This window comes from Petromyzon marinus, chromosome 83 (assembly GCF_048934315.1).
Source record: "Petromyzon marinus isolate PM22_M1 ecotype Great Lakes invasive population chromosome 83, UKy_Petmar_22M1.pri1.0, whole genome shotgun sequence".
NCBI lineage: Eukaryota > Metazoa > Chordata > Hyperoartia > Petromyzontiformes > Petromyzontidae > Petromyzon > Petromyzon marinus.
Genome location: NC_133748.1, coordinates 6,874,221 through 6,938,470, shown reverse-complemented (window position 1 = coordinate 6,938,470; position 64,250 = coordinate 6,874,221). Strand labels below are relative to the sequence as shown.

Genomic DNA, 64,250 nt, shown 5'->3' with positions numbered 1-64,250 from the left:
ATAAGCACACTGCCCAGGTATTGGAAACTCTCCACTCTCTCCACAACTGCCCATCGCCAATTGGGAGTTGTGGGGGTGGAGTGTCCGATGGTACAAAATACCCGGGAAGGTGCTTAGTTTTGGTGGTGCTGACCGTAAGGCCCCACCTCTTTGTGGCAAGCTCCAGGTTCAGCAGAATCGCCTCCAATTCCTCTGAGTGAGCAGCAATTATCAGATCACCGGCATACCTGACGTGGTTGAGCAATAGGGAGCCATCCCTTGACCACACCCGGGCATCAATCAGCCTCCCATTGTATCTGTAACAGATGGAAATTCCTCCGGTAAGCTATTGAAGGCTTCATGAACTGCGTGGTCGAAATAGATGTTAAATAACGTGGGAGCCAGAGGACATCGCTGTCGCACCCAAAGGTGAAAAGGGAATGGCTCCAACTCGCGGTTACATAGTTTTACACGGGCCCGCTCACCATCATGAAGGTCCTTAATGGTCGTGAACAGAGGGTCAGGAACTCCAAAAGCACGAAGGACAACCCAGATCCCAGACCTATTGATGGTATCATAGGCCTTGACCAGGTCAATAAAGCAGAGATATAGGTCTTCTTGAAATTCCCTACACCTCTGCTGTAGCAGACGGACAGAAAATATGGCATCTGAAACTGCATCTGGGCTCTGCAACCCTCTCCTCAGTGTGCCTGGAAAGGCGATGTTCAATAATCATTGCCAGGACCTTTGATGGCACACTGAGGAGTGAGATGCCCCTGTAGTTGGTACAGTCTGTGCGGTCCCCCTTCTTAAAGATGGGGACCACCGGGGCATCCTTGCCATCGTGCGGAATCCGTCCAGTGGTCCAGATTTGTGTTACGATGCCATATAGGACCGCCTGTGCACAAATGCCACCCTCTCTTAGCATTTCACTTGGGAGATCATCTCTGCCCAGTGCCTTTCCTGGTCTCAGACTCTGGATCGCCTTCAGTACTTCCTCAACAGATGGCACCTCAGCCAGCCACTCACGTGCGGTGACTTCCAATATTTGAGGCACCGCAGCCTCAGCAAGGTCATCCCCACTTTGTCCCACGATGTTTTACAGGATGAGGGATTTCCCCTCCCCCAGGACCTCACAGAAATGCTCAGCAAATCTGAAAATCTGTTCCTTGGGGTCGGAGATTGGTAATAGGTGTGGTGCTGCAGGTTACTTTTTTGATGGAGTTAAAGAGTGATTTGTGATCGTGGGCCATTGAGGCAGACTCCATCTTCTCAGCAACCTGCGACCATCCTTGCAGTGCCTCGCAGCTCTCCAAACCTCCAAGCGAAGGCTGTGGTAAGCCTCCTCATTCCCTGACGTGGGATGCTGTAGACGATGAGAGTGGGCCTGTCGCTTTTTTGCAGCCAGACTGAACACCTCCTCTGTCAGCCAGGGTCTCTGTGGAGGTCTGGACCGTGTACCACAAGCAGCCATTGCAGCTGCATGAGCCACAGTCCTAAACCTCGCCCATTTCCCCTCGACATCAGGAGTCGGGGACGATGCCAACCCCAGCCGCAAGCGATGATGAAATCTCGCTTGCAACTTTCATCAGCTAGCTGAGACCATGCCACTATGGGTTTGAATGGGGTCCTGGGTGTACACCTACCACCGGAGTAGAAGAATGGCAGACATCTTACAGATGACAAGTCGATGGTCAGTGGGCAGATTAGCTCCACGGTAGGTCCTGGTGTCAAGGACATGGGCCTGCATCCGCTATTCCGTCACTATGTAGTCCAGCAGATGTGCTTGCTTGGACTTGGCATGCATCCATGATGTTGTGTGGATGGGCTGATGCCGGAACAGCGTGTTGGTAATTACAAGTTCATGGACTGCACAAAAATCTAGCAGCCTCCTGCCGTTGTTATTGAGCTGATCTGGCCCATTACTTCCAATCACTCCAGACCAGGTGCCAGCATCATGACCGACTTTTGGGTATTGAAGTCACCCAACAAGATGACTTTATCCCGAGGGGCCACTTTAGCTAGCACCTGTGACAGGAGGTTATAGAAGGCATCTGACTCACCCGTAGTGTTTTTTTGTTGATTCTGGACGAGCCCCGAGAGTAAGGATTCAGTCTTCTGGCTTTGCCAAATGGCATTTGGCCAGGAGACGTCATAGACGCCTGTCCCCCCGTGGCCTCCGGCACAAGCTTAATTTAAGTTTTAAATCGTGGTTTAGTAATAATTAATTGAAGGTGGAGGGGTACCAGCCCCTCGCACCCGTCCAGAGCCCCTATTTGGCCGCTGTGGTGGTTACAAACGCCATGAGGGGAATGGCCAATCTAAATTGGCTCTCCCCCAACGGGACTGCCCACCACAGCGTTGCTGTCTGGCACCAACGAGGAGGTAGGAGGTTGTTTTTCCCGGACTACCTACACCTTCACCTCTTCACTCCCCTTCATGATCACTGCCGAGGTCGGGGAAGTCACTTGCCATGACGCCCCAACCTCAAGAAGGATTCCATCCTTTCCCAGGACTGCCCATGACGAGGGAGGTGCAGCAGCATCCGCTGTTGCCACAGCTACATGGCCCGGTTGCCCGGGCATGGGCCTGGGCGATGCTTCCATGGTGATAGACAGCCAATGAATGCAAGACAACGGGACCGCGTATAAATATGACACTGTCGTTTTTTCACACCGGAGGTTGTTCGTCGGTTGTTCACATTTTAAGGTCCGATTTACCCTTTGTATGTACTGTCTTGTCTTACAAGTTATTCATTTACTGTTGTCTTAAATACTGTTCTGCATACACACATTTTTAATCCCAACACAAACACAAAGTAACAGTTCTCTGGTTGAGTTCGACATTGCTTGTTTATTGACCAACAAAAGTGTATTTTTCTTTCATTCCGTTGGATTCGTACAGGATGTGGTTTAGTCGAGGATGACGTTTTTTTCAGGGGGGAAGGGGGGGCAGGGGGTGCGTGATGTAGTCCTAATTCTTACGTGATCCGAAGGTATAAATAATTACATGATCCGAGGTTACAGTGAGAGGATGACGTCACAATGGAAAGGAGAGAGACGGCGGGAAGAGAAAAAGAGAGAACGCCCAGAGAGAGGGGGGGGGGACATCACTTGAAGAGGTGTGGCGGATAGGGAAACGGAGTAGGGTGGATGCGTGCAACGTGCACCTCACAATAAATAAAGTATAGTGTGGCCCCTCTGCCTTAGAACGGTGGATTCTCTACACATACATACATATAACATGCCTACATACGAACACAGTCAGAGTCTAATACAGGAAGTCATAGAAGGCATCTGACTCATCGACTTTTCCTGCATCCCTCCACTGATGTTTACCTTCGGTGGAGGCATGAGCAACCACCATTCCTCGCCTCCGGTTGATGGGGATGTGAGCCCACAGTAGCCTGGGGCTTACAGGTCCACACACCTTACCGCCACGTTCCCACACCCCCTTCATTCTTGGTGAGCCACTCCCTGTTGTTTGGCATTTCCCTTCCACGAGTAAAGTACCATAAAAACAACCCCCGACCTCCTCAGCGGTTCTGCATGGTAACCACAGCCGCCCACGCGGTCTCGAGATGAGTGCGAGGGGCTGGTTACCCCTTCACCTTCAATGTAATTACCGTGAAAACACATGGAAAATATTTCACACATACACACTTGCGTACATAGACACACGAGTGTACATGTAGTGAATAACTCGGAGACGATAAGACTTGGAAGCACTTCTTTATTAACGAGCACCATCGGGGTTAACAAACTTAATATTTAGTCCGTCTATTGTCGGCGATGTTACTCAGGCAGGGCAGTTGGTAGGCTGCCTGATGAGCGGCGCCCCGAGAAGGTAGAGACAGAGACGACGACGAGAAGAATGGTGAAGACGAAGAGAAGAATGTCGACGATGGACTTCAGCAGCACGACAGGGATCTCACTCCAACAACAGCCCCGAGGTGTCCCACAGGGGCCCCTCTTATACTGTCAGCGTGGCCTGGCTCCGTCCCGGCCACGCCCCCTTTCTGTAGCCTAATAGCGGGTTCCTGGTGGGCCCCTTCTGTGACCTTTCCCCTAGATCCTTGTCTTGTGTATATCCTGGCCTGCTGACGTGAGGACTGCCGTACGCCTCAGATCTCCTTATCTGCCAGCAGACAGTGCTATGCCGCTACATACATACACAGCAGTGTACAATCAGACACATGAGTGGACATACACACGGGAGGCCGTCTGCTACTGCCTGGAAACTGATGATCATCTTTGCTGTCTTACGGTATTATAAACCACACTTTCAAGATATACCATTCAGATGATTATGTAACGTTCATGACAGCAATTATAATAATTTTGGTTGATTGAATATAACAAATCACCGTTGTTGTCGAGATGCACCCTTATCAACACGAGTGTCCTTAAATAAATTGATGAAACAACGTCGACACAACAGTTGAATGCAAAGTGCATGGAAGGCAAAGTTAAGAATAAAGGATATATGGATCCTAGGGGCGAGTATGAGAGATATTTCACAAATGAGAATGAGTATCTGAACCAGTGTGCTGTGGTAAAGGCAAACAAATGGATGTACGCACTTGAAAAAGGCGTGATGCACATTAATATAACGAATCCATTCACAACACTCATTGAACACACGATGCTCCTTGATCTTCAATAACGTGTACCAAGAATTATCAAGCTGAACTTGAGGCCAAGCTGAGCATGAGGCCAATATTCTCAATATTATAAGTAACGAGCTAAGTTATCCGGCTTCGCATGGGTCTCAGTAATCAAATGTAAGAGTAATGTCTTGGCATGTTGTCCTAGAATAATTTAATGCTGCAAATGAAGTCGGTAAACGTGTATTTTGTTACGGTTGTTTTTATTGTGTGATACAGTCACATGATTTGTTTGTTTGATATGAGGACAGCTTTAAAATGTGTTAACATTGGAGAGCTTCAGGATATACAATATTGGATGTATTGTCATCTAGTGCCAATATGAATTTTTTTCACATTGCCAACTCTGGAGCGACCAACATAGAGTTGGAATGAGAGAAACATGGGCTTAGCAGGCTTAAGCTAACAACTTTGAGTGATTGACCCTGTGCCTTGTTGATGCTAAATGCAAAACTGAGCTGGACAGGGAATTGAAGGAGTTTAAATTGAAAGAGCAGGTCAGAGGTAATGGCTGGAATGCGTGGAATTAATCCTGCTGCATGGTCAGTCATGATGGTCGATTCAATTACACGGGGCATAATTTTCTTCACAGATAATCGCGTACCATTGCAAAGTGTTGGTGGGTCTAGATTCCTAAGAAGCATGATGGGTGTGCCAATATTGAGGTTGGGTTTGTGTGGAGGCACACCAGGTGGTTGCAGAGAGTTGAGAAATTCTGTAGGGTAATTGGCTGCCTCATTAGTGTCCAGTACAGTGTCAATTGACCTGTATGTATGAGAAATACCTGGTAATTCAGAAAGGAGGTCGTTGTTAGTGATATTCACAGCGCCATTTTTTGGTGCGAGGATGCCTCTTTTGCATAGCCAATTGTGGTCATGTAAGTGGCGAAACATCACCAAAGACAACTTATCAAGTTACTGAAGTGTTGCAACTGTTGTGCCAATGTTGGTCAGAGAGAAACTTCTATCTGCATTGTCATTGCCCGTTTTGAGCAGACTTACAGCAAACTGTGGATTTGCCAGTGGTCCTGGTAATGTTGCAGGTAGGTGCCTCTGCGTTATCCAAATTAAAGTTCAATTTGAAGACAGATTGAGCTGTTCTTCAATCCTGTCAATAGTGACAGCAATGTATAATAATGCAACTGTATTGGAGATAATGTTGCTCTGCCGGATTTTGGCCAAAAGAAGATTTATAAATAAAGTTTTGGCAGAAATAAAATGGCACCACTGGCCGTGAAAACAGCAATAGTAATTTTGTTGAAGCCTTCTCTGTGGCTTGGAAGCAGACTTTGCTCATGCAGTACGATGTATTCAGTAAGCTGCTGCTTGTTTTAGTTGGGTTCTCGCAAAAGGCTATGTGGCACATTATTATCTTTGTTTTGTTCTGGTTCAGGAAGGGCAAAAGTTTAGAGGCTAGATCCACCTAAATCCTGAACTTATCTTCAATGATAATAAGAGCCTGATTGAAGATGGCATCATTGTAGTGATGTAGGAGGTTTGAATTTCGCACGTGCCTGGTGTAGAATGTCCTCTGCCAGATTCTCCTTGTGGTCGTGCCATAGTTGCAGAGGATTAGACACGGCACATGTGTGCAGCATGATGGCAAATAGGTTCCACACCATTGCTGGTGACAGAGTTGCAGCTGCCTCGTCCAAAGTGCTGTTCCATTGCTCATCATCCTCTAGCAGGCCTCGGAGTTGGCAAGCATATTGGTAAGTATCACAGATGGTGCCATCACCTGTTCGCAGCTCTTCAAATGACTTAGGCCGTTTGGCCTCATGTAGAAGCAGTCTGAGGTACAAGCATTTAAAATTGTTGGGATGTAAGTGTAAACACGGCCAAGTGCTTCACTGTTTTTTTTGTGGGTAATTTGACACATTTTGTCCAATATTGCGGTGCACCTACTTTTCTCGCAACATTCCATGTATAGCACTTGGGTACCTCATGATAAAGCAGTGTCTGATCAAAGCATCATCCCTACAGTGAAGGAAGAAAGCAGTGAGAGTTGTGTGTTGTGGGACTTGGGCTCGCGTATGTGCATGTGTCCATGAAGAAGACTCTTTTCCCATTCTCAAGGTGCACGCTGAGACAAAACACAGTGGGATGTCGCTCGTGAATGGGGAAGTTGAGGATTCTCAATATGGCTTCATTGGTGCTGATGTGTCTACCCAATTCAAAGTTGTTGAACCTCATGATGCACTGTGCCATCTGTTGTGAGGCCCAAGATAGCTATGTCAGATCCTTTGTTGACATACTTGCACACAAGCTTATCCCGAGCTCTCAATACTGATGGTGCATTGTCTTTGAGGTGTGTGCCTTTTGGCGTCATCTGGTCCAACACCATGTAAGACTGGGTACTAAGAAAAGCTGTCTCGGGTGTGTACCAATCAATTGCAAGGACAGTGCATACATTATCAGTGTTGTCTTTTTGTTTGCATTTTGACCGCAAGTGTTGCGGTTAATGCAAGCATAATCCCTTGTAAAAAGGTATCAGTTTTGTTGCCAGGTAAAAGGGTAAAAACATATTATTATATTTTGCTCCTGGCAAAGGTCTCAGTTTTATTGTTCAATACCTAGCTTTATTAAAATATTTGTGTTAGCGTAAATTGCCGTCATATTTTCAATATACATCGAGTTTCTCAGACTAAAAAGGTAAATGTGTAAAATATTCGTCTGAGTTTGCTTTCCCTACTGATTGAAGCACGGGTTAGGAACACTGGCTTGTCGCATGTGGCATAACGTAATGGCCACGTTAACATCAATCAAAGGACGTCACAGGGGATCATTGTTCAGGTGACTGGGCCCAGCAGCAGCACGTTCACCACTTGTTGAGGTTGGCGGTTTGCATCCGGCAGGCCGTCCTGTTTATCACTGCGGGTGTATGCAATATTACGCCTCGTCTGATTCAGAGTGGACGTCAAAGATCCCTGACGTCATTAGAAACGAGCCAGCCATTGTGTCATGTAATTCGAGGACAATGTAATTCAATCGACCTTTCTGCATCGCGACTTTTCCCATGACGTTTTCGATATATCGCGGGGTCGGCATAAGAACATTTTATGGGAAATTTTGGGGAGTTTTGCGAAGGCCACAGACAACACGCGAAGGCTAGCAGACGACACACAAAACGTTTAGTAACTCATAAATGCATAAAACATATGTACAGTACTGTATAATATTAATGCATTTGATCTTTTAATACCATAAATATACCCACATTTTTTTAAAGGAATATTTTGTAAAAGTTTAAGTTTGCGAAAAGAACGCAAAAGCCAGTAGACGACACGCAAAGGCTGGATATGTAGAGATATCTTAAACCCCCCGGCAGGAGGTGCTCGCTCTACTCACCAAGGGGACCAAAACATTTTACGTGTTTTTTTCTAGATCGCGGGGGGCCTGCGCCCCTAACCCCCGCGATGTGGAAGGGTCGACTGTAGAAGTGAGGGAATTTCAATGGCCCTACCACAATAATAGGTAATTTGCAGCTCTGCAATGTATTGTCAAAAAACCCTCACGAGGGAAATATTCAGAGTTCCAACTTAGGTGCATTGTTCACAAACTCTTCCATATTGATCCCGCTGCACGCGACTTGCTGATCGACTGTGGTGCACCTGGTTTATACTGCTGATAATTGAAGCTACCATTTTACCTAGGAATGGAATAGAACCCATGCCCCTTGGATTGCAAGTCTAGTGTACGAACAATTGCACAACAACAGTAACATCTTTACAGCAACTTCATTTACCCAATGTAGCTGCGATGAACTGCCAGCAGGCAGTGACGTGGCCCAGCAGTCGCGGTTCATGGCCTTGTTAGAGAATTGCAGATTGAGCCGGGCGACCTGCCAGCATTATAGCTGCAGTGTTTATAAACCGTAAATACGACTCTGTGCCGTCCGCTTCCCTGGACATTAAATATCCCCTGGTATCAATCAGGAGCAGATCATTGTGTGCCGGCTGTTTTGTTCACATTCCAAGTCTAAAAATTACCCAAAAAATACCAAAAAATTACACAGTAACATCACCCCCTGCTGTGAAAATATTGCAACCTGTATCTGTGAAACTTAGTGCCTTTGTGATAGCCGAGATGTGTGCATGACAAGTGTACTAAATTACTTCTGCTCAACTTATCCCCAGTCAAATCTTGACTTAAAGCTTTCGTGACTGCAGGAATCCATATTCTTTGTGTCGCTTGTGTTGCAATGACAAAACGTTGTAGTTTTTAGTTATTTTTCTTTTTAACCTATCTACGTGACTTCACCCAAAGACCCAAAGAATATTGTCCCCAGCCCTGCTAAGGTCAGAAGTGGGCAGCATTGAGCCTCTCAAGATGGCTGCTTCTGAGTGTCCACCAACAAGGTCAGCAGTTTGCCAATGCAAAATAATCGATTACCTCTGCAAAGTTATGACGATTTATGTACGTGGATTACATCTGCATCACAACCCAAGCCTGTGATTTTGGCAGCCTTGAATGTACCTTGATTAGTCACCTGGCCATGGTAGCAGACTACAGTACTGCAAGAAATTGACACGTCGGCCAAGCACAAGCAAGACAGTTTCCAGTGTGTTTCACCTACACAACGTTGAAGACAACTACGAGCTCAAACTGCATCTGAATGCCCGGTTGCTAATGTATGATGCAGAGCCTTTCTTCCTTGGAGTTATGTTGGAGAGGAGTCTGGCATTCCTTCAACAGCTTAAGGTATCCAGAAAGTTGTGCTCACGGCACAGTCTTCTAGCAAGGCTGGACGCGTCAACCTTCGGCACTGTCGCCCACACACTACGTAGATCAGGTCTCATGATGGATTTGCAGTGAGTCCACCTGAGTCGCAGACCTTGTTCCATAGAGGCACCACATTTATCTGTAACACGTATACACAAAGGGGTAACTGCCCCTTTACCAGATACAACCTAGGGTGGTGACCACCCAGGCAACTACACTATACATAGGAGTTACAGCTACGAAGGGTCGGACCCTCACTCGGGCCCCCGACCACGTGTTGAAGCCTTGTAGGATGTAGAGCTTCCAGCTTGTAGAATGCAGCGACCCCAGTCCCTCCGAGGGACCCACCTTATATCCTCCCGGGTCAGGGCCGGCTCCGCCCTCGGCCCATCTACCTTTGCGAGCATTCTAGCTCGCTCTTAATCCCCCTCGAGAGCTCTCCCCGAACACGTGATCACCCTTAAGCCCCCCCATCTGGGACCCTCTCTGTGGACACTCCGGATCACGTGTCTACGCGGTCAACCAGAGTGCCGTGGCCCAGGGCAACCCTGTCCCGACATTCTCCCGCTCCACCTTGTGATTTTTGTGTGGTGTCTGCGCTATCCCAGCGCTCACCAAGCCCCGCTAGGGCTGGTACTACACCCACCTATGGGGTGTACGCCATAACGGTGCATCGCACGCCATGCTCTGCTAGAAGCGGCCTCACACAGCCACCCACACGGTCCATGATGTAGGAACATCGCATAGGACGGCCCTTCTGGGCCAGCACCATACAGTGACATCCCCGATGTCACTACATATTGGTAACGGTTTGTACAAGAACTTGAGTAAATAGAAGATGGTGGGGTATTCCACAGACAGGTAGTGTGAGGGAAAAAAGATTTAAACAACATTGGGTTCAAAATTCCATGGGTAACGATGTGCTCTAACTACTGCACAACATTTTTCCTGCACCCCAGTTAGAATTGCTCAAAAATGTCCTTCAATTGTGGGTAGGTTTCACGGAGATTCCACAGCACCATCCATAATTGTTTGACATGTCTTTTCACGCAAACCAGCTCCAGCACGTATTCAGTCGCCTTCTCGCTGCCTTGCCACTGCTCCCTTTCTTTCGCTTCCTACACCGACACAGGCACAAAGCGTGTTGCTTAGAACAGGGCGATGTTCCAGGCATTAGTAAATTTTCAGATCCACTGCCAGGCTACTCTGTGTGTGTTTCAGTTAAATGGCAGTGCTAATGGCAAAGGTTTGACTTCGTTTGATGCTTGTGCATCGATGACAACACAATCCGTTGATGATGTTAAAATTATCCAACTGGGGGCACAAATCAATGAAAGCAAGAGTTTATTATAAAGTTTCGCTGCTATTAGGGACTCGTCTTGAAGGATGTTGGCCAAATTGATTAAAAAGTCACCATAGAGTTGGAGGCAGCTAGTCCCAAAAGGCTTCACTTTGCATCTGGCCTCGCTGACAAGGCACCTCCCCGTTTGCGATCCAATGACGTCATCATGCGTGAGGTTGTCTCATAATGTTACCCATCATGTGCCGTGTGAGGTTTTTTTTATTCTGCAGATAGGAATGTGATGTTATTTTTTATAATGAAATACTTCCGAGGACAAACGTTAGACATGTTCATAGAATACTTGGATCACCTACATGGAACATGTTAATGAGGGCCGTCGTATCTTCATGTTAATGGCAGACTGCACACCATTCTACTCTCTCACCTTGTAATTTAACATTTTCAATTTGATCCTGATCCCCCTTTAATTACTACACCAGACCATGGACATACCTGCACATTGAAGTCAGTGAATATATTTTGGCTCTGTAGTTGAGACAGCAGGGGTATCACGTTGGAGTTGTATTCTATTTTATCCATGATGACAGTAGCATTGCCTTTGTCAGCTGAGAGGACTACAATATCATCCCTCTATTTTAATTTATATAATTCAAAACGCTCATCTTTGCTGAGGTTGCTAGCTGGCATCTTAGCGTTTTTGAGGGTTGCAGCGATTTCAGATCTTGCTACGTCTGCAGCGATGTGACACCATTGTGACACCATTGCAATAATTGAAGACTTGGTTCATCAATGACTAAACACTGAGGTACCCCCCCTGGTGAGACAGTGTTTAACCAATACATACTTCACTTGGAATGGAACTTTCTACAAACAAACTGAGGGCACCCCAATGGGCTCCCCCCTTTCTCCGGTTATAGCTAACATTTTCATGGAGAAATTTGAGACTGACGCCATCCAGACTGCCACTCTGCGCCCAACCTTATGGAAGAGGTACGTGGATGACACTTTTGTCATCTGGTCACATGGCCGGCCTGCTCTAGACCAATTCTTCGACCACATCAATTCCATACACCCAGCCATCAGATTTACCATGGAAGTCGAAATAGATGGCAAGCTACCTTTTTTGGATGTCCTAATTAAAAAGAGACCTGATGGTTCAATGAGCCACTCTGTCTACAGGAAAGCTACCCATACGGATGCTTATCTGAAACCGGATTCCCACCACCATCCATTACAGAAGAATTCTCTCAAAAAGACTCTGTATCATAGAGCCCAATGCATATCCGACCAGGAACACATAGGCAGTGAACTCAAGCACGTACACCAAGCTCTTAGGGCTAATGGTTACTCCGACTATACAATCCGCAAAGCTATCACTCAAACCATGAAGAAGGACACTCTTGAGGAGCCTTTCAAAACCATCACTTTACCCTACATTGCGGGGATCACAAAAAAGATATCCAAAATCTTGAATAAACACAAGATCCAGGTCCGTTTCAACACATTACATAAAATCCGTGATCTGGTTCCGTCCGTAAAAGATGTGATTCCGGACATACAATACCCTGGTGTCTACAAACTAAGTTGCCTCTGTGGTAGTAGTTACTTTGGAGAAACCAAACGCCATGTCTCGGACCGCATTCGTGAACACAAAGCAGACCTTAAACACGGTAGGACCAACACCTCGGCCGTGGCAGATCATTGTTATAATTCAGTAGGCTCACATGCCATTGACTTTTCCAAGACAGAGGTTCTTTGTAAGCCATCTGGCTACCATGAGAGATTCGTTCATGAGGCTATCCACATATACAAGCACAGAGACAATTTCAACCGAGAAGATGGATTCTATCTTAGCAATCATTGGAAAGATTTGATAAACCATTTCAGGTCTTAATTGATTGTTCACGCTTACAGTGCCTTTCAGACAGCATACATAAAAAAATTCGTCTCCCCCCTCCTCTTTTCAGAATATAGATGGACTAGTTCTAAATAAACTGCCAAATCGCTGCGCGTGGCGCTAACGTTTTTTTTTTTATAAATAAATGCTCCGTTTTAAAAATAAATTTATGCAAACCAACACACCTGAAGACGACCGTTTGTGTTATGGTTGAAACGTCGTGAGAATTTTTATTGTTATATATATTTTATTATTTTGTTGTTTCCCTTCAACGTGACTTTACCGAAAGAACTAAGAATATGAATTTCTGTAGTCACGAAAGCTTTAAATCAAAATGAATCATGATGTTGCAAAAACCTACGTGTTAAGATTACAGGGCTGCTGTGGCAGAGTTACGATTGTCTGCTTGTCCTCCAAATGATCATCTTTCCCGTTGTTTACATGAAAGAGGTGTAAGGCATTATAAATAAAATAATTTCTTACCAAGAGAGCCCAGCCACTGTTTGACTTCAGGATACTCATCTTGCACGGCTTGCAGAGAAATCAGCAGCTGGAGGCAATCATCATTGCCTCTATTGATGAAGTAATTTAGAAGTAGCTCTGCACACTTCTCGCCGCCATTCATGCCCTTGGCTTTAGCGAAGACGGCATTAGAGATGAATGTTTGACTCTTCAGATGCTCTAGAAGATGGTGTGGGTCCCTACTGATCCACAGCTTCAGAGCTGACTTATTCTCTCGAATGCACTGCATTGCGTCACCTGTGATTGACAGCGTTGAATAAATGTCACGGGTATTTTTTTCATTGCTCTTGACTTTTACCACAAGTGTGCTAAAAGAATCAAGAGGCGAAGCAGAGATGGGTTCATAATTGTACTCAAGCATTACGGCGTTTAACATGAAGCTGTTCAGTCACATGCCACTTGGTGAGTGCCATCTTGTTTTGTGGCACGGAACATAACTGATTAATTATTTGAAAGGGCAAGCACAAGCTGCAAAGTTGTACGGAATCCAAGCATATGAATGACTTTTATTCCTTGTTCATTGTGTAGTGATGTTAAATGGATCACTATGGCGCGTAGCGCCAAGTGCTGCAGAAATGGGCACAGAGCCTCACACACCATGCAGTACCATTCAATGCGCCACTAGGGGCATGCTACTGGGTGCTAGCAGAAGGAAGCCAGATGAGTACTACCGACAGAGTAGGGGATAACAGCCTCTGCCAGCGCCGCAGGTAATCGCCACAGAGTCGGTCACTGGGGGAGTGTGGTGGGGGTGGCTGGCGGCAGGGGGGGGGCATGCGAGGACGAGTCACCCCATCAGCGGGTTAAGCACGTGATGGGCTGGGGTGAGGAATGTGGGCCAAGGGTGAACGACGGGACACGGAAAGAGGAGCTGAGAAACGTCTAGAGAGTTCCCGAAGGGGGCGTGGTTAAGAGCAGAGCCAGAGAGGGAACAGGTGTGGTGTAATTCCAGAGGTAGGCGGGGCCGAGGGTGGAGCCAGGCCGCGCTGGGAAGGATAAAAGGGGAGCTCCGATCGTATAACGGGCCTATCTGCAGGTAAAGTGGAACCCAAGTGATATATCTACGTCTTTGTCTTCGACATCGTGGGTCAGGCAGCACGTTGGTTGCTCTGACCCGATTATAGTTATCCTGTATGCGAGAGAAATAGGTGTATTGTGGTCCTATGTGTAACAAGAGAGATAGGTGTATTTAGTCTCGTGTGTAACGGTGTTGCACGAAGTGTAGAATTAACGTTGTTGCATCATAAATCGCGTCTCTGAAAAGATTCACTACAATTGTAACAAAAGCCATACAAAATCAATTCACTGCCAGTACGCAACTCTTGTTATAATGAACGTGGGTCATACCTCGGTTGTGAAGCCACCTCCACAGCTGCAAATAGTGCTTCCTCACAAAGAAGAGTGCTTCCCACAGTTCCTTACAGCCTGTGTCTCCTTTTTTTAAGAAGTGGTCCAGTATGTGCTCCACACACTCCTCTCCGTGCCTCTTCCTGGCTGCGTTGTAAACGTGGTGAGGAATCCACTCATAGTCCTTGAGATGCTCCAGGAGGTGTGAGGGATCTACTCCGATCCAGGCCTTGAGATTCTCTTGGTTCTCTCGGATGAGTTTCATTGTTTCACTCTTCTGGCTCCCCTGTAGTGGAGAACACGGGATCTGATTAATGAGGGATGAAGCCCACAGCTGTCCTTGTGAGTAAGCCTACACAATGAATAATGAATGTTGGAGTCAATGTGTAAACATGCTGCGTTGATTGTACCTGAACTTCAATGAACACAAGAGCAGCAAGTTCTTCGCCTTCATCATTATTCTTTCTATAAGCAATGCCTGTGAAATAAATGCCGTAAAATTAAGTTACAAACGATTCACTTAATACTTCATATGGTTGATAATTTCCTTCTGGTAGCAGAGCAAAACATTCAATTATTGGAACCCATATTCAATTCAAAGAGGTCATTTATACTACGAACATTTTAATACTGTTTTGAAAATGTCACAAATAAGTGGCTGCAGTGTTGCCGAATGAAAAGTAGTATTGAACGTTAGTGTCCAATCAGAAGTAATCAGTAGGAAACAACTAAAATAGAAGTGTAGCAGAGTGCTGTGAAACTGCAGACCAAGAAAGCAGCAAAGTCGTTCCCCACATTGTGCTGATGGACGCTAATCAGTGTCCCGGTGTTAAAAAGCATTTTCAGTGTCTCCACCACAAATTGATTTTCTCCCGTTCCCTTGCCGTTTCCACTCGACTCCTCAGCAATGATCTACGTTCATCATTCCCTGTAGTAGCCTTCTGGCTTATCTCTACACCTGCCACTGCTGAACAGTTCTTCCGAATATGATATTCCTTGTATCTTCCTAAACAAATATTAATTTCACGTTATTGCAAGCATCATATAACCATCTTCTTTTCTACCGCAATTCCATGATCTCTTAGTAAAGGACAAGTAATAAATATAACCTCATATAATACGTCTAACCGGTTTATCTGAGCAAATGTGTAAAGGGGTTTTTTTAAAGAACAAAGCCTGTTGAAAAATATGGATTTGGGAACCTCTAACATGTTGTCAAAGGTAGGAAAATTTTCGATGGCCACCAAAAATCTCAGCTCATAGTCAACAAACATAGCTGTCCATAAAAATAATTTTGGGTTAGATTGATATAAATGTTTCGTTAAACCCGACACCTGACACAGCCAATTAGCAAGGTTTAAGTTCACAAAATATGCCAATTAGTTACTAATTCAGCACACTGCTGTGTTGGACCTTAAACCCACAATATTTACAATTTGAATATGACGTTTCGCTGGTGATTACAACCAGCTTTGTCAGGTGATCATCAAAAATTGTGAAGAAGTCTTCCTGTTTCAGTCGTAAAGAGAGTAAATGTGAAGCCATCATTGTGAGCATATCAGGTGCCAGGACTATAAGGGGTTTAATGTAGTAATATAAATTACAATGGATCATGTTAACCTGAGAATATGCATTACCAATTATTAGTTGGGTTATTCACAGGTAACATAGTGGAATGAGTTTATGTTCACGTTGTTGTCCCTCCCCGAAACCTATGATTAGGATACATTAGATCTGAGATTATTCATATTGATCGGGAAAGCCTACGTGCTGCTAAAATGTTTATATTGAAGGTTAAGGCATTCATTTCCTATGAAAACAAATATTATTTATTGAAGAAAAATGTCCAAATATATTGGAGGCACAGACATTGTAATTCCGGAACACACATGTCATAGTGGCAGAACGATAGACAATTACAATTTTCATAATATCTGGATTTGCAAGTTAGTAACATTTTAAAGGAAACTTTTATGATGGAAACATTAGTCAAATTGTAATCTCATCTAATATTCTAGGCCTTATTAGATTCCTACAAGTCTCCAATACATGAAGTGCTCTCTCAGTTTGTATCTGATTCTTCATCAGATCCTGCATCATGTTACTATTTATACTTTCTCTTGTTCAACACTATCACTGAGCGTGTTTGGTAGAGGTGCGCTTGTCTATTGGAGTGATGAACAGTTCCCTCAAGGTGAGCTGCGATTAACTAGACGCTGATCAAGAGTTAACTGCATTTGTTTTGAAAGCGTTTAACATCGTAAAAAATTCTGGTAATTTCATTGGCAGAGTATTGAGTGAGATTCATGTATTTTGATTTAAAGCTTTCATGAATGCAGGGATTCATATTCTTGGTTCTTTCAGTAAAGCCACGTAGAAGGGAAACAATAAAATAATAAAAATAATAAACAATACAATTCTCACGACGTTTCGACTGCAACACAAGCAATCATTTTGCTGTGGTTTTCACACTTGATGATGCTTGCTTGTGTTGCAGTCGAAGCGTCGTGATAATTTTATTGTTTTATATTTTTATCATTTTATTGTTTCCCTTCTACGTGACTTTACCGAAAGAACCAAGAATATGAGATTCATGTCGTTGACTAAACTACTGATTGTGAATATGCACGCATATAGAACTCAGGATTTGGAGTCTTGTTTTGTGGCACGAAATTGAGATTAATGTTGCAGTGGCTGCAAATATACAACAATTAAACTGATGCAAGATGGCTCATTAAGTTCTGGTCTCGCATAATGAGATAGTAGAGTACATGGGTATGGTGTATTTTAACAATCAAATATAGGGAACACCTTACTCTTTTGTGTCAAAATATGTATGGTGAGAAATGACTAAACAATTATCTTATTATGTAACAGTTAGTCTCTGAATATCATTACTTAGAGCATGCACCTGGAAGATCTCAAGCGGTGTCGCCATGGTAGCATAAGAATACATTTTTATAGATTCATCCCGTTTTGGATATAATAATGGAACACTATACTTACCATAATGCTCCGATGTTTTTTTCAAAGTCAGCCATTTCCGTTTTGTCTTTAGTAGAAAGAGACTAAATGCAGACAGTACCAGTCCAAGGATAGACCCCAAAACTATAGCTGCTGCAGGTGCAGTGTAGTTTCCCAAAGGATGAGAAACAAACATCTGTCAAAACCAGAACATTTGAAGTCTAATCCACACCTGCTGATAACACATATCAGATCACATTATGTGTACATTTATTATTCGCACCATTCTTTTTTTGCAAGACTCTCATGAAGGAAGGTGCGGTGTTTCATAGACACTGTCTGCAATACGTTCTCAATAGGGAGCGAAGCTGCTATGTGGCTTCATGCACTTAACTCAATTGTGGGTACAGTAAACACTCACTATTCGCGAGTTCTGAATCCGTGGGTTTCGCGAGTAACTAAATGTATAATGACAATAAAGCCTGCATGCGGTGTGAGTGGACTATTGGCCATGGGAGATAATGACAGGGGAATCAGCCTACAGTGTGAATGCACTGGCGGCCACGGGAGGTAATGACAGGGGTATCAGTTGAGTGCGAAGGGACTGGTGGCTACGGGAATGATTGAGAAGGGAGCATGGTCAGGTCACGAAAGAGGACAGTAGAGTCTGCTGTGGAGCTAGCATCCAGAGTGAGCGAGAATGATCGAGAAGGGGGGCGTGGCCTCGGTTTGTATATAAAGGAGATGCTCAGGAGACTCGGGGCTATTGCCTGATGTCAAGTGAACGTGTCTTGAATAAAGTCCCATCTCAAGAGAAGTGTGCCAAGTCGTCATTACAAATGTGTAATGGGTTCAACTGAGTCGCAGATGTAGACTTTGGAGGCAATACATTTATTTAGTTCCAACACATGGGATAACTTCCCCTTAACAGAATAACAACCTTATGTGGTGACCACCTGGCTAACTGCACTCATGATTGCGTAACTGCTACTATGGACCGGGACCAACGACTTCGGCCCGGGTCCACGTGTTGGAGACTCGTTGGATGGAGATTGTAGATGAAGGGTTTTTTTTCTGGATGAACAACAACCCTGATCCCTCTTGGGACCCGACTTATATTCTCTGAGTCATGGCCAGTTTCGCCCTTGGCCACGTCCACCTTCCAGAATTATTGGGAGGTTCTGGGTCCCAACCATGTGACCCCCCCTAGGCGCCTCTTGGGGACCCTCTGTCAACGTAGCCGGTCACGTGTCCTCCGGGGTCAACCAAAATGCTATGGCCTCACACAACCCTATCCTTCAGTCGGCACCCACACACCCTATCCTGCAGGGTTGGCATTGCACTTAAAGCGTGGTGCCATCCAGGGCTCTTATGCAGCACACACCGTGCTCCTCTAGGGCCGGTACTGCACCCACAGCATTGAGACATCCAGTAATGTCACTACAAATGTATACTAATTCCCTATTCGTGACCCACTGGACTTCAGTATTTGCGAGTGTACATGGTGCCAGACCACCAATGCAGTGATCCCACTAGGAACTCGCTATTGTGCAGGTTTACTTTATACTTACAATCCACTCGTTTATACATTTAGGTATGAACAAGTCGACTGAGTTGCATAAAATGCAGGAAAGTGTTGTGGCTCGTGTTCTAAAAAATCATAACTGTGCATTGCTATCAAACACCTGCATCTACTGAGTCAACCTCCTAAGCTCATCAACATCACCACCACCCTCCATCAGAGTAAAATCATCATCCAAGGTAGTTACAAAAAACACATGGTTGTTTATAACTATTTTTTTTCCAGGTAAGGCCCACTTGTCAGATATGACTTGGCCACAAATGATAGCTCAATGAAGTGGCTTATCGAGGGGTAATTTAACGCAGCCAAATCATCTAAATGCATGTTTCTAAATATGGAGGCGAAAAACCTGAGTACCCAGAGAAAAATCCATCTGACCACGGGGAGAACATCCAAACTCCAAAAATACAGGTGTCTGAGTTGGGATCGAACCCCCGACGTTACGTATACCAGGCAAGGAACCACTGGGGTGACCACTCGTACAATGAACGTCACCCCATTTTTCCAATTGGAACTAGGTTTCCTCATGAGCGAATTCTGCAATCGTGTGCATTTTCAAGAACAAATCCCTCGTGAATAGAGAGAGGGTTTTTCTGTGTACCTCAAATTTTGCGTAATTGGAAGCCAACACACTTGGCACACTCTTTTAGGAACAATATCACGGGATCTCTAATGTTCAGTGTGAACAATATGCAATGTAGTATTTATGGATAATATACCCATAATATTAATTAATGTGGTTGCTGGATTCGAACCCTGAACTTCTGCAACGACGCATTACCACTTAGCCATTCAAATTAAGATTGGCGTGAGTTGGTGAGGAGAGGCGGTGATGTCATGAGACGTCGGGGTGGTGAGTAGAAGGGTTTATGACGCCACGCGGGATTTGGGTGCAGCAGGGAGAGGGGGTGAATAATTGTCATTTCTTTTCCGCATACTGTTAACAGAGATAAAAATCTATATTTCTGTATGAAATAATCAGTTTACGAAATCATAAGAGTCTGTACATATTTGCCATCTTCTTACCATAGACATTCTGCGGGTTCCTAATAGTTAAATAATAGCAATGCTCACCTGATTTAAATAAGGCATTCCATACCCAGCGTATGCCTGAGGTCGCTGCATTTTGGTTCCACTGATTCTGCTACTGATAGTGATAAAACGATGCTAGGTATGGTGATGATGCTGTCTCAAAGTTGTGAGTTGTAAATGAAACGTGCACAATGAATCCTGTTTTGGATTTCACCTTTCAAGAAAGATAATTTTACAGTTACTCTTGGTCATATTCACATTCAAACACGAGTCTGTATTTTGCCTTCATTCCTATGCAGCGAGCGTCTGCTATTTCAGTTACCAGACTGTTGTTGCTTTGACTGTCAAGATAACAAATCAACGTCTCTACTGCATAACTGATGGCACCGGTTCCAGTGGCTGGTTAGCTCACCTGTGTGGGGATTTTCATGGAGACAAATCCCTGAGCCAGGGTCTCTCTTGAGCCCCTGAATGCACTGACACACGGTGTCCTGGGCCACGGAGCAGTTGTGAGCCACCTCCTCATCTGCAATGAGAAGCATCACATCAAACCACTAACCTCTCCATTCAAACCAAAGTCAATTTAATAGTTTTGTTTTTGCATCATCAGTCACTGAATGAGAGAAAACAATGGTTGCCAGTTTGCTGCACATATAGAAATATCTATAACAATAAGCATACCATTTAAGACTGGGAAAGAAAGGTAACCACTGCTGTGTAAGGTTAGCACACTGAACTTGTAAGCCAGAGGTCACTGGTTACATTAATAATTATCATTGTGTAATTAGAGAGCGCCATCTAGGAGGTTACAAGGGGTTCCTGCATGGCCACAGCTGGGTAATCGGTATCCAATCCTAAGCGGGGATTCCATCTGGGCCAAAGGTAACGGGCAGAGTTGGAGAGAATAAACGGGAACCATCGGGAGGGTTCCACGAGGGGGCGTGGCTGAAGGTGGAGCTTAGCTCCGCCAAGAGGGATATAAGCGGAGGCAGGAGAGGACTCGGGGTCGGTGTGGGAAGCGTCGGGTCAGGACTGCATCGCTGCTCAACCTCTCCTCGCCGACGACCATGTGGCGAACTCCCAGCGAAGCAGCCGCTCCTCCCGGCACGCCGACAGCCAGCGGCAGTATCGGAGAGAGAGGGAGGCGTGCCACGACGGTGGACATAGAACGGCTCGTCAACGGCAGTAGAGAGAGAAAGGGAAAGGAGAGAGGAAGAGAGAGTGGAGATGTGCAGAGATTCTATAACTAAAAAGACGCCAATCAACAGTTGTCGTGATAGTGGTTTATTACAAATGTAAAAACAAAATGCCTCTGTCCACCCCGCACAATGCCATGTATCGTGAGACATCAATATATTCTCACATTGACTATTCAACTTAAGAAAAATTACTTATTAAAAATACAAAACGTAAAATAGTTAAACTGATAGGCTGGTGTTTCATGCTAACACCCTTGGAGTTACCATTGAGAGATGGAATACCTCTTCCAAGACGTCTGGGCAGTGTGGCAGTCGGCCAAATACCCTCTAGAGGGGCTGTCGTGGGCAATAACAAAATAGTATGCTAACCTCTTCCAAGATAGCTGGTCTTCTTGGAAGAGTAGGCCACATATCTGGTAATTAATTGCTAAAATAGTTACCAGTTTTGATTTGACAACCCTTGGCGGAATGCAGACGACTGTGATTTGACCATTTTCAGAGGTTATATTCATGTTATCCAATATGTACCTGAGAAAACATCCAAGAAATATAGTCCTCTTTGTCCCCTGTTGAGGTTGTTTGTTCATACTTCACCACACAGAGCAGGTTGTAAAGGTGAGGAACATAGATGTAGGAAAATACTACAGAAAATAATACAGTCCAATTGATTTTGCTGCACTCCTCAGTACGTAGCCCTGTAGCGGTCTATATCACGAGTTCTATGCATGGTTGACCCCCACTTAAGCACTTTCCAGCCTGAAACTTGTTTAGCTTCTGGTATCTGATGAGATCAGTTACATACCCGAGAATGTGTCATTGGCAGGACATTATTAATTGCTACAGATTCACAAACCAGGATATCAGCACTGCTGGTATCTTGGTCTGTTTGATATCCTGTTTTGTTTCTTCACTGTACACCCCAAATATAACGTATCTGCCTTATTACAAGATGCTGATGGCACTATTGGAATATGATGCATACAAAGAGATAAATCTCAAAAACACACAATGCAGATATGGCAGTAACCTACTTGCTGTGCTGTCATTTACCTTGTCCGCAACTGCTGCACGGTGCACACTTCTCCTCATGGTTGACTCTGCTCATGAAGCTGTCCTCAGGGCATAGATTACACCTCGCTCTCCTTTTATTAGCTGCACAGTCGAACATCTTGTATGTCCCTGGAGGACAACACAGCGTGAGCAGGCCAAGACAAAATACCTCACTTTTGTATTGGTGCTGGACTAAACGTCCAAGCAGGAACTGATTCTTTGGGAGACAGAGTGGACAAACTTTAAGCACGCGCCTTTTAGGAACAATGCATCAACTCGATGCATATTGTTGTGTTTTTTTTATTTATTACAAATTAACCCGTCTGGTGGGGCCACTGGAATGGCGCTACCAATTGGAGTTCCTTCACACATCTGTAGTGCGTCAACCTGGCCACCAAACAGGCACCTGAGTGCCATGCTTTTTGTTTCACACAGCAGTAGGTGTAGGGCAACGGTTCTCAACCTGTCTGCAAAGTCATGAAAAGTTCTCCACGGACTTCTGCTGTTTTCATTGTTATCGTGACAATCGAATGCCAAGGGGAGGGAAGTGTTATGACCCTGGATGGCCACGTCTGTGTTGCTTTACCTGCAGGGCACAGCTCACAACAGATGCCTCGTTGTGATTTGTAGAATCCATCACCGCACTCCTTGGCAAGAGACAATTTGTGCAGTAAAGAGATCTGCAGAACGGATCCATACAGAATGATTGGGCAATCAGGCGGAGGAACTGAACAGCAATACGATCCAGCTAAATGAATCATAAATATGCGCCGTCTGCTTCACTCATATTAAAGATGCCCTGACATTCGCACCTTCAATTAGCACGGTTGGATGCGTAGGGTGTAAAAGAAGTTCAACCAACATACGTAATTTGAAAGGAACCAGCCATTGTATGACGTGCCACAATCTAAATTTGCCAAATGTAAATTACCTGCTATACTCAATTGGGGAAAGCACCAATCATTGCCCCCGACTGACAGACTAATGTCCATTTGTAGGCCAGGTGCTGAGTTACCTTGTGATGTGTTTATGTTGCCTATAATTTGCACTCCTGTCATGCTTTTCTATATCTTGCAATTTCACGCCTGTCCTTGTCACGGCTGGTGGAAGGGCCTCAACTACTGGGAGCTCCAGGGGGTATTTGTCGACTCTTCCATGCTCACCAAACGTCTTGGAAGAGGTAGGGGAATTCCCAATTCAACCCATCACATCATCTTATCCTATCAAGGATGTGTATATATCGTCTTATGAATAACTTGAGACCTGACGATCAGACTTAAGTGCGATGAACTCATTTACACTGCTGGGTGGACAGAGGTGGTGGTGTAGATTTAAATTGAGCCACAGACCACTGTATGGAATGTTCAGTGTGCTCACGACTACACCATGACAGCCCCCTTAATTTATCAGTTAAAAAAGTACAAATCTTCGTGCCCTTGACATTTATATATTTGTTGCAAAGTGACAATCAGTTATTTTATGTTTTAGCAGTTACCAGGAATGCAACAAATACCCTAATTTCCCTCACAAATCAGCAAATATATTAAGATCCATCAGCCTGTTGGCTCTTCAGACAAATTATATCATTTTAAAGCTTTCGTGACTGCAAGGATTCATCTTCTTTGGTTCTTTCAGTAAAGTCACGTAGAATGAGAATAAAATAATAAGATAAAAAATAAAATTCTCACGACGTTTCGGCCACAACACAAGTGGCCATCTTCAGGTGAAAGGAGCAAACCCATTGTAGCTCTGTCGTCCCGACAGGTTTGCTCCATTCACTTGAAGAAGGCCACTTGTGTTGTGGCCGAAACGTCGTGAGAATTTTATTGTTTTATTTTATTGTTTATTCTCATTCTACGTGACTTTACCGAAAGAACCAAAGAAGATAAATTCTACCCAGTTGTATTTGTTAAAGCAAGAACACTGTGGAGCGGTTTTGAACTTCTGGTTAACATAAGCAGGCAGGCTTTTTAACAAATGGAGCAATATACTACATATAAACTATTGGGCCCTGGTCAACACAATAACTAATGAAGTGTATACCCTCATCATGAATTGGCATGAAACATTAAAGATAAACGCAACGATACACAAAGCTACAATCTCTTTTCACATAGATTTAAAACTATTGTAACGGTTTAGTCTATTGGCCTATTGGCTTTCCATACCAAGTATGATTGGTGGATTACACAGAGATTGTTGTGTGCAGAGAGACAAACTTGCTGCGCTCTGAGGAGCCACATTATTTTCTGACCACTGAACATTGCACTCATGCAGCATTGTCTAGATCCACTGCCTGCTGAGACTCTCATCCATGCCGTTATTCTTGCTTGGACTACTGTGACTCATTCCTCCATGGTCCAGGTTACAGATGATTCAGAATGATTCTCTAAAGCTCCTCAACCATAGACACAAACGTGGTCGCATCACGCCAATACTGCATTCTCTCCACTGGCTTTCTGCCAAATCTCAGATTCACTGAAATATTGCAGTGACTGTTGTTCTATTCGTCATGATCTTTCCCCTGTCTCTTACCTCTCCCGTCTCACCTCACTATTTTCATCGCCACGCACTCTCCTACTCGTCCCCTCTCATCTCATCATTTCTCCCCTCCATGCAGTCTCCTACCTCCCATCAAACCACTCTCCTACCTCTGCACTCCCATCTCTCTTCCTGAAGTTCACAAACTTGACACTGAACGTAAAATTTACTGTCTTGCCATATGGTACAAGAACAAGCCAATAGGTATTACATCTCAGTAGATCGTCTCCTAGATGTACGTCAGCTCTCTCTATATTAGCCTAACTAAAATCAGTTATTTTTCCATTACCAGTAACTGGATGAATAAAAAAGTTACTGGATTACCAAACGCATAAATGTCTTGAAAAATAATCAAAACAGTTTTACTTTTATAACCGACAATTGAAGGAGCTACCGTGGTGTAGTGGAAACTTATTGGCCATTCACAGGCGGCTGTGTGGTGCCATACATTTTTAATAACATGCAATCAACTCTCAATTGCAATGTACAACGCGTTGATAGGGTGGTGGTGCTACAAGTTGATGTAGGGTGGGGATGGAGACATTTTGGGGACCGTATGGGAGGTCAGTGGTGCTGTGGTGGTGAGTGTATGTGACTGGTGGGGTGTGAAAGAGGGTGTTGCTGTATGCTGATGAGTGATGGGGTTTAGAGGCGATTGGTGCTGTGTGGAAGGGAGTGGTCATGTATGGAGGTGAGTTGAAAACCTGGTTTAGTCACAGTTCAGCCTATATTTGTCTCTATGCGAGTCGGTGCCTCTGTATAATTGTATTCCTATGTGTCACTCTCTGAGTTTATGTGACTCTATGTCACTCTATGGGTCGCCATAGCAGGGCATAGGTCTCCGTGCGAGTATGCATCTTTGTGTGAGCCCAAGCATTTTGTTGTGAATCTTTGTGTCTCTGTGCGAATATATGGATCTCAATATAGAAATACAGATTTCGATATAAGTCGTTGGTGACAGGGCTTGAGTATCCGGTTAAACAGCAGGTGGCTGAAACCTTGATATGAACCCAGGACCTCAGCGACACGTGAACCCTTTAACTGACAAATGACTGAGACAATGTGAGTGGTCGTCCTCACCATGAGGAGAAGTTTTACTCCCATCGTGAGCCCCGTTGGGTTTCTCCGCGAGGTCATGATACTCCGCTCTCCACGCCGCAGATGCTCAAACTCCTCCGTCGCTTGTCCAGCTCGTGTCCAGCTCAAAATGTGAATCCAGACAGTGCGACCTTAATTTACCGGCCTCGACGTTTTGCTGCATTCTTTGCAAGCATCTGTTGAAAATAAAATCACTCTGGATTATTACTTCGAATTATTGGATCAGGTCAAGACAATGCTTGATGGTGGTTGCAAATGAAGTAGTATCAAATGATTGTGTTGTTGAACACACGCCCAATATCCCAATAGGTTGCCAACAATACCATAGTGAGACTGTAATTTGTTGATAACTAAAGGGGGATAAACCATGCCTCCTCAGTCAAGGATTCATGGTTGGGTAGCAGAACGCCCAATAAAATAATGAAAAAGAGTAATAGAAGGAAAGTTCATCTGATGAGGCGACAGTAGATCATTGGCAAGTCTATAGGTACATGGAATCAAGTCTAGATTTGAAGCTTTCGTGACTGCAAGGATCCATACTCTTTGGTTCTATTCGGTAAAGTCACGTGACTTTACCGAATAGAACCAAAGAGTATGGAATCAAGTAGCCAGAGGGCCCAGATGAATGGGCTAGCAAAGACTCAATGCTCGTAATGATGGTTAATATATTTCAAAATTACATCGTGAACACGACGTAACAGATGTTTCATCTATGGTCATGACATCTGCCTTGAGTGGGCCGTTGAGTGAGTGTGACCTGCAGTGTGGTGATTGAAGAGAGAACGGATGAGACAACAGGGGCATTCTGGTAGACCGAGACCTCAACATGGATGGAAGGATCGATGAGTGAAGTTCACGGGAATACTAAAAATGATAGTGGTAGCGATAGAAGAGTGATAAGGAGGTGACTGACGAGTGAAGCAGGAACTGAGAGCTCCAACCCAAATGTGACAATTCCAAATTTGGCCGAATTTGCACTTTGTACAGTAATCATTGTTTCCGATTTAAAAAAAAGAAAGTGGCACGGAAAAGAAAGGCTTTGTTGCCTCGTATATGAGTATGTTGAACTTGTTTTGCATCGTATGTAGCCAACCGTGCTCAATCGGAAGTAGGATTGTTGTGTCAACCATATTAGTGGATATGAATATTATTATTCTTAGCTCTTTCGGTAAAGTCACGTTGAAGGGAAACAATAAAATAATAAAATATATATTATTGTTAAACATGATGGATGGGACTGTAATTTCTGGAGTTGCGAGTATTGCATTATATCATTGACTTTAATTGATATTATTCATAATAAAGGTTTTTGGGTTAGATCGCGTTTATTTATAAATGTGTCGTAACCCTCCACCACCCGACATGGCCAATCAGCAAAAAAAGTGTCACGTTGACAAAAGACAAATAATTCACTACTTCAGCCCACCGGTGTGTTGAAGAGTTAATCCACATTTACAGTTTGAGTACGACGTTTCGCTGGTAAATACATCCAACGTCATCGGGCAATTCGCCAGAATGGTAAAGCCCTCGCTTGCTCCCGGTTTTATATAGAGCAGCAGGGTGACGTCATCACTTAACTCATATCAGGTGCAGTGATTAGAGGCGGAGGGGGGGTATTGTAATTATATAATCGATTAGTAATCAGTCATTGGTTATGATTAGTAATGAGTTGTAGATTAGTAATTCTTTAAATCAAAATGTAATGTGTATTATTTAATAATAGGCTTCCAGGCCGCACTAAGCCGGTAGCTGTCAGAGCGATTAAAGTTATTCTTGTTCCTCTCAATTTCAATGGATTCTCTAATCAGTCTTTGCCAGTAATAATTAGTTTTACACACCACTGCAACATTGTCAAAATCAATTGAGTGTCCTTGTTGACAAGCATGTTCTGCCACTGCCAACAGTTGTGTTTGAGATAATTTAATATTTCTCTGATGTTCTTTTAGTCTTACGTTGATGTTACGTCCCGTCTGCCCAATGTAGCAGCTGCCACATGAACAATTAATCCGATATACACCTTCTGTTGATAGTTTAGGTAATGCGTCTTTAGTGCAAGATACTAGTTTTTGAATTTTGTGTACTGTACCAAATCTTACTGTAATGTTTTGCTTTTGCAAAACACGGGTTAATTTGTCAGTTACTCCTGAGATATATGGAATTTTTATTGTTTTAACAATCTGGTCGCTTTTAGCAGTATTGCTTTGCGATCGTGATTTGGCATTCAGTGCTCTGTTAATTTGAGCATTATTGTAGCCATTCTGTCGTAATGCTTCTTTAACGTGTTTAATCTCTCTCACTAGACTCTCACCATCTGACACTGTTTTAGCCCGATGTATGAGCGTCTTGATAAGAGAGGATTTCTGAGCTGGATGATGATGTGATTCTGCATTCAGATAGGCATCAGTGTGCGTTTGCGTTCTGTAAATGCTGTGTGTTATTTTACCGTTTAGGCCATGTCCAAGCAAAATATCTAGGAATGGGAGTGTGTTATTCACCTCCATTTCCATGGTGAACTGGATGGCCGGGTTTTGTGCATTGAGATGATTTAGAAAATCATTAAGTGTATCTTTACCATGTGGCCAGACAACCAAAGTGTCATCCACATACCTAAACCAAAAGGATGGTTTTAATGTGCTCGAGGCAAGTGCTCTTATTTCAAAGTTTTCCATGTACAAATTTGCTATAGCAGGGGATAAAGGAGAACCCATTGCTGCTCCTTCATTTTGTTTAAAGAAATCTCCTCTCCATAAGAAGTAAGTGTTATTTAAACAATGGCCAGCAAGTTTCGGAATATCTTTTGGAAAACCGGTATTCTTTACTAGTGTATCTTACACACACACATGAACTGACACATACACATTGACTCACTTACAGACACATGGATCTACACACACACATGGACGTACACAGACACATATCGACGCACACACATATGAACTGTCACACACACTACACCTTCTCTACTGCTGTACCACTACACCTTCTCTACTGCTGTAAAACTACACCTCCTCTGCTGTACCACTACACCTTCTCTACTGCTGTACCACTACACCTTCTTTACTGCTGTACCACCACATCTTCTCCACTGCTGTACCACTACACCTTCTCTACTGCTGTACCACTACACCTTCTCCACTGCTGTACCACTACATCTTTCTATACTGCTGTACCACTACACCTTCTCTACTGCTGTACCACTACACCTTCTCCACTGCTGTACCACTACACCTTCTCTACTGCTGTACCAATACACCTTCTCCACTGCTGTACCACTACACCTTCTCCACTGCTGTACCAATACACCTTCTCCACTGCTGTACCACTACACCTTCTCCACTGCTGTACCACTACACCTTCTCTACTGCTGTACCACTACACCTTCTCTACTGCTGTACCACTACACCTTCTCTACTGCTGTACCACTACACCTTCTCCACTGCTGTACCACTACACCTTCTCTACTGCCGTACCACCACACCTTCCCCACTGCTGTACCACTACACCTTCTCTACTGCTGTACCACGACACCTTCTCCACTGCTGTACCACTACACCGTCTCTACTGCTGTACCACTACACCTTCTCTACTGCTATACCACTACACCTTCTCCACTGCTGTGCCACTTCACCTTCTCTACTGCTGTACCACTACACCTTCTCTACTGCTGTACCAGTACACCTTCTCTACTGCTGTACCACTACACCTTCTCTACTGCTGTACCACTACACCTTCTCTACTGCTGTACCACTACACCTTCTCTACTGCTGTACCACTACACCTTCTCCACTGCTGTACCACTACACCTTCTCTACTGCTGTACCACTACACCTTCTCTACTGCCGTACCACTACACCTTCTCTACTGCTGTACCACTACACCTTCTCTACTGCTGTACCACTACACCTTCTCTACTGCTGTACCACTACACCTTCTACACTGCTGTACCACTACACCTTCTCTACTGCTGCTGTACCACTACACCTCCACTGTGTAAACATCATCATTGGGATACAAAGACGGCCAAGCAGTGTCTGGCCACAGCACCCATTTATAGGTACGCATTAACATCACTTGCCCCAACAATACGTTAGGCTATACAGGGGATCTTTGTATTGTGTGTGTATGTGCAGGTGCGTGCACGCATTGTGTTTGCGTGTGTGCGTGTTACATTCCTGTCTGTGGAGGTTTTTGTTTATCAGGGGGAAACGAAACTTGTCTCACCACTTCCCTGCCATGTCCACACACGGGCAGAACAAGGTGAAACAAGGTGAACCATTTGGTTCTGAACTAAGACAATACAAATATTTCGCTTTACCGTAATTATATGCCCCTGCGTTTACTATCTCCGAATGTAAAACCCCCCACTGACCTCGCAGTGAAGTAAGGTCACATCACTCCCCACAGCGCACATGGCGTGAGGAAGTCCACATAGAGCAGGGGATTGACAAAAAGGATGCCACAAAACACATCCTTAATACACACACAGTACATTACCCTCTTCATATCTTACACCACATACACTTCTGTACCACTACACCTTCTCTACTGCTGTACCACTACACCTTCTCTACTGCTGTACCACTACACCTTCTACACTGCTGTACCACTACACGGTCTCTACTGCTGTACCACTACACCTTCTCTACTGCTGTACCAGTACACCTTCTCTACTGCTGTACCACTTCACCTTCTCTACTGCTGTACCACTTCACCTTCTCCACTGCTGTACCACTACAACTTCTCTACTGCTGTACGAGTACACCTTCTCTACTGCTGTATCACTACACCTTCTCCACTGCTGTGCAACTACAACTTCTCTACTGCTGTACCACTACACCTTCTCTACTGCTGTACCACTTCACCTTCTACACTGCTGTACCACTACACGGTCTCTACTGCTGTAACACTACACATTCTCTACTGCTGTACGACTAGACCTTCTCCATTGCTGTACCACTGCACCTTCTTCACAGCAGTATAAAATATATAGTTAAAATGCATATGCACGCATCCTTTATTCAACCCCTGAAATGTGCTTATACCCAAATAAATAACGTGCTGACCCATAAGAGGTTCATCTTCTTTGGTTCTTTCGTCGTGAGAATATTATTGTTATTTTATTTTATCAATTTATTATTTTATTCTCATTCTACGTGACTTTACCGAAAGAACCAAAGAAGATGAATCCTTACAGTCACGAAAGCTTTAAACCATAAGAGGTTTTTTTTGGTTAGATCGCATAAATATATAAATGTGTTCTTAAAACCCGCCACCACCTAACACAGCCAACTTGTAAGGGATGTCACGTAAACATGGCAATTCGTCAATAGTACCACACACCGGTGTGTTGGAGAGCCAAGCCACAACATTTACAATCTAAGTACAACGTTTCGCCAGTAATTACAACTATCTAATCTGAGTACTCCAGCACACCGGTGTGCTGTACTAGTGACGAATTGGCCACGTTTTGTTTCCGTGACAAACCTTACCAGTTGGATGTGTCGGGTGGTGGCATGTTTTAACGACACATTTATATATTTATGCCATCTAACCCCAAAAAACCTCTATTATTGATGTTGGTCGCGAAAGACTACGTGTTAAAACGTGCTGCCCCATGTCACTCCAACACGTGTCATGCTAAGAACATGAGACGTAACATTAACCATCACATGCCATGAGCGATCAACTGCTGGATGAAGACTTCCCAGAGCCATAACCATCTCTCACGTATCTGCGACGCGAGAATCCTCCCAGTACCTGCACACGGGATGATTTCATCGCTCCATCTCCTCTCAGACTTATTCTGTTCTTGGTTGCCTCACGTACTTTGGAGTTGTACGGCACTGCAACACTCAAGAGAGCCTCGCATTGCAAAACGCTGCTGCTGCTGTGTAGAGAGGCGTCGAGAAACGACTGACACCTCTCCCTTTCAACGGCCAAACCGGTTCTGTGGGATTTTTCCCCACATTGCATGAGGGTGTGGGCGAGTGCCGATGGGTTGCGTAAATATTACACTGGTTCTAGATTTGAAGCTTTCTTGACTGCAAGGATCCATACTCTTTGGTTTTATTCGGTAAAGTCACGTAGGTAAAAAATAAAACAAAAATCACGACGTTTCGGCCACAACACAAGTAGCCTTCTTCAGGTGAAGGAACAGAACTGTCGGGACGACAGAGCTTCAATGAACACTGCTAAGATTCGTGGCGTCTTTTTAAGCTGGGTGAGAGAAGTGAGGCACTTTGACAAAGGAGTTTACATATCAAACAGGAGAATTTAGCATTGAAATAGCTGAGGGATTAGCTTGTGACTGGTCACAGAAATAGCTATGTTAAAGTTAAAGTTTACACATCCACAGAGGCACCTAGTACATGGACGCCAAAGGGGCTGTGCTACCCAACTATCATACAGTAAACCGATGTAAAAAACTAAGTCTAAATTACATCAATATAATAAATGTACTCAATATCTTCTTCAATAAGCTGAGCTATTAACAGCAACTGGGTATACACTTCGATGGTGTGAAAAGGGAATTTTAAGAGCTGCGAAAGTTTGGGGTACCACTACTTCAAAAAAAATATATACTGTACCATTGAAAATTAGTTTACTGTTTGGTTCGATTTAGAATATCTTTCCAATGGTTGCTTAATTTGAAACCATCTTCTCGGTTGAAATTGTGTCTGTGTTTGTAAATCTGAATTGCCTCGTGAACAATTCTCTGATAAAAACCCGTGGGTTTTCAAAGAACCTTGGTATCGGAGAAAATTATATCGTGATCACCCACAGCGTTGTAACAGTTGTAGCGCCGTGAATTCACTCGGACGACAACCGTCCCTTTTTTCGCCGTCACTTTTATTCCATCATTCCGTACACACAGTAATTCTCTCCGTGCTCCGCCAACTCGGACACTCCGATTTACTTCAGCATCGTCCGTGCATCCCCTTCCACACACAGTGTTTCTTCGCCGATCTCTTCACACACAGTGTCTTCCCTTCCACACACAGTGGTTCGTCTTCTATCTCTTCCACACACAGTGGTTCGTCTTCTATCTCCTCACACACAGTATCGCCGCTATCTCTTCACACGCAGTGACTTCCATCTATTCACACACAGTGACTCTATCTCCGCTAACGCTGACTCTCCCTATCGCTATTTACTGTCTTTGGGGTCCGGCTCTCTATCTATTCTTCCATAACATTTCCAGCTGTCTTCTTCGTATCTCTTCACCTCTCGCCAACAACTGCCCAGCAACGACTCTCCAGCAACAACTCCCCAGCAGCAACTCTCCAACAGCAACTCCCCTCCGTTCAAACCACCTCGCGTTTTATTCCCTCTCGCATTAGCCTTAATTAATTGCCACGTGGCTCGCTGGCCGTTTCCCGCCAGCCCGCATTTGTCCCCTTCATCAGACATTCAGACGCCACCACTTAACGCTAACAGCCTCTCGACCAATCACAGCCCTCGTGCCACGACTCCCTTAATTACTTGGGTTTGTTTACGCCACTCGCGACTCGACCACCTGTTCGACCTCGTGTGACCCGTTCTCCTTGTCTGTCTGTATGTACTGTAAATGGCCAATTCCTATGCGCATTATCTACTCCACTACACAGTGATCAGCTACGGCAGAATAATTCGTTCTGCCGTGTTTCAAATCTGATTTGTGCTCGCGAATTCGGTTAGAGACATGTCCCTTAGTCTCCCCGATATAGCAATCGCCGCAGGTACAATTCAATTTGTAAACCCCCGGGTACTGTAAGTCAGGAATGACATCCTTCACGGATGGGATCAGATCACGAATATTGTGTACTGTATTGAACCGGACCTATTTCAATGCTAAATTATCCTGCTTTGATACGTAAACTCTTTTGTCAAGACGTTTCATGCCTCTCAACGAGCTTAAAAGACACTCATTATATAGTTTAGTGTATACCCATTTGCTTTGTGATTAATAGCCGAGCTTATTGAAGAATATATTAAGTACATTTATTATATTATGTAATATAGACTTAGTTCTTTTCACATCGGTTTACTGTATGAAAGTTGGGTGGTTGGAGGCCTTTAGCGTCCATATACTAAATGCCTCTGTTGATAGATAAACTCTGACTTTATCATAGCTATTTCTGTCACAAGATAATCCCTCAGCTATTTCAATGCTAAATTCTCCTGCTTTGATACTTAAACTCCTTTGTCAACAGGTTTCACGCCTCTCACCGAGCTTAAAAAGACGCTACGCATCTTACCAACGTTCATTGGAGCACTGTCGTCCCTACAGTTCTGTTCTTTCACCTGATGAAGGCTACTTGTGTTGTGGCCGAAACGTCGTGTTTATTTTATCGTCTCATTTTATTTTATTATTATATTCTCATTCTACGTGACTTTACTGAAAGAACCAAAGAAGATGAATCCTTGCAGTCACGAAAGCTTTAAATCGAAATTTACGTCTGTCCTGTTATTAGTAATATTATATCCTATTCTCCTCTTGAATAAGATGACTCCTAAGGCTCCAAGTCCATTTCCTATACATGTCTTCAAGTTTGCTGTAAACTGCAATCTCGTGGGAGTTATTGAAGCTAAACACAAAGTCTTCTGGAAGCAATGCATTCCACAAATTTTGGATACGATTTTTCAATTCTGATATTTTTAAAACCTGATTTTTTGTCTTTATGATGCTGTCTTTAAGGTTTTTTTTTACATGTTGAAAGTAGCTTGGATTTGACGGAGCCATTGGAGGATCGTCTTCTCAAAAGTGAGAAAAGAAATGGATCTGAGAGTTCACGTCGAACCCAATCACCTCGTTAAATGATATAGTTTTGTACTGCTCCTGTTCTGCAGCCGTGCGAGTCATCTCGTCTAACGTATCCTGGAAGAGTCTCCTTCCATCCATGACATTTTATTTTACAGTCACATCCCCGACGTTTTGATGGACAAACACACAGCTTGGTGACAACTTCAACTGCTTCATTTTCAGAAATGCCTGCACAGCGATCTGTATTATGTTGTGCATCTCAGAGGGATTCACTCCAAAAGTATTGATCACGGTCATGTTTGCAAGGCCGATCACAAATGTAGCCAGTTCATTGTCAAGAGTGGGTGTCGCATTTGATAGCTCTGGGGCACAGAGCCATTCTGTGTCGACTATCAACACAAAGTCATATCCCAGCTCTTTGCTGAACTCTTCGTCCACCTTCAACAACTGCATGTGGACCCCTCGGGTGCATCTCCCAGCACCCACAGAGAACTGGAGACCGAACATTGCATTCAGCAGCGTGGACTTGCCACTGCTCTGTATGCCCAGTATGGAGAGGACAAAGAGTTTTTTGTTCCCAATTTTTTCAATAACTTCATCCAAAACTGAGCAATTCCAAGTGATGTGGACATGTGAGGCATCACCGTCCATTAGTTCAAGAGGGATCCCAGAGAGCATCAAATCTGCTGCGATGCCTGGCAAAGCAGCTGAGGGCTTGTCAGCTGTGCGCGGTGTCTGTGACGCTTCAAAGATCTGCCCAACTTCCCTGAAAAGGTGATGGATTCCAAAAGAGGATGCCTCATGTTTTTCTGATATTCGTTCCAGCTCTGCTTGTTGTATAGACAGTAACCTACTGCCAATAACTGTTCTCCTGGACTCAAGTATTCCTTTCGGAGCCTGGTGATACTCCTGATGAAGTTGTGATATGCTACCTGCAGACAGGTTATCTAAATAGATTTGTAGCCAATGCAGTGAGTATTGTTTTACTGAGTCTGCATGATGCCCCATATTATCAATGAACGATCTCATTAATTTATTGAGAGGAGATGCTTTGTGAAGCTGGGCTTCCCGTATTGATTGTTTTTCAATTTCAATGTTGTCCCTGTACTCTTCCACGCTTTGGTCCCCCTCTACTCTCAAGCGAGCGAATTATTTGTCTTTCTTGCACCACTCGTGCCACAATTTACCTTGAAGAGGCAGAAAAGTCTCCTTCATGGAAGACAATGGCTTGTCCTTCAGAAGACTCAATAAGACGCCTGCCATAGACTTGCCTTGTTTACATTGTTCATCATCTTCATCAACACTGAAGCCGCACTGTCTAGCGATGTCGAGCAATCATTAATTGCAACCGTTTGTTTTGATTTGGCCAACATATATTTGAGGGTTGACTTCAATTCATCCATTAGTTCAGCCTCATTTCTATTCTTGACACCAATTTTTACCTTTGTTTTATAATGTCCACCCAAGATTCGTTCTTTGTCAGCCCAAAGGCAAAGTAAAGGCTTTGGAGAATTTAGACAATCTACCAAAATGCTTTTAGCTTCATCATTGTTATCACAATCTGACATTAATATCACGTTGACAGTGAATATCTCGAGGAGAAACTGCACCTGCTTTTTGTGCTCTCTCGCATCTCCATGGAGATTTGTGAACGCTATGCAGTCATTAAAGACGTCATTATCCCTCCCACCTGGACAGTACCAGGTGATCTCTGTGACTCCTTCCATTAGGAGACCATTCTTGCTGCTGCCTCTGCAGTGTCTATGAAAGAAAACTTCATTCTTTTGCTTTCCAAGCAGAGAGTTCAGCATCTGAGATTTCGATGCGGGTGATTCACCAAACCTAATGAATGACACTAGAGGAGTGTCAGCGTTAACAATCGCACAGAGGTTGGTTTGCTCTGTCTCAGTAGATGCAGCACGGGATTTCCAGCTCTTTTTAATCTGTCAGAATGCCCATAGAGGGAATTCTATTTCTGAGCTACAAGGATTTGGAACTAAAAGCGGCAGTGCAAACTGGCAAAACGAGAGTTTGGTGTAAATGTACTGCCTCACAAAATTGTCTCCACAATGAAAAATTGCCATTTGCAAATCCATTGGGTGAACATGGCTTCGAGTTTCTGTCGTAGACCAATCTTGACTACTCACAATACCATCATGGTTAAAAAACTTTTCATAATTAGAGTTTTCATTCTGCATGGTTTCATTGTTTTCATTTTCACCCAGAACACTAACATACCGTGCTTCGGAGTCAAACATCATCAGTTTCTGCAAATAATGAAGAACAAGTTCTTCCTCTGTGATTGGGGCTTCTTTAAGTATTTCTGACTTAACAACACACATATGCTTTGTGTGCATTTGTTTCGGGTAGTATTCTTGAAGCCCAGTATGTTACACAGATTCATAAACGTTTTCATCCCCTCTGTTTCACTCTCAACCTTCGATGTCTGCGAAGGAGCCAATGTGATAGTCAGTGTCCCAGCAACAAGAGATTTCAAAGTTTCCTCGAGTCGGTTCCAATCAATGGGGCCTCCATCATAGACCAGCACCACGTTTGATACTTCGGTGCAGATGTTTGCATCCAAATAGGATTTCATGAACGTCAGATGTTCCTCTTTTTCCAGGGGGGTCCGTGAATTAGACTGTACTCCTGTAGTCAAACCGTTCAAGAGGACATACGCCTGAGCCTTGAGAGCACTTTGAGATTTGAGAGCTGAGTACTCGCTGTGTGCCGCGTCCACTTGGTGCTGAAGGCAGTTAACGTCTTCATAGTCGAGGAGGCGATCGAACGATCTCTCCTTTGTACGGAACCCTGAAGCAGCAGCACAAGAAATGAACAGGAGCTCCTCCTCCATCCGCTCCATTTCTCGGAAGCACCGGCAAAGGGAATTGAGGGAAAATGTGATTTCATTGGTTCCCTTCACCTTTCCTTCATTCAGTGCAGTTTCAAAAGAAGTCGGTGCATCCATCGCTTCTTTTAATTGTTTCTTTGTTTCTGTAAATGTCTTGCCAAGGGCATTTAGCTCAGCAATTGACAACAATTGCAGATTCCCACTGAGGGAGATTATGTACATCAGGATTACCCCCTGTTGTGGTTACCGTCATCTGTATCACATCGGTGAGCACCGGGCTGTAATGTCCAGAATCACTTGGAGCTGGCTCAGTTGTCATTGCAGTACCTGTATCAGTCGTTGTACTACTGCCGCAGTCGGCACCAATGTTTGGTTCGAATAACTCAGACAAGAGCAGTTTTATTTCATCTTGCTGATGTAAACTGAAACCTTTAGCTGATGCCTTCCTCCAAAAAATTCCTCCAAATTGGAGAGGACCCTCGTTTGCGTGAGAGCCAAAATTGTGGAAGAATTTGCAGCTCATGCTGGAAAACACGTTGCTTTTAAAATCTTCCTTTGTATTTTCCAACGTATTCTCAATCATTTGTAGCTCCTTCAGGGCTGCTTCAGACAGCCTGAGTTGTGCCATATGAAGATTACCTGAGGCTAGGGGCAGGTACGTAAACTCTGTCCTGGAAAGATAGGAATGATCAGTCTGAGTATTTTGCATTTCCTTAAGATTCACTGATTTGACTTGCATTAAGGCTGGTTTTCTACTCAAGGACGAGACGCATCCTTTCTCGGAGACAGTGCTGCTGAAGCCCATGACTTCCATGGTCTTCCTGAACATGGATTCATCATTGAAAGAAATAAACTCGTGTTGTTTTGTCTCTGACCTGCCGACCAGACCCACGAGCCGGAATGTTTGTGGGATCGTCAAGAGTTTTCCTCTCTTTTCTAATGCATCCTCTAACTTTCCACTCATATAAACCCCCTCTAGAGCAAGACCCCCTGATGCGTTTTGTAAAATCTCTGTATCTGACAAACAATGTGTTGAAACAGATGGACATATTTCTTGGGCAGGCTCGTGAATTCTCTCAGACACGACAGAAGGCAACAGATTATCAATTTGTATATGTGGAGCCAAGCTCACTGCCTTTTTAGCACTGACAACACCATCAGCAGCAACAATGCCAAGCATTTTATAAAATGCCCGCTTTTCCCACTCTTTACGGAAATGTGAGTCCAGTTCTCTGCTGTCCTGCTGGTCGAGGTGAAGCAGGGCCTGTGCATTAGAAATGAGCAGAACCTCACGCAGTTTCTGTTTCCAGTAAACTGTGTCAAGACCCACATCTCTGAGCTTTTGTGCAAGTTCATCGTCAGCCTGGCTTCTGCATTCCTCTTCGTCCTCTCCAGACATCGCCTAGGGAAAGGCACGTTATTACAATAACAATGTTTTACAACAAAAACTTTAAAATAGTAAAAAAATATAAGAAACTTGTCAGAGAAGTGCGTTGTAAAAACATAAATGATAAGTGCATGCACATCATGGCAAGGGTACACAGTCGCTGTACCTCTCGTTGCCCAGGAACCAGATAAATAACATTGTGAGCACATACTCTTTGGTTCTATTGGGTAAAGTCACGTAGGTGAAAATAAAATAACAAAAAATCACGACGTTTCGGCCACAACACAAGCGGCCTTCATCAGGTGAAGGGACGAGACTGTCTGGAGGACAGCGCTGGAGTGGAAGCTTTAAATCTAGAATTGTGAGCACAATGAGCCATCGATCAGCCTCCCATATGTACATTCCTGTGGTACAGCGATGGAAAGCGTGTACACTGTACGACGTACAACTGTCTTTGACCATTAAGTATGTATGTGTAATGAGTCCACCGGATGAAAGTTGAGATGAAACACTCCTCTTTATTTTCAACATCAGCTCACGCTGCGTGTGACCACTCAACTCAAAATCCCAACAAGAAGCGCCCCAATCGCCCTGCCTCTTTCAGTGACGTCACCACTCCCCTGCTGGGCGTTTCTCTCACACTCCGCCTTCTCTCTCTTTTCGTTCGTGACGTCATTTTAACAGTAACCTGGGATCCTCCAGATCGTGTAAGTGTAATGACTGAAAATTACCCCAAACCAAGGTGCAGCCTAACGGCTATTAAAAAAATGAACCAAAGTATCAACAAGGTTAAATTTTGATTTAAAGCTTTCGTGACTGCAAGGATTCATCTTCCCTGGTTCTTTCGGTAAAGTCACGTAGAATGAGAATAAAATAATAAATTGATAAAATAAAATAACACAATAATATTCTCACGACGTTTCGGCCACAACACAAGCGGCCTTCATCAGGTGAAGGGGACGAGACTGTCTGGAGGACAGCGCTGGAGTGAGAAAGCCACGCTGAGATCACGACCTTTAAGCTGTGTGAGAAGAAACAAAGTGCCTTGACAAAGGAATTAGCATATAATTTAGCATTGAAATGGCTGAGTGATTAGCTTGTGACTGGTCACATAAAAGGCTAAGTTAAAGTTAAAGCATACACATCCGCAAAGGCACCCCTTGACAAAGGAATAAGGATAGAATTTAGCATTGAAATAGCTAAGTTAAAGTATATACATCCGCAGAGGCACTCCTTGACAAAGGAATTAGCATAAAATTTAGCATTGAAATAGCTGAGTGATTAGCTTGTAACTGGTCACAGAAATAGCTATGTTAAAGTCAGAGTATATGCATTCACCGAGGCACCTAGTACAAATCAAACAGGATAATTTAGCATTGAAATAACTAGGCGAATTTAGCATTGAAATAACTGAGTGAATTAGCTTGTGACTGGTCACAGAAAAGGCTATGTTGAACTTAAGGCCTACACATCTGAGCTATTCACAGTAACTGGGTATACAATACAATAAATAATGAATACTATATAGTGAGCCAATAAAAAAAATACTAAAATATAAATTACCTCAATGTTATCAATAAACTCTATATTCTCCAATCAGCTAAGCTACCAACAATAAGTCGTTATATATCACAATGCTATATGGCGAAAAATGGGTGGATTCTTACCCTCAACTTTAGCAACACGGATAGATACGGGTCCCGTTCTGTGTTGCTAAAGTTGAGGGTAAGAATCCACCCATTTTTCGCCATATAGCATTGTGATATATAACGACTTATTGTTGGTAGCTTAGCTGATTGGAGAATATAGAGTTTATTGATAACATTGAGGTAATTTATATATTCTAGTATTTTTTTTATTGGTTCACTATATAGTATTCATTATATATTGTATTGTATACCCAGTTACTGTGAATAGCTCAGATGTGTAGGCCTTAACTTCAACATAGCCTTTTCTGTGTCCAGTCACAAGCTAATTCACTCAGTTATTTCAATGCTAAATTCGCCTAGTTATTTCAATGCTAAATTCTCCTGTTTGATTTGTACTAGGTGCCTCGGTGAATGTATATGCTCTGACTTTAACATAGCAATTTCTGTGACCAGTTACAAGCTAATCACTCAGCTATTTCAATGCTAAATTCTATGCTAATTCCTTTGTCAAGGAGTGCCTCTGCGGATGTGTATACTTTAACTTAGCTATTTCAATGCTAAATTCTATGCTAATTCCTTTGTCAAGGGGTGCCTTTGCGGATGTGTATGCTTTAACTTTAACATAGCCTTTTCTGTGACCAGTCACAAGCTAATCACTCAGCCATTTCAATGCTAAATTATATGCTAATTCCTTTGTCAAGCCGCTTTGTTTCTTCTCACACAGCTTAAAGGTCGTGATCTCAGCGTGGCTCTCACTCCAGCGCTGTCCTCCAGACAGTCTCGTTCCCTTCACCTGATGAAGGCCGCTTGTGTTGTGGCCGAAACGTCGTGAGAATATTATTGTGTTATTTAGTTTTATCAATTTATTATTTTATTCTCATTCTACGTGACTTTACCGAAAGAAACAAAGAAGATATCAACAAGGTCTCAACAGGGATTGGTCAGGAGGCAGGCTTTTGAAGTGATTGTACGGAAAGTTTTTAATGAGAATAGGCAGGAAACAAAGCAGAACCCAGAGGCGACGGTTTGGCTCCATTAGAGGGAAAGTTCAGCGATTTTCCGAGAGAAATAGGATGAGGGAACATTTGAGAAAGGGGGCTGAGGGATATATAAGGGGAAAGCACGAGGAGTAGGGTCGTTCGGAGGAAGACACAAGCTGGAAGACACCAAAGAAGCCAAGGGTCCCTTATTGTGTAATTCCGTAATAGGGTTCCTTATGATGTCAACTCAATAAAAGTGGCTCTTCTTATTCCTAGTCGTCGGAGTCATTCAGTAAGTATTAACACTACATATGTATGTATAACTTATTTTGCACCATATGTAGCCTACCGTGCTAATAGACGTGTTGATGGACAACTTACCACAAAAAGCAGTTCTAAAGAAATCAGTTTTAATCTATATTTAAAAGTGCATAGCTCCAGTGGCTTCCTAATATTTGAAGGAAGGGCGTTTCAGATGACCACAGAAGCACATCTGAAAGCACACAATGCAGTGACCATCTTTGTTTGATCACTCACCAAAAGCCTCTTCGAGGATGACTGGAGTTCGAGTGATTAATTAGGTTCCTTGACAAGCTCAGAAAGGTATTGTTAATTTATGGCAAGCACTTTGTGTATAATGAGTGTGACCTTATTTATCATTTCGGCAACAGGAAGCCAATGCAGCTCGGGGTGCACTAGATGGACATGGTCGGATCTTATAGTACCCATCACAACACGTTCGAATGAATTCTGATTTTGAGCTCTAAATCGCCCTACACACTTTCGCCACGGATGACACATTATCCAACCAATCGCAAGGAGTGGCTGCTTCCGCCAATATTTGATGCAGAATATGTACTGTGTGCGTCAGTACGTACGCACAGTCGCTGCTTCTCGCAGTGCTGCAGGCCGACGCTGCTCGGCCTGAGCCGACACTGCCCGGCCCGCACAGTCGCTGCTCCCTGCAACACCGCTCAGCGAGGCTGCTTGGCCTGCACAGCCACCGCTCCTGCAGCACCTGAGTGGTGGCCATTCCCGGCGGCACCGTGGGCTGGCGCTGCACAACCTGGATGGGGGCTGCTCCCTGCACCACCACTCGCTGAACTGGCCCAAGCACTTGCTGAGCCACCGTGGCCACCAGCTGAACCACTGTGGGCGCTCGTTGGCCGCAGTGGGCCCTTGCTGGGTGAGCAGGCCGGCTGGAGCCAGTCGGGGAGTTCACGGCCGGTGGAGGCAGCCTCTTTGCGGATCTTCAGGGCTGCGATAGAAGTCGATGGGTGGAGGGAAGGGGAGGTGCTCCAGGTGCTGCCCGCTGCGCTGGGTGGCGATTTCTGGTTTAGTGTGGAGTGGGGGTGCTCTTGGGCCTGCGGGTTGCCGTGCCAAATAGTGTTGTAAAGAGGGCCTGAAGACATCTGCCCCAGCAAGGTGCTGCTACCATGCTCTCACCCTCTCCTCCTCAGACACGGCCACAATGGAGATAGAGGAGGTTCTGCCGGTTTTGAGTTCTGGCAGGATGGGGGTGTCGGGCGGACTCAGGGTCATCCAGGCATGCGCTGGGGAGCTGTGTCACCAGGACAGGCATACCGTTTCAACCACACGCGGGTGGACTAAATGCATAACAATTTTGTGGAGGCAATGCACCTGGTTGTGTTGGTAGGTTGTGCATGGGTGTTTTACTTAATTTGGCACTAAGCGCAGGGGTAATCTAATTTAGTTGGGCTTGCGAAATGCAGTCCATAATCAGCCGTGGTGCCTTTTCCCCTTTTCGAGGGCCTGTGTTTGGCATTGACCAAGGATGCTGAGAGTTGAATCTCATCACTTTTGGGGGGTTGAATTCCATGACCCCTGGCCTTGTAGCCTTGTGCTGTTTGAGCCTTTTTGTACTCATGCTTCAGGGTGAGATACCCCGTGGCAGTCAGAGAGAAGTCTTCCTTCTCTCTTGTGCATGCCCATGGCCCAGGGGCTTATCAATGTCTTGCGTAGGTCCAAGATTGTTGTCTTTAAAACAGTTATTGGACGTCCTATATTATAACAAGCGTTTATAGCTGGAATCCTGGGCTTATGGCGGTTGGGGCTTGCAGTAACCGTGCCTCAGGGTGAGCAATCCCATGGTGGACAGAGAGAGAGGTTTCTTCTCTCTTGTGCATTCCCATAGCACACAGGCTTATTCATTTATTGCGTTGGGCCAAGACTGTTGTCTTAAAAACAATTGGACATCTCCTACCATTGGAGGAAATGTTATAGCCGGGACGGCTGTTTTTTCGCTGGGGGGAGGGGGGTGATGAGAACCGTTACACATAGCTACTAAATATTTTGGAAATATAAATAACAGGTTTTGGAAAGATTATTAATAACACGGGTGGCTGGATGTCTAACATCCGGAGATGAACTAACCTGTCGCAAGCGACTACAGATGGTAGCTAATTAAGGATGGGGAGAGAGATATAAAAAGGGAGCATCGCCAAAAGTTGAGGCGCTTGCCTGGGACGAAGACGAGTTGGTGGCTACGCTCGATTAGTACTCGTCGAAGAGATTTGAACTCCCACACATACGAAAATAAAGATCATAACTTCGTCTTCATGAACGTCTCGTCGGAGCATCTTTATACATGTTTATGTACAATTAGATATATATTGTATTCGTGTGTACATCCGTGGATGCAGGCAAGGCCGATGAGTCAGATGCCTTCTATGACCTCCTGTCACAGGTGCTGGCTAAAGTGGCCCCTCGGGATAGAGTCATCTTGTTGAGTGACTTCAATGCCCCAGTTGGTCATGATGCTGGCACCTGGTCTGGAGTGATTGGTAGGTATGGGCCAGATCATCTGTAAGATGCACCTGCCATTATTCCACTTCAGTGGTGGGTGTACACCCAGGACCCCATTCCAACCTAAGGTGGTCTGGTCTCAGCTAGCTGATGGAAGTTGCAAGTGAGAATTTCATCATCGCTTGCGTCTGGGGTTGGCATCGTCCCCCACTCCTCCTGTTGTCGAGGGTAAATGGGCGAGGTTTAGAACTGTGACGCATGCAGCTGCAATGGCTGCTTTTGGTACGCGGTCCAGACCTCCCCAGAGCCCTGGCCGCAGAGGAGGTGTTCCGGATGGTTGAGAAAAAGCGACAGGCCCACTCTAATCGTCTACAGCATCCCATGTCAGAGAATGAGGAGGCTTACCACAGCCTTCGCTCAGAGGTTCGGAGAGCCGTGAGGTGCTGCAAGGATGGGTGCTGGTCGCGGATTGCTGAGGAGATGGATTCTGCCTCAATGGCCCGCGATCACAAATCCCTATTTAACGCCATCAAAAAAGTAACTTGCAGCGCCACACCTATTACCATCATTAGGGGAAAAACGGTGATCCAATCTCCGACCCCCAAGAACAGGTTTGCAGTTTTGCTGAGCATTTCTGTGAGGTCCTGGGGGAGGGGAAATCCTTCAGCCTGGAAAACATCATGGGACAAAGTGGGGATGATCCTGCTGAGGTTGCGGTGCCTCAAATATTGGAGGAGGAGGTCACCCCCTGTGAGTAGCTGGCTGAGTGGCATCCGTTGAGGAAGTACTGAAGGCGATCCAGAGTCTGAGACCAGGAAAGGTGAAATGCTGAGGGAGGATGGCGTTTGTGCGCAGACTGCCCTACATGACATCATAACAAAAGTCTGGGCCACTGGACAGGTTCCGCAGGATTGGAAGAATGCCCTGGTGGTCCCCCTCTTGAAGAAGGGGGACCGCACAGACTGTAACAACTACAGGGGCATCTCACTCCTCAGTGTGCCGGGAAAGGTCCTGGCAAGGATTATTCAACATCGCCTTGCCAGGCACGCTGAGGAGAGGCTTGCGGAGCCCCAATGCGGTTTCAAGAAAGGGCGGTTGTGCACAGATACCATATTTTCTGTCGCTCTGCTACAGCAGAGGTGTAGCGAATTCCAGCAAGATCTACATCTCTGCTTTATTGACCTGGTCAAGGCCTATGATACCATAAGTATGCCTGGACTCTGGGTTGTTCTTCGTGCTTTTGGAGTACCTGACCCTCTGCTCACGATCATTAAGGACCTTCATAGTGGTGAGTGGGCCCGGGTAAAACTACGTGGCAGGGAGTCAGAGCCATTCCCTGTATACCTTGGGGTGCGACAGGGATGTCCTCTGGCTCCCACATTATATAACATCTATTTTGACCACGTAGTTCGTGAAGCTTTCAATAGCTGTACCGGGGGAATCTCCATATGGTACAGATATAATGGGAGGCTGATCGATGCCCGGGTGCGGTCAAGGGATGGCTCCCTATTGCTTAACCACGTTATGTATGCCGATGATTTGGTAATAGCTGCTCATTCAGAGGAGCAGTTGGAGACGCTGCTGCTGAGACTGGAGCGTGCTACTAAGAGGTGGGGCCTTAGCATCTGCCCCACCAAAACGAAGCATCTGCCTGGGTATTTTATACCATCGGGCACTGCACCCCCACAACTCCCAATCGGTGATGGGGCAGTTATGGATAGTGGACAGTTTTCCATACCTGGACAGTGTGCTCATGACAGACTCCGGTTTGACAGCAGAGGTCTCACTCCGAACCAGCCGAGCGGCATTATCTTTTCATTGGTTGCGTAACGCTGTGTGGAAGCTACCTGGTCTGTCGCTCTGCACGAAGCTTCAGGTCTTCTCGGCCACAGTCATTCCCTCCCTTCTCTACGCTTGCGAAACGTGATTAGAAACATTTAGGCTGGCCTGCCTACGATCAATCTTGGGTTTAACCAGGCTGAATTGTGATAGGAGCTCACAAATCCTTGAAAGATCTGGACAAAGTCCCATCAGTAAGCACCTCTGGCAGGCAAGGCTGCGTTGGCTGGGCCATGTAGCCCGCATACCCAATCACCGCATGCCCAAACAGCTTTTGTTCAGCCGGATCGATAGGGCTAAACGGGCGTGGCACGGGCTAGAGAAGAGATGGAGTGACGTGGTACAGGAGGATGTGGAGCTGAGTGGACTTGCCGATGACTCGTATCAGCGGTGTCAAGATCGGCCTCTGTGGAGGAGGCTCGTGAAGGACGCTACTGGGCAGTTGAATCCAGTCGCCCTCCAATAACAACAGAGAGCAGAGGAGCAACGCTCACAACAACGAGCGGAGTGCTGGGTGGCCAAAGCACAGCAAGTTGGCACAGTAGGGGCACAGGTGGTGCATCAGCCAGTCATCTCGGTCATCTCAGTCAGTCGACTCGTGGTACCTGGGTCTGCCCCATGACCTCCTGCCAGCGAGCATTCGACACTTCACGTGCCCTCAAGGTGGCCATGGCCTGGTACAAGCGTCGTGTTGACGTCACCGCCACTTAGTGGCGAATGGCGGTTGTTGTGTATAAGTCGATGTGTGTGCAAGTCCATCTGCGCGTGAGTTGATATGTCTGTGTGTCGGTCGATGTGTGTGTGTTAGTCAATGTGTGTGCGTGGTGTGTGTGTGTGTACACAACTAATATTTAATAATTAGTATTTTTAATTAAAAAACATAACGTGTGTGTCTAAGTCCATGTTTGCGTGTGAGTCCATGTGCGTGTATGCATCGATATGTGTGTGTAAGTCGATTTGTCTGTGTGTGTTAGTCGATGTGTGTGTGTGTTAGTCAATGTGTGTGTGTAAGTGAAAGTAAAAATCAATTGTGTGTGCGTGTAAATCGATATGTTTAACACGTAGGCTTTTGCGACCAATATTATTCATAATAAACGTTTTTGGGTTAGATCGCGTTATTTATAAACGTGTCGTAACCCTCCACCACCCGATACGACTAATCAGCAAAAAAGTGTCACGTTGACAAAAGACAATTAGTTCACTACTTAGCTCACTACTTAGCTCACTACTTAGTGAACTATTTGTCTTTTGTCAACGTGACACTTTTTTTCTGCTGATTGGCATGTCGGGTGGTGGAGGGTTATGACACATTTATAAATTTCGATTTAAAGCTTTCGTGACTGCAATGATCCATCTTCTTTCGTTCTTTCGGTAAAGTCACGTAGAATGAGAATAAAATAATAAATTGATAAAATAAAATAACACAATAATATTCTCATGACGTTTCGGCCACAACACAAGCGGCCTTCATCAGGTGAAGGAACGAGACTGTCTGGTAGGATAGCGCTGGAGTGAAAAAGCCACGTTCAGATCACGACCTTTAAGCTGTGTGAGAGGAAACAAAGCGCCTTGACAAAGGAATTAGCATATAATTTAGCATTGAAATGGCTGAGTGATTAGCTTGTGACTGGTCACAGAAATGGCTATGTTTAAAGTTAAAGCATACACATCCGCAGAGGCACCCCTTGACAAAGGAATTATCATAGAATTTAGCATTGAAATAGCTAAGTTAAAGCATACACATCCGCAGAGGCACCCCTTGACAAAGGAATTAGCATAGAATTTAGCATTGAAATAGCTGAGTGATTAGCTTGTAACTGGTCACAGAAATAGCTATGTTAAAGTCAGAGCATACACATTCACCGAGGCACTTAGTACAAATCAAACAGGAGAATTTAGCATTGAAATAACTAGGCGAATTTAGCATTGAAATGGCTGAGTGATTAGCTAGTAACTGGTCACATAAATGGCTATGTTGAAATCAAGGCCTACACATCTGAGCTATTCACAGTACTATATAGTGAACCAAAAAAAAAACTAAAATATAAATTACCTTAATGTTATCAATAAACTCTATATTCTCCAATCAGCTAAGCTACCAACAATAAGTCGTTATATATCACAATGCTATATGGCGAAAAAATGGGTGGATTCTTACCCTCAACTTTAGCAACACGGATAGCTACGGGCCCCGTTCAGACGGACGAGTTCATCCATGGTCGGAACAGAGGAGGGGGAGAGAGACAGCTGCGAGGCGCTATTATACTCCATGTTGTAAACCATACCATTAACCGTGGTGTGAGAGGTATTAAGAGTCAATGCTGGCGAAAGAGCTGCGGTCTGAAGGTCATCGTAAAATACAATTAATTAAGAACAGAAATGGTTTAAAACATCTTTCCAATGGTTACTAAGCCATAATCCATCTTCTCGGTTGAAATTGTCTCTGTGCTTGTATATGTGAATGGCCTCATGAACGAATCTCTCATGGTAGCCGGTTGGTTTGCAAAGAACCTCCGTCTTGGAGAAGTCAATGTCATGTGAGCCCACTGAATTATAACAGTGATCTGCCACGGCAGTGGAGTTCATTCTACCGTGTTTCAAGTCTGCTTTATGTTCGCGGATGCGGTCCGAGATATGTCGTTTGGTTTCTCCAATGTAACTACTACCACAGAGGCACTTTACTTTGTAAACGCCCGGGTACTGTATGTCTGGAACAGCATCTTTTACAGATGGAACTAAATCACGGATTTTATGTACTGTGTTGAATCGGACCTGGATCTTGTGTTTATTCAGGATTTTGGAGATCTTTTAGTGACCCCTGCAATGTAGGGTAAGGTGATGGTTTTGAGTGGCTCCACAAGAGGATCCTTCTTCATGACTGGAGTCATGGCTTTGCGGATTGTGTAGTCGGAGTAACCATTAGCCCTGAGAGCCTGGTGTACGTGCTTGAGTTCACTGGTAATGTGTTCCTGGTCGGAAATGCATTGGGCTCTATGGTATAGAGTCTTGATGAAGGAGTTCTTCTGGGATGGATGGTGGTGGGAATCCGGTTTCAAGTAAGCATCTGTATGGGTAGCTTTCCTGTAGACAGAGTGGCTCATTGAACCATCATGTCTCCTTTTAATTAAGCCATCCAAAAAGAGTAGTTTGCCATCTTTTTCGACCTCCATGGTAAATCTGATGGCTGGGTGTATGGAATTGATGTGGTCGCGGAATTGGTCTAGAGCAGGCTGGCCAAGTGGTCAGATGACAAAGGTGTCATCAACGTACCTCTTCCATAAGGTCGGGCGTAGAGTGGCAGTCTGGATGGCGTCAGTTTCAAATTTTTCCATGAATACGTTGGCTACAACCGGAGATAGGGGGGAGCCCATTGGGGTGCCCTCAGTTTGTTTGTAGAAAGTTCCATTCCAGGTGAAGTAGGTGTTGGTTAAGCAATGTCTCACCAGGGAGGGTACATCAGTATGCAGTCCTTGATGAACCAGGTCTTCAATGATAGCGATGGTGTCAGGTACCGGGACTTTGGTGAACAAAGACACCACATCTAAACTGACAAGCAGGTCGTCTGGGGACAGGGAAATGCCTTTGATTGTCGATACCAGGTGAGTAGAATTTAGTACCGCAGAGGAGGTTTTTCTAGTGAAAGTTCGCAGTATATCAGCAAGCAAACGTGCCAGTTTGTAGGTGGGGGAGTTGATAGTAGAGACGATGGGACGAAGGGGTGTATCTTCTTTGTGTATTTTTGGAAGGCCATATATATCTTGGTGGTCTGGCAGCAGAGGGTTTCAACGAGAACTGTTTGATCTCATCAATTAATGCGGTTGTAACCAACGTATTCATTGAAAAATTTGAAACTGACGCCATCCAGACTGCCACTCTACGCCCGACCTTATGGAAGAGGTACGTTGATGACACCTTTGTCATCTGGCCACATGGCCAGCCTGCTCTAGACCAATTCCGCGACCACATCAATTCCATACACCCAGCCATCAGATTTACCATGGAGGTCGAAAAAGATGGCAAACTACCATTTTTGGATGTCTTAATTAAAAGGAGACATGATGGTTCAATGAGCCACTCTGTCTACAGGAAAGCTACCCATACAGATGCTTACTTGAAACTGGATTCCCACCACCATCCATCCCAGAAGAACTCCCTCATCAAGACTCTATACCATAGAGCCCAATGCATTTCCGACCAGGAACACATTACCAGTGAACTCAAGCACGTACACCAGGCTCTCAGGGCTAATGGCTACTCCGACTACACAATCCGCAAAGCCATCACTCCAGTCATGAAGAAGGATCCTCTTGTGGAGCCACTCAAAACCACCACCTTACCCTACATTGCAGGGGTCACTAAAAAGATCTCCAAAATCCTGAATAAACACAAGATCCAGGTCAGATTCAACACAGTACATAAAATCCGTGATTTAGTTCCATCTGTAAAAGATGCTGTTCCAGACATACAGTACCCGGGCATTTACAAAGTAAAGTGCCTCTGTGGTAGTAGTTACATTGGAGAAACCAAACGACATATCTCGGACCGCATCCGCGAACATAAAGCAGACTTGAAACACGGTAGAATGAACTCCACTGCCGTGGCAGATCACTGTTATAATTCAGTGGGCTCACATGACATTGACTTCTCCAAGACGGAGGTTCTTTGCAAACCAACCGGCTACCATGAGAGATTCGTTCATGAGCCATTCACATATACAAGCACAGAGACAATTTCAACCGAGAAGATGGATTCTGGCTTAGTAACCATTGTAAAGATGTTTTAAACAATTTCTGTTCTTAATTAATTGTATTTTACGATGACCTTCAGACCGCAGCTCTTTCGCCAGCATTGACTCTTAATACCTCTCACACCACGGTTAATGGTATGGTTTACAACATGGAGTATAATAGCGCCTCGCAGCTGTCTCTCTCCCCCTCCTCTGTTCCGACCATGGATGAACTTGTCCGTCTGAACGGGGCCCGTAGCTATCCGTGTTGCTAAAGTTGAGGGTAAGAATCCACCCATTTTTTCGCCATATAGCATTGTGATATATAACGACTTATTGTTGGTAGCTTAGCTGATTGGAGAATATAGAGTTTATTGATAACATTAAGGTAATTTATATATTTTTTTATTGGTTCACTATATAGTACTGTGAATAGCTCAGATGTGTAGGCCTTGACTTCAACATAGCCATTTCTGTGACCAGTCACTAGCTAATCACTCAGTTATTTCAATGCTAAATTCACCTAGTTATTTCAATGCTAAATTCTCCTGTTTGATTTGTACTAAGTGCCTCAGTGAATGTGTATGCTCTGACTTTAACATAGCTATTTCTGTGACCAGTTACAAGCTAATCACTCAGCTATTTCAATGCTAAATTCTATGCTAATTCCTTTGTCAAGGGGTGCCTCTGCGGATGTGTATGCTTTAACTTAGCTATTTCAATGCTAAATTCTATGCTAATTCCTTTGTCAAGGTGTGCCTTTGCGGATGTGTATGCTTTAACTTTTAACATAGCCATTTCTGTGACCAGTCACAAGCTAATCACTCAGCCTTTTCAATGCTAAATTATATGCTAATTCCTTTGTCAAGGCGCTTTGTTTCCTCTCACACAGCTTAAAGGTTGTGATCTGAACGTGGCTTTTTCACTCCAGCGCTGTCCTACCAGACAGTCTCGTCCCATCACCTGATGAAGGTCGCTTGTGTTGTGGCCGAAACGTCGTGAGAATATTGTGTTATTTTATTTGATCAATTTATTATTTTATTCTCATTCTACGTGACATTTATAAATAACGCGATCTAACCCAAAAACGTGTATTATGAAATCGATGTGTGTTAGTCGATGTATGTGTGTAAGTCCATGTGTGTGTGTGAGTCGCTGTGTCTTTGTAAGTCGATATGTGCGTGTGTAAGTCGCTGTGCCTGAGTGTAAGTCTGTGTGCGAGTCCATTAGTACGTGTGTGTGTGTGATTTGATATGTGTGTCAGTCGATGTGTGTGTGTTTGTCAATGTGTGTGCGTGGTGTGTGTGTGTAGACAACTAATATTTTGAAATTAAGTTAGCACATTGTTTATATTTACAGGTTTGTCTAAGTCCATGTGTGTGTGCGAGTCGATGTGTGTGCGTGTGTCTAAAGTCGATACCTGTGTGTGTGAGTTCATGTGTGTGTGTGTAAGTCGATGTGTTTATATTTGTGTGGGTCGATGTCTGTGTGTGTGTGTAAGTCGATGTGTGTGTGTCTTTATCGCCCAGGCAATGCCGGGAACTTCCCGCTAGTATTATTAATCGGAAGTTTGTATCACGTTTACAGGTAATTTATAGGTAAGTTAGCACTCAGAAAGCAGCCAACCAGCCTGTGTGATGGTGCTAAGTATAAAATTATGTTAATGAGTCCCATTTGGTTGCAGTGCATGACGTCTTATTAGTATTATTATATAAGATGAATCTAAAGGTTAGAGAGATAGAGTGGACAGGAGTTTATACCATGGGGCATGATAAGAATTACATTTTTTTCCCGGTTAAATATTTGTAAATTGGCATATGATTAACTACATGTTAGAAGCAATTGAGTAATCTACGAATGTTGAACTTCTTTCGCAACGTACATAGCCAACCGCGTAAAGAAATGAGTTTTCAATCTTGATTAAAAAAAAACATAGAAATAAAGAGACCTGTTTCCTTTAAACTGAAAATTTAAAATGCTACTGGAATGTTGCATTATGGTTGGAACACTGCATTTTGTGTAGTTAGTGGTGGAGTATATGTGGAAAGGTGTGGACAGTGTGTGATGATGTGTACATCAAGTAACAGTGTGAGTCTGATGGTTTTTATTGACAGATATGGGTAGTTTATCATCTTGGATAGATAGTCTGATGTCCTGAATGGAGAGGGCTGTTTTCTGTTATTAGTTGATTGTGGTGCTGGATAAACATTTTGAACAAATTTAATGATGGCATTAACTTACTCTCTGGAAAACGTGGCAATGCTAAGACATTCATTGATGTGTCTTCCAAAGAAGTCAAGTTCGGAGCCTGTATAGGATTTGTTGTGACAAATGCCCTAAAAAGGGGTTTGCATAGCTAGGTTACATGCATGTGCCCATGTGCCACAACAATACTTTGGATCCTGTCACATCCACTGGAGGAGAAATTAACAAGGGTGAATCGGCGATTGGTCAACCTAGGCAGTTTCAGTTGACGGGGTTTGTTCACCACTGTGTCAGCACTCCTAAACCATGATTATTGGGAATGATGCTGTGGATGGAACGTATGTCCATTATGAAGATCAACGTTAAGGACCTTGAAATCTATGGTTCTTGAAGAGTCGTGATGTAGGGCATGATTGGTGTCTTGAAATTAGGTCGGAAAGGAAACTATTGTTCCAATGAATACCAACACTTTCAGCACGAACACTTTTGTTGATGACCAGCCTTACCCGGGGCCCCTTCGCTCCGTCTCTGGGTTTTTCTTATAAACCGCTAAACTCTTTTCCCACCTTCCTTGCCAGGTTATTTCTATGGGCGTAGTCTCTTGTCCTTTTCGCGACCCCTACATTTAATCTTAACCGTGTCCCCACACGAACTTTACATGATGTACAAACAGAGAAACTGTATTATCCAAACAGCTAGAAACTTGCTCAGCAAATCAACTACAAGATAATTTGACCGAGTGGCCTGGGTTGTGTGCTGCTAATTTGGTAGGAAATAAGTGGTTGGTTGAATTTGAGGTTTTTGGCAGGCTCCGGAAGGATGGCAGCCTGCCTAATAATGGTTAGCAGTGTGTCTCTGGCTGCCTGTTGATTACTCGCTTTCAGGTTATGGTCAACTTTCTGTAAAAATAAATATAACTCATCTGTCTGAATGCTTCATCTCTACGGAGATCTGTCCACCAGATCACCACGGATCCCCATTTATAGGCCAGCTTAATAACGATATTATAATACACTTTGAGAGTTCTGAGCTTAACTTGGTTAGGGGTGAGGTAGAACTTTGGATTGTTTGGTAACGTGACGTTTCTGTACACAGTTACTTATTTGAACACTAACAGAAATAAATGAATCCATAGACTGTGGCCCGGTTCTTTTTTTATTTCTATCACTATCTTAATCTGTTTACTGTAACTTTCCCTCTTCCTATGTCCTTGTGTATCTGGGTGCACATTTCCTGAATCTCTGTATCAGTCGATTGCATGTATGGATAAAGAAACATGGAATGAATAAAGTAATTATTAATTAATGCTTGATGGATGAATGTAATGGTATAAATTAATTAATGCATGGATAAAATAAATGAATTAATCAATGCATAATCAAATGCACGTCTGTAAGTGTAACACACGTGTATATAGAATGTTCTATTTTATTTCACAATGTTTTAAAAGGATTCACAGAATAAGGAAGATTGTTAAATAATTCTCAACCAGCCAACTTTTTGTAGCAGTTGGTTTGAGATGGTGATGTTTGCCAATATTGAATAATTATGGAATTTCCAATCAACTAAAGCACCTGATCTTTTGCCTTGTTAGACAGTTTGCGTGTGGCACATACCTGTCTAGTGAAATATTTAGTTTTTCAGGGAAAAACTAAACTTTTCTCACCACTTCCCTGTAAAAGAAATTTACTTCAGTGAAGATCTCAATTATCACACGGATCCACAATTTACACACATTGGCAGATGAAGATGAACCATTTTGTTACGAGCTAAACAATCAATATCCATTGCTATACTGCAATTTCTATGCTCCCATATCTACACTCCTTTACTGACCAGCGTGGTGAAGGCTGAACAACTCCCTACAACCTGCACGGTGTAGGACGGTCTTCATCCAGCATTGGATTGACAAAAGCGATGCACAAGTATAAGACATGAATATTACACAATCCTCTCCATATCTACCGGTTTAGTAATGCATACGAACACATTCTTTATTCAATCACTTTAAATGTGTGTATACCGTTAGGACATGTGCTGAACACATGCCACTCCAGCACGTGTCGTGCTACGATTTTTTTTACTTTGAAACTAAACTATTTATAATTTTACAAGCAAGGCCCACTGAGCTATATAACTCTTTTTCAGAAGCGACCTGGCCACAAATGATAACAAAACGGCTTTTCGCGTGGAACTTATAGCAACTAAATAGTCTAAGCCCATTTTTTTTATATGGGGGGTAACGGGAGACCTGGAAAAAATCCTACGTGAAAACGAGGTGATCATGCAAACGCCAAATTTAGAGGTGTCAGTGCTGGGATCAAACCCACAACCTATTGCACACGAGGTGAGGTAGTTAACATCTCACGACTGTAGTGCCCCTTTACCTTAACAATCATCAGCCAATGAAGGCTTCCCCGAGCCGTCACAGTTCTGCAGTGCAACAATCCTCTCAGTACCTGCACACGGGATGATTTCATCGCTCCATCTCCTCTCAGACGATTCGGTTCTTGGTTGCTTCACGAACTTGGGAGTTGTACGGCGCTGCAACACTCAGAGGCCCTCGCAGTGCAGAACGCTGCTGCTGTGAAGAGAGGCGTAGAGAAACGACTGAAACCCTCGACCCTTCAATGGCCAAACAGGTTCTTTGGGATTGCGGGCGTGGGCGAGTGCCAATGGGTTGAGTAAACATTTTTAAATATTCTCCAACGACGCTCATGATTATTTTGAGTTGTATATAATTATTCGTTAAACGAGGATCTATATATTAATTTAGGTTCCTTCCCTTCAACATCCAGCGGTCCACCAGCATTGGTACAAGCAAAGCCTGACTCTGCTGATGAGACATTCAATGCAAATACAGGTACGGAGTTTTGCTTGTGGTAAATCAGAGCTACTGAAATAATAAACTCTCAGAAGATTGACGCGAATAATTATTGTGTTCAGTTCATCTTTAGACAATGGGCGATTTCAAATTAGCTGATTCACAACTCTCATCCCACCCTCACGTCCTCCACTGTTGCATCGTTGTACTGACATATTCCGTTGTTGACGGGGTTTGTTCACCCCACGTGTTGAAGAAATGTGTCAGCACTCCTCAACCATGATTTTTGGGAAGCATGCATGGAACGTATGTCAATTATGAAGATCAACGTTAAGGACTTGGGAATATATGGTTCTTGAAGAGCCGTGAGGTAGGGCATGGTTGGTTTCTTGAAATTTAGGTCGGTAAGGAAACTATTGTTTCAATCAATACCAACACTTACGGCACGAACACTGTTGTTGATGACAAGCCTTACCCTGATCCCCTTCGCTTCGTTTCCTCTACATTTATCTCTCCTGCCAATCTGTATCTGTGGGCTTTTCTTGTAAACCGCTAACCCCTTGTCCCACCTTCCTTGCCAGGTTATCACTGTGGGAGTGGTCTCTTGTCCGTTTCGCGACCCCCACATTCAATCCTAACCGTGTCCCCATACGAACTTTACATGATGTACAAACAGATAAACTGTATTAGCCAATCAGCTCGAAACTTGCCCAGCAAATCCACTAAAGGATTATTTTACCGAGTGGCCTGGGCTGTTTGCTGTATTTTGGTAGGAAATAAATGGTTGGTTGAATTTGAGGTTTTTGGCAGGTTCCAGTTGGATGGCAGCCTGCCTAATAATGGTTAGCAGTGTGTCTCTGGCTGCCTGTTGATTACTCGCTTTCAGGTTATGGTCAACTTTCTGTAAAAATAAATATAACTCATCTGTATGAATGCTTCATCTCTACAGAGATCTGTCCACCAGATCACCACGGATCCCCATTTATAGGCCAGCTTAATAATGTTATTATAATACACCTTGAGAGTTCTGAGCTTAACTTGGTTAGGGGTGAGGTAGAACTTTGGATTGTTTGGTAACGTGACGTTTCTGTACACAGTTACTTATTTGAACACTAACAGAAATAAATGAATCCATAGACTGTGGCCCGGTTCTTTTTTTTATTTCTATCACTATCTTAATCTGTTTACTGTAACTTTCCCTCATCCTATGTCCCTGTGTATCTGGGTGCACATTTCCTGAATCTCTGTATCAGTCTATTGCATGTATTGATAACGAAACATGGAATGAATTAAGTAATTATTAATTAATGCTTGATGGATGAATGTAATGGTATAAATGAATTAATGCAAGGATAAAATCAATGAATTAATCAATGGATAATCAAATGCATGTCTGTAAGTGTAACACACGTGTATATAGAATGTTCTATTTTATTTCACAATGTTTTTAAAGGATTCACAGAATAAGGAAGATTGTTAAATTATTCTCAACCAGCCAACTTTTTGTAGCAGTTGGTTTGAGATGGTGATGTTTGCCAATATTGAATAATAATGGTATTTACAATCAACTAAACCAGCTTATCGTTTGCCTTGTTAGACAGTTTGCGTGTGGCACATACCTGTCTTGTTAAATATTTAGTTTTTCAGGAAAACCGAAACTTTTCTCACCACTTCCCTGTAAAATAAATTTACTTCAGTGAAGATCTCCATTTTCACACTGATCCACAATTTACACACATTGGCAGATGAAGATGAACCATTGTGTCATGAGCTAAACAATCAATATCCATTGATTGCTATACTGCACTTCTATGCTCCCATATCTACACTCCATTACTGACCAGCGTGGTGAAGGCTAAACAACTCCCTACAACCTGCACGGCGTTGGACGGTCTTCATCCAGCATTGGATTGACAAAAGCGACGCACAAGTACAAGACATGAACATTACACAATCCTCTCCATATCTCCCGGTTTAGTAATGCATACGAACACATTCCTTATTCAATCACTTTAAATGTGTGTATACCGTTAGGACATGTGCTGAACACATGCCACTCCAGCACGTGTCGTGCTATCATTTTTTTTTACTTTGAAACTAAACTATTTATAATTTAACAAGTATCGCCCACTGAGCTATATAACTATTTTTCAGAAGCGACCTGGCCACAAATGATAACGAAATGGCTTATCGCGTGGAAATTTATAGCAACTAAATAGTCTAAGCCCATTTTTTTTAAATGTGTGGGGTAACGGGTGACCTGGAGAAAATCCTACGTGAAAAAGAGGTGATCATGCAAACGCCAAATAAACAGGTGTCAGGGCTGGGATCGAACCCACGAACGATTGCACACAAGGTGAGGTAGTTAACATCTCACGACTGTAGTGCCCCTTTACCTTTACAATCATCAGCCATGAGCGATACACTGCTGGATGAAGGCTTCCCCGAGCCGTCACGGTTCTGCAGTGCAACAATCCTCTCAGTACCTGCACACGGGATGATTTCATCGCTCAATCTCCTCTCAGACGATTCGGTTCTTGGTTGCTTCACGAACTTGGGAGTTGTACGGCGCTGCAACACTCCAAGACCCTCGCAGTGCAGAACGCTGCTGCTTTGAAGAGAGACGTAGAGAAACGACTGCGACCCTCGACCCTTCAATGGCCAAACCGGTTCTGTGGGATTGCGGGTGTGGGCGAGTGCCAATGCGTTGAGTAAACATTTTTAAATATTCTCCAACGACGCTCATGATTATTTTGAGTTGTATATAATTATTTGTTAAACGAGGATCAAAATATTAATTTAGGTTCCTTCCCTTCAACATCCAGCGGTCCACCAGCATTGGTACAAGCAAAGCCTGACTCTGCTGATGAGACATTCAATGCAAATACAGGTACGGAGTTTTGCTTGTGGTAAATCAGAGCTACTGAAATAATTTACTCTCAGAAGGTTGACGCGAATAATTATTGTGTTCAGTTCATCTTTAGACAATGGGCGATTTCAAAGTAGCTGATTCACAACTCTCATCCCACCCTCACGTCCTCCACTGTTGCATCGTTGTACTGACATATTCCGTTGTTGACGGGGTTTGTTCACCCCACGTGTTGAAGAAATGTGTCAGCACTCCTCAACCATGATTTTTGGGAAACATGCATGGAACGTATGTCAATTATGAAGATCAACGTTAAGGACTTGGGAATATATGGTTCTTGAAGAGTCGTGAGGTAGGGCATGGTTGGTTTCTTGAAATTTAGGTCGGTAAGGAAACTATTGTTTCAATCAATACCAACACTTACGGCACGAACACTGTTGTTGAAGACAAGCCTTACCCTGAGCCCCTTCGCTTCGTTTCCTCTACATGTATCTCTCATGCCAATCTGTATCTGTGGGCTTTTCTTGTAAACCGCTAACCCCTTGTCCCACCTTCCTTGCCAGGTTATTACTGTGGGAGTGGTCTCTTGTCCGTTTCGCGACCCCCACATTCAATCCTAACCGTGTCCCCACACGAACTTTACATGATGTACAAACACATAAACTGTATTAGCCAATCAGCTCGAAACTTGCCCAGCAAATCCACTAAAGGATTTTTTTACCGAGTGGCCTGGGCTGTTTGCTGTATTTTGGTAGGAAATAAATGGTTGGTTGAATTTGAGGTTTTTTGCAGGTTCCAGTTGGATGGCAGCCTGCCTAATAATGGTTAGCAGTGTGTCTCTGGCTGCCTGTTGATTACTCGCTTTCAGGTTATGGTCAACTTTCTGTAAAAATAAATATAACTCATCTGTCTGAATGCTTCATCTCTACAGAGATCTGTCCACCAGATCACCACGGATCCCCATTTATAGGCCAGCTTAATAATGATATTATAATACACCTTGAGAGTTCTGAGCTTAACTTGGTTAGGGGTGAGGTAGAACTTTGGATTGTTTGGTAACGTGACCTTTCTGTACACAGTTACTTATTTGAACACTAACAGAAATAAATTAATCCATAGACTGTGGCCCGGTTCTTTTTTTATTTCTATCACTATCTTAATCTGTTTACTGTAACTTTCCCTCATCCTATGTCCCTGTGTTTCTGGGTGCACATTTCCTGAATCTCTGTATCAGTCGATTGCATGTATGGATAAAGAAACATGGAATAAATTAAGTAATTATTAATTAATGCTTGATGGATGAATGTAATGGTATAAATGAATTAATGCAAGGATAAAATAAATGAATTAATCAATGGATAATCAAATGCATCTCTGTAAGTGTAACACGCGTGTATATAGAATGTTCTATTTTATTTCACAATGTTTTTAAAGGATTCACAGAATAAGGAAGATTGTTAAATCATTCTCAACCAGCCAACTTTTTGTAGCAGTTGGTTTGAGATGGTGATGTTTGCCAATATTGAATAATAATGGTATTTCCAATCAACTAAACCAGTTTATCTTTTGCCTTGTTAGACAGTTCGCGTGTGGCACATACCTGTCTTGTTAAATATTTAGTTTTTCAGGGAAAACCGAAACTTTTCTCACCACTTCCCTGTAAAAGAAATTTACTTCAGTGAAGATCTCCATTTTCACACTGATCCACAATTTACACACATTGGCAGATGAAGATGAACCATTGTGTCATGAGCTAAACAATCAATATCCATTGATTGCTATACTGCACTTCTATGCTCCCATATCTACACTCCATTACTGACCAGCGTGGTGAAGGCTAAACAACTCCCTACAACCTGCACGGCGTTGGACGGTCTTCATCCAGCATTGGATTGACAAAAGCGACGCACAAGTACAAGACATGAACATTACACAATCCTCTCCATATCTCCCGGTTTAGTAATGCATACGAACACATTCTTTTTTCAATCACTTTAAATGTGTGTATACCGTTAGGACATGTGCTGAACACATGCCACTCCAGCACGTGTCGTGCTATGATTTTGTTTTACTTTGAAACTAAACTATTTATAATTTAACAAGCAATGCCCACTGAGCTATATAACTATTTTTCAGAAGCGACCTGGCCACAAATGATAACGAAATGGCTTATCGCGTGGAAATTTATATCAACTAAATAGTCTAAGCCCATTTTTTTTAAACGTGGGGGGTAACGGGTGACCTGGAGAAAATCCTACGTGAAAAAGAGGTGAACATGCAAATGCCAAATTAACAGGTGTCAGGGCTGTGATCGAACCCACGAACGATTGCACACAAGGTGAGGTAGTTAACATCTCGCGACTGTAGTGCCCCTATACCTTAACAATCATCAGCCATGAGCGATCCACTGCTGGATGAAGGCTTCCCCGATCCGTCACGGTTCTGCAGTGCAACAATCCTCTCAGTACCTGCACACGGGATGATTTCATCGCTCCATCTCCTCTCAGACGATTGGGTTCTTGGTTGATTCACGAACTTGGGAGTTGTACGGCGCTGCAACACTCAGAGACCCTCGCAGTGCAGAACGCTGCTGCTTTGAAGAGAGGCGTAGAGAAACGACTGAGACCCTCGACCCTTCAATGGCCAAACAGGTTCTTTGCGATTGCGGGCGTGGGCGAGTGCCAATGGGTTGAGTAAACATTTTTAAATATTCTCCAACGACACTCATTATTATTTTGAGTTGTATAGAATTATTCGTTAAACGAGGATCTATATATTAATTTAGGTTCCTTCCCTTCAACATCCAGCGGTCCACCAGCATTGGTACAAGCAAAGCCTGACTCTGCTGATGAGACATTCAATGCAAATACAGGTACGGAGTTTTGCTTGTGGTAAATCAGAGCTACTGAAATAATAAACTCTCAGAAGATTGACGCGAATAATTATTGTGTTCAGTTCATCTTTAGACAATGGGCGATTTCAAAGTAGCTGATTCACAACTCTCATCCCATCCTCACGTCCTCCACTGTTGCATCGTTGTGCTGACATATTCCGTTGTTGACGGGGTTTGTTCACCCCACGTGTTGAAGAAATGTGTCAGCACTCCTCAACCATGATTTTTGGGAAACATGCATGGAACGTATGTCAATTATGAAGATCAACGTTAAGGACTTGGGAATATATGGTTCTTGAAGAGTCGTGAGGTAGGGCATGGTTGGTTTCTTGAAATTTAGGTCGGTAAGGAAATTATTGTTCCAATCTATACCAACACTTATGGCATGAACACTTTTGTTGATGTCCAGCCTTACCCGACGCCCTTCGCTTCGTCTCCCCTACATTTATCTCTCCTGCTAATCTGTATCTGTGGGTTTTTCTTGTAAACCGTTAACCCCTTGTCCCGCCTTCCTTGCAAGGTCATTTCTATGGGCATAGTCTCTTGTCCTTTTCGCGACCCCCACATTCAATCCTAACCGTGTCCGCACACGAACATTACATGAGGTACAAACAGAGAAACTGTATTATCCAAGCAGCTCGAAATTGCTCAGCAAATCAACTACAGGATAGATTTATCGAGTGGCCTGGGCTGTTTGCCGTTATTTTGGTAGGAAATAAGTTGTTGGTTGAATTTGAGGTTTTTGGCAGGCTCCGGTAGGATGACAGCCTGCCTAATAATGGTTAGCAGCCTGTCTCTGGCTGCCTGTTGATGACTCGCTTTCAGGTTATGGTCAACTTTCTGTAAAATTAAATACGACTCATCTGTCTGAATGCTTCATCTCTACAGAGATCTGTCCACCAGATCACCACTGATCCACATTTATATGACAGTTTAATAACGATATTATAATGCACCTTGAGAGTTATGAGCTTAACTTGGTTAGGGGAGAGGTAGAACTTTTAAATTATTTGGTAAAGTAGTGTTTCTGTACACACTGAGTTATTTGAGCACTTACAGAAATACATGATTCCATAGACTGTGTCCCGGTTCTTTTTTTATTTCTTTCACTATCTTAATCTGTTTACTGTAACTTTCCCTCTTCCTATGTCCCTGTGTATCTGGGTGCACATTTCCTGAATCTCTGTATCAGTCGATTGCATGTATGGATAAAAAATATGGAATTAATAGAAATAATTATGAATTCATGCATGTGTAGTGACATAGGATGGGTCACTACAGCGTGTAGTGCTGGTTACTGACAGAGAGAGGAAATGTGGGCGTAATAGCCGACCTGCCAGCAGAGCAGGGTGTAGCACCCATTCTGCCAGCAGAGCATGCAATGCCACAGAGTGGGTCACCAGGGTGCGTGGCGCTGGCTGCTTGCAGAGGGTGGCATATGAGGACATGACACCCTGGCTGGCTGGCGGAGCACGTGATCGTCCGGAATACAGGATGTATGGCAAAGGTGACCGAGGGGAGACGTGAGGTATAGCCCAGAACCTTCTGCTGGGTTTCAGAAGGGTGTGTGGCTGAGGGCGGAGCCAGGCCACGCCGGGGGGCACAAAAGGGAAGTCCCGAGGCTGGATAAGGGCTGTCTGTCGGTGGAATGGAACACAACGTGCTACGTCTTCATCTTCATCTCCGGCGCCATGGGTCAGACAGTGTGCCAGCTGCTCTGACCCGTTTATAGTTATTTTGTGTATCAGTGTTAAAAGTGTAGAATAAAACGTGTGTTGCCTCCTACTATTAGTGTCTCAGAAGTGACTCACTACATTTGGTGCCAATAGTGTTAACGATATATGATAAAATTGGGAAAATTATACTTAGAATGTTGATGTTTATACGGAGGAAGACACTCACCGTGGTGTCTTCAGACGAGGAAGACAGCGGGGAGGTTATTCCCCAGACAGCCCCGGGACGTGGGACCCCGGAGAATAATCCCGATGTGGCGCTCCTGGCAGAGCATCGGGAGGAAGACGGCGACTCCGCACTGCGGTCGTCAGGAGGAGGACGCCGTATATGAAATACCCGGCAGTGCTGGTGGCGGAGCTGGACATGGAGGAGCCGGAGGAAGATGTGGTGGTTCGAGAGAGGCTTGTGGACAGCCCCGCTGCCGCCATTAACCAAGCGCGGGAAACCGCGGAGCCCCAGCCAACTTGGATGGCCGCCATTTTGTCGACTGGGCAGGAAATGGCTCCTACCACGTACGACTCGCCGCCGAATTCGCGTGCAGAGATGCACACCCTCAAGAAGCGGTTGCCATTTGTATGGGAGTTTGCAGCCGTGGGGGGCGATTGGGCTGCCTTTCAAAGCTGGTTTGCTGCAACGTGTGAGCTCACGGGATAGACTAATGTTGAGGCGCTGTGAGTGCTGCCTACGACTTTGGATGATGATGCCTTGGCGGCATTTTATGCGATTCCCCCAATGGACAGGATGACGCTGTCACAGGCGTATGCCCATCCGACAGCTATATTTGATCTGCCGTCCAATGTGTGTCAAAAATGTATAACGCAAAGACGAGGGGATGCCAAGACACCTCTCGCCTTCCGGAACACGCTGATGTCGCTGGCCCAAG

General features: G+C 44.1%; 1 protein-coding gene across 2 annotated transcripts; it reads right to left on the bottom strand.

The window, feature by feature from the left end:
• Window positions 1-3,693: 3,693 nt before the first annotated feature.
• LOC142907808 (uncharacterized) lies at window positions 3,694-35,163 on the bottom strand. Of its 2 annotated transcripts, none has more exons than XM_076057619.1 (10): window positions 31,659-35,163; window positions 25,884-26,077; window positions 22,849-22,942; window positions 22,263-22,391; window positions 20,426-20,539; window positions 17,442-17,552; window positions 14,846-14,913; window positions 14,436-14,721; window positions 13,050-13,325; window positions 3,694-10,484 (listed from the first exon to the last, which is right to left on the bottom strand). In XM_076057619.1, the coding sequence occupies exons 2-10, from the start codon at window positions 25,938-25,940 to the stop codon at window positions 10,438-10,440; spliced, it is 1,182 nt and encodes a 393-aa protein (XP_075913734.1). In that variant the 5' UTR covers window positions 25,941-26,077; window positions 31,659-35,163; the 3' UTR covers window positions 3,694-10,437. The 2 variants fall into 2 exon arrangements, with proteins under 2 accessions (XP_075913734.1, XP_075913735.1); XM_076057620.1 differs by lacking the exon at window positions 31,659-35,163 and adding an exon at window positions 30,271-31,652.
• Window positions 35,164-64,250: the final 29,087 nt, after the last annotated feature.

Excerpts from the sequence above, each read along its gene's own strand:
- LOC142907808 (XM_076057619.1), bottom strand. The coding sequence starts at position 25,940 with ATGACCTCGCGGAGAAACCCAACGGGGCTCACGATGGGAGTAAAACTT. Across the intron at positions 20,540-22,262 it reads GTGCAGCAGTTGCGGACAAG|ATGAGGAGGTGGCTCACAAC; the intron begins GTAAATGACAGC and ends TTCTCATTGCAG. Across the intron at positions 14,722-14,845 it reads TTGTGTTCATTGAAGTTCAG|GGGAGCCAGAAGAGTGAAAC; the intron begins GTACAATCAACG and ends TCTCCACTACAG.